This window comes from Pleurodeles waltl, chromosome 9, assembly GCF_031143425.1.
Source record: "Pleurodeles waltl isolate 20211129_DDA chromosome 9, aPleWal1.hap1.20221129, whole genome shotgun sequence".
Taxonomy (NCBI): Eukaryota; Metazoa; Chordata; class Amphibia; order Caudata; family Salamandridae; genus Pleurodeles; species Pleurodeles waltl.
The window spans coordinates 581,204,135-581,276,223 of NC_090448.1; positions in this window are offsets into that span (position 1 = coordinate 581,204,135).

A 72,089-nucleotide genomic window follows, 5' to 3' on the forward strand; every position below is an offset into this window, starting at 1 on the left:
TGCAGGCGAAGGGTCCATGGGTGCGTTTGGGGTGAGCTAGGAAGCAGGTTTTGGAGCGCCCTGGGTTGAGGGCGTGGAGGGTGGTGGGGTCGTAGCGGATCAGCGGGGCTTGGGGGAGCTGGGGACCAGGGGTCGTGGCGCTGGGCGCGGGCCAGGCGCGGATGGGCGCCATAAGAGGTAGGAGGGGGGGGGAGGGGTCAGCTGGGGGCGAATGGGAGCTGGGGGGCGGGGGCGTGCAGGAGGTCGCGGCGGGAAAGCGCGAGGGAGGGGGGGGACAGGTAGAGTGAGAGGAGCTGGGGGAGGGGGTTTAGGGTGGAGGAGGGTGAGTGTTAGGAGGTTTAGAGATTAGGGAGAGAGATAGGAGTAGGGTTGTGAAGATAGGGGAGGGGGGGTTGTAGAGGTGGGTGAGGGAGAGAGGTAGAGTGAGAGGATAGGGAGATAGGTAGTAGAGGGGGTGGCGGGAGGGGGGGAGAGATAGAGAAATAGATAGAGAAAATAGATAGAGAAGTCGATAGATAGGGAAATAGATAGATAGACAGATAGGTAGGTAGGAGGAGGTGGAGAGTGGGGGAGTTAGATAGTGAGATAGGGAGCTAGAGAGATAGGAAGATAGGAGGAGTGAGGGAGGTAGATAGCGAACGGGTTAGCTAGGGGTGAGAGAGGGGGAGGCGAGTGAGGGAGGGGGATGAGGAAGGAGCAGGAGGGCAGGCTCGGGGGAAGAAGACGGAGGAGGTAGAAGAGCAGAAGACAGGAGAACAGAAGACAGGAGAACAGAAGACAGGAGAACAGAAGACAGAAGACCAGAAGACAGAAGACCAGAAGATCGGAAGAGCAGAAGAACAGAGAAGAACAGAGAAGAACAGAGAAGAACAGAGAAGAACAGAGAAGAAGAACACAGAAGCACCGAGAAGAACAGAGAAGAAGAACACAGAAGACCGGAAGAACACAGAAGAACAGAAGGGAAGAACAGAAGAGAAGAACAGAAGAACACAGAAGAAGATTGCAGAGGGGGAGCGAGGAGGAAGAGACAGAGAGGAGGAAAAAGAAGCAGGAGCAGGAGAGAAGGTGAGTGGCGCGGGGCAGGGCGAGGGGCTGGGAGGAGGGGGGTACTTACAGTTAGGTGGGTCTCAGGAACACAGGAACTCGGGAACTTGGAGGAGCTGCAGCGGCAGGGGGAGCGACCTACCCTTGGGTCAAGGGTCGCTACCACTGTCGCGCAGCGGCCGCCATAAGAGGCAGGAGGGGGGGGAGGGGTCAGCTGGGGGCGAATGGGAGCTGGGGGGCGGGGGCGTGCAGGAGGTCACGGCGGGAAAGCGCGAGGGAGGGGGGGGACAGGTAGAGTGAGAGGAGCTGGGGGAGGGGGTTTAGGGTGGAGGAGGGTGAGTGTTAGGAGGTTTGGAGATTAGGGAGAGAGATAGGAGTAGGGTTGTGAAGATAGGGGAGGGGGGGTTGTAGAGGTGGGTGAGGGAGAGAGGTAGAGTGAGAGGATAGGGAGATAGGTAGTAGAGGGGGTGGCGGGAGGGGGGAGAGATAGAGAAATAGATAGAGAAGTCGATAGATAGGGAAATAGATAGACAGATAGGTAGGTAGGAGGAGGTGGAGAGTGGGGGAGTTAGATAGTGAGATAGGGAGCTAGAGAGATAGGAAGATAGGAGGAGTGAGGGAGGTAGATAGCGAACGGGTTAGCTAGGGGTGAGAGAGGGGGAGGCGAGTGAGGGAGGGGGATGAGGAAGGAGCAGGAGGGCAGGCTCGGGGGAAGAAGACGGAGGAGGTAGAAGAGCCGAAGACAGGAGAACAGAAGACAGAAGAACAGAAGACAGAAGACAGAAGAACAGAAGAACCGAAGACAGAAGAACAGAAGCCAGAAGCACAGAAGATCGGAAGAGCAGAAGAACAGAGAAGAACAGAGAAGAACAGAGAAGAACAGAGAAGAAGAACACAGAAGCACCGAGAAGAACAGAGAAGAAGAACACAGAAGACCGGAAGAACACAGAAGAACAGAAGGGAAGAACAGAAGAACAGAAGAGAAGAACACAGAAGAAGATTGCAGAGGGGGAGCGAGGAGGAAGAGACAGAGAGGAGGAAAAAGAAGCAGGAGCAGGAGAGAAGGTGAGTGGCGCGGGGCAGGGCGAGGGGCTGGGAGGAGGGGGGTACTTACAGTTAGGTGGGTCTCAGGAACACAGGAACTCGGGAACTTGGAGGAGCTGCAGCGGCAGGGGGAGCGACCTACCCTTGGGTCAAGGGTCGCTACCACTGTCGCGCAGCGGCCGCCATAAGAGGTAGGAGGGGGGGGAGGGGTCAGCTGGGGGCGAATGGGAGCTGGGGGGCGGGGGCGTGCAGGAGGTCACGGCGGGAAAGCGCGAGGGAGGGGGGGGGGACAGGTAGAGTGAGAGGAGCTGGGGGAGGGGGTTTAGGGTGGAGGAGGGTGAGTGTTAGGAGGTTTGGAGATTAGGGAGAGAGATAGGAGTAGGGTTGTGAAGATAGGGGAGGGGGGGTTGTAGAGGTGGGTGAGGGAGAGAGGTAGAGTGAGAGGATAGGGAGATAGGTAGTAGAGGGGGTGGCGGGAGGGGGGGAGAGATAGAGAAATAGATAGAGAAAATAGATAGAGAAGTCGATAGATAGGGAAATAGATAGATAGACAGATAGGTAGGTAGGAGGAGGTGGAGAGTGGGGGAGTTAGATAGTGAGATAGGGAGCTAGAGAGATAGGAAGATAGGAGGAGTGAGGGAGGTAGATAGCGAACGGGTTAGCTAGGGGTGAGAGAGGGGGAGGCGAGTGAGGGAGGGGGATGAGGAAGGAGCAGGAGGGCAGGCTCGGGGGAAGAAGACGGAGGAGGTAGAAGAGCCGAAGACAGGAGAACAGAAGACAGAAGAACAGAAGACCGGAAGAGCAGAAGACAGAAGACCAGAAGACAGAAGAACAGAAGAACCGAAGACAGAAGAACAGAAGCCAGAAGCACAGAAGATCGGAAGAGCAGAAGAACAGAGAAGAACAGAGAAGAACAGAGAAGAAGAACACAGAAGCACCGAGAAGAACAGAGAAGAAGAACACAGAAGACCGGAAGAACACAGAAGAACAGAAGGGAAGAACAGAAGAACAGAAGAGAAGAACAGAAGAACACAGAAGAAGATTGCAGAGGGGGAGCGAGGAGGAAGAGACAGAGAGGAGGAAAAAGAAGCAGGAGCAGGAGAGAAGGTGAGTGGCGCGGGGCAGGGCGAGGGGCTGGGAGGAGGGGGGTACTTACAGTTAGGTGGGTCTCAGGAACACAGGAACTCGGGAACTTGGAGGAGCTGCAGCGGCAGGGGGAGCGACCTACCCTTGTAGAGAAGCTTTTAATTATTTATGTAAATTGGATACCAATGAGAAATGTGATGCAGTAATAAAATTTATCCTACATGCCATAGAACAAAGAAAAAAGCTGTCGTATTTAGAAAACCTCCGATATGAGAATGAATAATCACCCAGTGTGTTGCAGCAAAGGTTTTATTTATTTACTTATTAGTAATGTTTTTTCTTGAAGTATTTTATTGTATATTTTTATCATTTTAAAGAGATCGTTTATCTTTTATGGAGTAAAATCCGAATAAAGATTGATTTGAATTTGAATTTGAATTTGTGTCACTCATTGCCCTGTGTACCTATATCGGGTATTGTAAATCACAGTTAGCCACATTCATCATCTTACATTTGCCAAGTTGGGTGATCTGCAGGTATACAACAAACTTACACTGTCCCCTAATTGATACATGGCTTAGCAAATGTCCTACTGGCGCAATCTTGATGAGGTAGGTCTCAATTTGTATGCACCTTCGGAATGGCAGCAGTCACAGGAATGTGGCCTGCTGATCTTAGCATAAACCCATGTCTGTGATAGCCTTCATTCTGGCAAGTTAACTATTGTACAAATGCAGCACTAGGTCAGCAGGGGTGTACCAAACATAAACTAGCAAACTATTTCGTCACTTTATATGTATGATGGAAGCGGTCATGGGTCCCTTGCCCAACATCATGCAAGTAATGATTTGTGACCATGCATTCACCAAGTTCCAGTATCCCATGATGAACATTAACTTATGAGAATTTCATGGCTATAAAGTGACACAGATGGCAAATGCATCAGCTCTGTTCCAGCAATTGTGCCCAAGGCAAATTAAAACACCCAGGAACAATGAACAGAGGGCCAGATATATTTTTTCTCCAATTTTTAGCATTTGTGTCATGTTTTACGCTACAGCTATGGAAAGTAGCACCAAACATTACAATATTATCCCGTGTGCATTACTTTGGCATCCATTCCTAATTTAAATGCTGCACAAACCAAGTCAAAGTATCAGCCTAAGATATTACCAGAGGTTAGGATGAACTTTGTACGTATGGCCATGAATACAGTTCAGACGTATTCCAAATAATTGGGGACTACATTCATTCCGTGCTTTGGCATGTGAAATACATCTCATCCCTGGTACACTCACAGACCATGAATAAAGCATAAGTTTGAGCAGCATTACCATCATCCATTGAAGTCAAAGCAGCACTAATTGACAAGATCAAGTTGTGTTCTTTAAGTTTGTGCAGCTTTTGCGTCAACTAATGACGGTAATGTGTAGCAAATATTGTATAAATCAGGGCCACTGTATATTTAACTTGCATTCCACATGTCCACAAACATTGCATGCAGCATGTCAACAAATCGGCTACTGTCACTACAGAGCATTTAAAGGTGCACATTAGTCTGAATTGTACTCACCAACAGGGCCACTAATCACCAAACCCAGGTGATCCAGGAGGTCTTGTTCTCTGGCAATAAGGTCAGCCCAGCGATGCTTGAGTTGGTGGTCGTTGCGCTGTGTGTTGAATATTCACTTCAGATGGTACAGCACCTTGGACTACCTGAGCCTCCTCGCCTACGTGTGATACCCCTGTATCACCCTGCCACCAGCCTCTAACATCAGGGGGAGGAAGTGGCACACCAGCCAAATGAATGCCCCCAGCTCCTCCTCACCCATTCTCCCCAGACGTGGCCTACCCAACATGACGGAAATGAGAGGGATAGGAAAGAGTAAAGAGGAAAATACAGGAAAGGAGGGAGGAAAATGAAACTTAAATAACCCACAAACAGCCCAACAATACCCCAACTAACAATACCCACTACACACTCCCAACAGTACAAAGACAAAATTAGACACCAAAAAGACAATAAGATACTTACACTGAATAACTGAGAGAATTGCAAAAACAACAGATGTCAAATAGAATGGCACACAGGAGACAAAAGCACAATTTGAACAGACAAAACTCTCAGCACAGCCACACAGTCTAGAAGAATCACGGACTGCAAAGTGAAAGTGAAAGTACACCCACTGTACCATTTCTGTAAACAGGATATCCTATTACATTACTTCCTGTCTCAAATGTGGTGCATTTTTATTATGATGGGTAAAACTTTTATGACGCTTACGGGCTTTCCATCAAAAAACTTTTACGCAAATGCTTAAAAATACCCGCATTCAAAGTTCAATATATTTTTCATCAACCAATTTTATGGGGTGCAGTGTAGGAATTACCGCTAGGGACCAATGGATGTATAATGGCTGTGAGTGTATTTTTTCCACGCATATGCAGCAAAATTTGACGCATATGCGTGTTTTTAACGCGTCTGCATCAAAATATCTGTTTTTAACTGTGTTTGTGTCATTTTTCACATTTTTAACGTACAAAAAAGCTGTAACTATATAAAGATAGGCTGTTAGGGCCTGCATTGTGTGTTCCAGTGTTTGGGCACATGTGGCAGACCACACTACTGCGGACCATAATACTCATGTTGTTGTGCCGGATTAGCACTCTTAACTGACGCAAAAGCAACCCAAACATTTGGAATATAAATTGGTATTCCCTAGTTTGAGCAGGTGGTGCATCAATAGAGGATAGCAAGGCTACGCAACTTATTACATTAATTCATTGCCTTTGTGTTTATGGCTGTGAATTTGCTATTTCAATTGTTGTTGAGCCTCTATGTGAATGTCACAAGACGTGTTTTGAATAATGTGCTTGTATGCATGTGTTGTAAATGTGGATAACCATCAGATGACATTCAGTGTGGTACATCAGTCAGGATATGTGTTTGTCATACCCGTAGCATCTAATGCTGTGTGAACTTCCCTGCCTTTTGGGACAAAACATCTCCCATGATAAACTATGCACAGGATAGATAGAGGACGGTTGATAATGGCAATGTTACAAGAGTAAGCCATCACATGTACTGGAATGTTGGATACCACTTCCTGGTCACTTGTTTGTATACTACCCATGAGTCAGGCATTTGAAAATGCTAGGTAGGTACAGTGTTTGTGACACAGAGTCCCAACACCAATCCAAAAATATAATGTCACTCCACAGTTTGAGTCATATAAATGACCTATGTTTCTCTTGTTGCATTGGAGGACCAGCAGACCAAGCTGCATGTGTTCACATATTTCCAGTGATTAATTGCACAAAGGTGTCCAGTTCAAGTGTGTGGCCATGTGTACCCTGTGTCAGTATTGGCCTCCATGTTGTCACAGTTACATGCAGGTCTAGTCATGAGTCTGTGGAGCCATTCCCTGCATTAACAGAGTATCCTTTAAAGCAGAATTGACCGAAAGCTAAAGAGGAATTGACAACACACATGGGGATAGTCCAGCTATGGCACTGCAGATGCTTTATGAGGCTGACAACAGGGCAACCTTGGTGTGCTCACAAAATTGATGGATCAGTAATTAGAAACCAGCAGGTTTCATCAAAACATTTGTACACAGGGTGGCCTCTAAAAGTCCCACTGCAACAAAGAACATCAGTGCCTCTGTGCTGATTAATCTCACAGCTAGTCACCACGCAAGCACCATCAATGGGTTGTGGCCAATGTGAATCTGTGTGTGGACCGTCAGGGCACAAACATATTTTGTCCTTTCATGCACATTAGCAAACATTGTTTGTTGTGCTGGAGACACCATACCAAATCTGTGCATACAGCCATAGTACACTGTCACTGTTTGTCAATCATGCATGCATGAAACCCAGACAAGGGATGGGGCCGGGATTAGGCTAATTGAATACATGTCCCAGACCATGACACAATTAGTAAACTGATTACACAATACAATCGATTTGAGAATTCATCGTTTGACCTACCAGACACAATACCCCAGGAGGAAAGAGAGGGCATGGAAAGCAACTATGAGACAAATGTAGCCACACAGAACCTCTATGGTAACACAAAGATAGGAACCAGTCAGTCTAACAGGATGCAGGCTCTGTCAGGAACAAACATGAACAAGGCAAATGCACAGTGAGCAGACGCTGACTGTGAAAAGCTGGAACAACACTGTGGAAACTAGAAACTGTATTTGTGCTGTGGGCTGCAACGTTACGTTACACAATAACCCAAAGCCTGTGTTACACAAGTGATTTATACAGAAATGCACAACAAGGATATACATAAAATGGCAGCTTCTACGCCGTTCCAGGAAGCAGCAATGGCAGTGTAGGTTCAAATGGCTGGTCTGCATGTAAGTGCTCACAGGTGTGTGCAGCTTCAGTCTCTCACAAGTCATGTAGGTGAGAATCAAGTTCAAAGGGCCAACAGTACCTTTAACATGGGAAGCAATGGACAGGTGATTACAGGTCCTACAGACTACCAGGCAGTGCATTATCCGACATGAAGTCCATGCAGACAGATGAACTATGACTATGGCATGCCATACTAAAGAGGGAAGCACACAGGAGTCAGAATAGGAGTCTGGGTGTGTGTAGATGAAGGTTATCAGGGTACAAATAGTCCACTTACATGGCCCCCTAGAGAAGGGTGGGGAGAGACTGAAAACATGCCTGTGGCAGGACTTATAACCTGAGATGGCATGCACAGGGCATGTCTTGTGAGCAATGCTTGTCATACCGGGGACACTTGTGCTATCCATTTGCAGCTTACATGGACTTCTTGTCACACATGCTCCTTGCAGAGATAGCTGATGTCACACTTACTGCTGTCAAGGGTCTGGCCATACATTCCTGTTACCAATGCAATAGCACATCCAATGCCTCATGTATGAAGCACTTTTTTAACTTATGATTGATGGTGTCTTAGTTGTATGCCATATGCTGCAATGAACCATGTTGGCAACATGGATGTGTGCCTTAGCTGTGGTACTCTGATATTGCCATTCAAAGGTGAAATAAACAGGATATATGTCATCAACACTGTGTGTGAAGTTGGGTGTACATCCATACCCATCAAATGTGATGTGCCGTTTTCAGTATCCTAATCTGTATTTCTGCAATGCTCCATGAGGCTAAACTCTGATTATGATTCCTAGGGATCATGTGATGCATAAATAATTACCCAGACCATGATCGAGTGATGAAGTGAGGTGCTTAATGACATATGGTAAGAAAGTGGTGATGGTGACTAGAGTTAAAAGAAGTTTTGTACAATGTGTTGTCTCCGATGCAATCCTGCTGCAGTGTTTGGATGGTCCCTCTCATGTTGATGGACAGCATCCTACTCTTCCTCCTCTTCAGGCATTTGTGGGCCTGGTTCACAGAGGAGAATGTTCCTCCTTACACATATGTAGTGCAGGATGGCACAGGTCAAAATGATCATTGCAGACCATTTCAGGTGAATATGAGAGGCTGCCTCAGGTGATGTCGAGGCACCTGAATCGTGACTTCAGGATGCCAAAAGTCTGCTCTACCATGGTGCGTGTCCTCCAATGTGCCTCCTTATAGGCACGCTCTGATGCTGTGCTTGGGTTGGCAAATGAGGTCATGATCCATGGCTTGATCCCATACCCCTGATCAGCTGAAAGAGAAAATGAGTGTAAAAATGTTGATGTTACTTGCACTATGATTATCACTTTGCATGGCACTTGTTATCTTGTGTCGTCTGTGACTCATCTGTGTTTGTGTTATTGTGTGGAATCCTAGGCTTCTAGGATGTTCCATCAGCATTAGGTGTTTATTTATCTAAACTGCTGTTTGGCTGATTGACCGGATATCAGCGGTATTTTTGTAAACTTGCAGTACATTGTGTATTTCGCATGCATTATGTCATGTGAAAGAAGTGTCTATGTGTCTTCACTGGAGGTGACATGATACTTACACACACAGAATCGATTCCACAGTGGTGGTAACACGGTTGCACTATGTGGCCTGAAGATCCCATCCAATTCAATATATGTAATAGCATGTGAAAAACAACAGTGAGGCCCTTTGATTTGGATAGGTGACAATGTACAACACATCTCCATAGGTTTGCAGCACTGAAGTGTTGACAATTGACAATGCACAAATATCCCATGTGAGACAAGTTCCATGCAAACCTATTTTTGTGCCCTCACCGAGTTGGCTCATGTGCAAACGTGCACTTACACTACTGAACCTGGTCCAGGTAAGGTGGCTAACTTGGTTGTGGGGGAGAAGGTTTAATTGTCAGAAGCTCCATATGCCTGTATATCTGTTGTGTATATGTGTAATTGTCTCAATCTGTATGTGTAGCAATGTGCACTTTGCAATATTGTCACATCAACATGTATTCTTAGCACAGTCCACTTCCTTACTGGTAGCGGGCAATGTCAGCCCAGGAGTGATGTGAGATGTTGGTACAGCCTCAACGATATGTGTCTCATGGTGTTTGACCTGCAGCGAAACACATTAAACACCCCTTACACAGTACGTATTGTTTGGAAGGGTGTGTGATTGAGTGTTATTGATGTGATGTTGGAAGGTTCATCTTCCAAGTTGTACTGCCAGTTAAGGCCCTATCATTGTCACTGTGTGGTTTTAAATTGGTCTCTTGTGTCTCTAGAGTGGCATCTGTTGTTATTTTCATCTGTCATTTGTCTATAGGTGTGTATCCCATTGGGTCAGGATATGAAACATGACTAGCAGTGTCACAACCTCAGTGTCTTCCCGTCCACGTGCCAATGTAGTGGTGTATGTGTTGTGTGTCCTACAGGGCTGCTGTGCTGTGTGTATATAACTAGGTTTCTGTACTTACCAACAAGTAGGCCATTTCCATATCGTCCATCCTGGAAGTGTTGATTGATGGTGCAGTGGCAGAAAATGAATGACTCATGTACACTCCCAGGATACTTTGCCACGATGTTGGTGACCAATCCCCGGTGATCCACAATGGCCTGCACATTGAAGGAGTGTGTGTGTTTCCTGTTGCGGTATAGATGCTCGGTTGCAGCAGGTGGCACAATCCGTACATGTGTGCAGTCAATGGCACCAAGCACATGTGGGAAGCTGGTGATTTGGTAGAAGCCCTGTTTGGTCTCCTGCTGCTTCTGCTGTGTGTTGGGGAAGCTGATGTGGCAGGGTGTGAGGGAGATGATGGCATCCAGTACCATGGGAAGGAAGGCAGAGAATGAGGGCTGGAGATCCTGGCAACCAGGGCACCAATGGTTTGAAAAGAGCCACTTGCCAACATGTGGAGGACAGCTAGCAGCTTGGTCTCTGGTGGAATGATGTGGGGTGTCTGCAAGCTGGGTGCCAACTGTGGCTCAATGTTGCGCAGCAGCTGCTGTATGGCTTGCCAGTTTAGTCTGTACTTCTGGGTGATGTCATGTTCCCTGAGGCCCAGAAGGGCTGTCCTGGTCTGGAATATCCTCTCCTGCCTTCTGCGTTGCCCTTGGGGTCCCTGTTGGTGTGGTGCAAGCCACTGCTGTTGGTCCTGTGCTCTGCGACTTCGTGCATGCTGGATGAATATCACCTCCATGTCTTCCTTTTGGAGCTCTGATGTTGCGTCTGTGTGTTTTCCTTAAGTACTGGTGTGCTCCATTTTAACGCCTGCCCTGAGCCAGGCGTTTTTTACACAATTCAGGCTGTGTGCCATTTTCTGACACCGCCTCCCAGCTGTGCGACATTTTTGTGCAGTTGGATAAATATGGCACACAGGTGTTTAAGTCATTTTTTTGGACGGGAACGCCTACCTTGCATGTCATTAACGCAAGGCGGTTTCACACATGCAGAAAACGTTCACAGGATCGGGCGTCAAAGTATAAATATGATGTTAGGTTTGCACCGAATTTACGTTAAAAAAAATTACGCATATCCGGCGCAAGCAGAGTATAAATATGACCCTGAGTTCCTCCTTCCTATAGTTCCGAAACCTCACTCTTCCCTAATACCTGGATGAGAGAAACCCCCAGGGATAAACTAACTCTCCCCATAGTGACGGCCAATTAATGAGTGCTCCCTTAAGAACTGCATGATGATGGGTTTATGTGTGTCTCCTCTTACGGGAAAGGTAACAAGCTAGTAGCACTGTATTTAGTGACACCCCAAAACCAAATAGCGATAAATTGGCTACAGGGTACCAGACACTAGCTAGACATGTGGCACAGAGATGTTTTTGTGCACAGGAAGTGCCAATGTTCAGAACTTGCATTGTGGTGAAACTAAATGATGATTTGAATAAATAATGTACATTGATCTTAGCACCCGCCTGATATATGGTTTTTTTTATTCTGATGTGTAACAGTTTTTGATACTATGTCTATTTCAGTACAAGGCTGTGATGCATTGTTTTACAAGAAAATTCTAGGAAGAAGTTAGGAATTCAGGTTGCCTGTTTCCCCCATTGTCCTGCTTTACCTGTGTCTCTGGCACAGTGTGACTTCAGCATTGCCACACTAGGTGTGCTGTTATAAGTGTAAAAAAAATGTTTACAAATCTCTCTCCCTTTGTCTTTGGCATCTGTCTTAGGCCTGTAAGAGACTGGTTCAATAGTTTGGGATGCCTTGTGACATTCATGCAAATGACACACATATCATCCTGACGTTTAAGAATACCAACGATACCGTGACATCCAGATTGGCAGGACGCTTGGTTGTGCGAAATACTGGACGACCACTAAGCATCTTAAACTAAATCCAGACAAAACAGAAATCCCCAGAAATGAAAACTTGCCACCAGCACAAGAGATCTCACCCTGACCAACAAGATAATGAGGAAGTCACCTCATTTGACGAACACGGAAAAGTTGGCCATTTCCCAGCATCCACACCTGGAAAACTGAACTTTTTCTCAATTTGACCTCTGTCTATACTATTGCTCTATCTACACCTCTTTACCTTTCTGCCTACCCTTACCTTTAGCTTTGTCTCTCAAAACCAGAGCCACTGTAGGGATTTTTGGAGTCCCGGACAAGACATATTTCAGCTGATTTTGAATGACCTTGTTCAAATTTAGCATGCAATTTAGTATTGTTTAACTTCATGTGTCCTTGAAATGGGTAATACAATTCTAATTTGCTCTGCATAGAGCCCCCAAAATATTTTTTGCTGGTGTACCCAAAATCCTTAAGATGACACTGAGCATAGGAATCTTCCTAGATGTAGCTCTTACCCTAGAACAATAACTAGCTTAGGCAAAGAATCCTAAAATGAACATCCCCTGCATCCCCTCAGAGTTCAGGCCACATACAAGGCTCTGTACTCTTTCCTGTATTACACAAACTGCCTGTAACAAAAAAAACATAAATGCATCTCAAACAAATGGCTACGAGTAGAAAACTCAGGAGCATATTTATGAGAGGCTTGTGCCACCCTTGCGTCCCTTTTAGTGACGCAACCGTGGCACAGACCTTTGTGTGGCTTTGAATGGCCTCATAGATATGGAGTAAGGCAAGACAACGCAAAGTCCTGCGATGCCTTCCTCTACGTTAGGGAGGTGTTCCATGGGTATTGTGGTGGATGTTCCCACGTAACATCCATGGATTTTGGCACATCCCCAGATTTACAAGGCCATATGAACCTGGGGAGGCACCAAAACCTTCCGCCTCGCCAGGGGAGGTGCAACGAGGAGCAATATCTTTATTTCTCCTTTATATTCTGCAGCACACACAGAAAAAGGAAAAAGCCTGCCAGGAAAGTTTTTGTGCAAGAAGGTGCCTCTTCCTGCACAAAACAATCCCACATACTACAACAATACCCTTGCCCCATGGTGCAAGGATCCCTGCATTGGCTCTAGACAGCCAAACGGGACCAGCGCAGTAGGACAGGAATGTGTTGTATTGCATAGTTACAGTGCATTCCTGCCCTTTGACGCAGGGCAGCGCAGCAAGATTACTTCCTGCAATGCCCTGCACCAACAAGTTGTAAATCTGCCCCTCAGTGCAGAGGCTACTTTTACACTCGAATCTCAAAATATTTCACACTAGACCACGTAACTTTGCACTGGCCGCCCACATTTTATCGAATTGCATTCAAAGTACTATGCATAGCACATCAAACATTGCATTGAAGAGGATAAACAATCCCTCAACAATAACTTCAGACCTACCACCCTAGAAAAAGTTTCCAAACCAGCAAACTCCTAGAACTCAAAGTGCCACGTTTCCACCAACTTGACTCGGAGGTAGCTTTCTCTTAGTCCAGGCCAGCAAAACCTTGAACAACCTCCTCATCCCGATAAAAAAAAATAGAAACCCACCTTGCTTACCATAATGCGCTAACAAAAAATACTCCAGTTTAAGGAAATGTCAAATCTGGAATTCACTGGTGGATTATCCTCCATCATCTAAACCTTATGAAGGAGGAAATTCCACGGGAATAGTTTTCATTGATACTGTCTGGGCAAAGGTTTTGTTTCATAAATAACAGTTTAATATAGCAGATTGTGGATAATGTGACAACTCACGTAAATCCATAATTATGTAGGAAAGGCCACAGATATGGAATAGCACGATTCCAATGGCTCTGCTTGAGGTCAATTTCGGGCCAGTTCACAGAGAATTTACCTGTGTAATTTTGCACCTTTTCGAGATTACCCAGACTACGTAGAGGCTGGTGTAATCCTGCATAAACATGCACCACTTCAAAAGGCACACGGTCAACATTTGCACTGTTACCAGTGCAAGAAATGCTTCCTGCAAATGTAGTTTTTTTTTGCTAAAAACAGTATTGTATAGACACAGCTGTTCCTTTTTGGCCAATTACACTGCCTCCATGCATCGGTATCTCACCACAAACTGGGGTGAGTGATTCCTCACCCATCTTTCCTCGGTCCTTGTCACTCACATCACAAAAGAGGTGGACTGTCCCACGAGGCAGGAGCTTTGTTTCTACAACACAGGCGCAATGTATAGGACAATGTGGGCGCACTGAGGCAGCTAAAAGGCCCTAATCGATTCCCTGGCCTCCATTGTTCGGAGATGTGTTAAGGTTTGTTAACAGTGGCCATGTTTCCTTTGTCATCACTATTTCCATACCACTTTCTTCCCTGCCTTCTGCAATCTTGTTTTCGAGACTTGCTCTGACATGAATCACTTCGAGCAGCCATTGACATGAGAGGCTAAGAAGGTGACCGTATTCATGGCCTTCGCAGTGTGCCACTCTTAGGGGTGATCAAAATGTACATACAGGATTAGAAAAACAAAGGAAGTCTGCTCACAAGCACCTCCTGCATCCAAAGATGTGCAAAAAAGCAATGCACAACCCTGTGTTAATTTAGGAAAGAAAAACAAAAACAAAACAGGCCACACAAAAGGGTGAAAAACAAAAGCATTAAAAAAAGCATAACACTAAGGACGTGCTCCGTGTCAATCAATGTGGAAACATCTAAACACTCAGATGCAACTCGGGGTTAGATGCTTGTTTGTCGCTTTGTGTTTGTATTTTGCGCTTTGCATTATTAGGTTGCACGGCGTTCAGTTTACTTGGAACACAGAGCTATATCTTTTTCGAACAAGAGGTGCATGGACGTGGTGACGTTTAAGGTCTGTGATTTTGAAGCAATTAAAGGAAGGAGAATAAAACACCGCATCTTTGCGATAGGGATAAAATCGCATTTGTGAGAAGGCGCAAATTGAAGAATGGGGCAAACAGTATACACTAACAAACGAAACGGTATCTGAGAGGTTTTTAGTGCAGTTTCCTACTTTGATCATGGTCACCTACTATCAGGTCAATACTAGTGGTAAATAAATGTGCTCTCGACCAGCGCCCTAGCAAGGGTGCCATAGGCCATAATGCAAGCAAGGAAAATTGACCTATTTCAGCCAGTTTCACAGGAAAAAACTGCTATAATCAGTGTGCAGTGCCTCCGCCCCAGGTCCGGCGTCCCTGTATCGGCTGGGTTATTGATAGATTAGGCTGTACTCTGTTGGAACATATGACAATAGTGTGGCAAATCCGGTTTGTGATACAGACTGCAAATTGAACTTGAATCGGGATTGCAGGGGAGGCATAAACTGCTCATGAGGCTTGTGCAAATTGAGCACCATTCCGATTCGCACAATCCGGGAGCTGCAAAATTATGGGCAAATTGCTTTTACTTCCCCACTGCAGTTAAATCAATTCAGAATCGGATTCATATTGTACACCTGCTAATTGCTGGAGTGGAGTGGTCGAGCTGATTAGAGGTTGCCAACTTGCACTCCAATTGTTTACATGCCTTTTATTCAGGGTCCTAGTAAGTACTAGAGCTAAAAGAGTCGAATATTGCCTTTGCAGTCTGTGGATCACCTGCACATGTGTCTGAATGTCCCTCATCTCTCGACCCACTCTTTAGACTCGTGCACACAAAATCTATTTCACATCTCCAGAATAATGCTGCTGCTCAAAATGATACGATCGTGCTGTAGTCCAATAGGCTGAGTACTTGCTGAGCTGTGGTTGTCCAAGTGTGCAGAAAGTGGCCTAAGGAACGGCCCAGATTTATGCTAAAGTGGCGCAGTAGCGCCACACTGCACCACTTTTGAAAAACAGGAGTGCGCCGTATTTAGAGGAATATGGCGCACCACCGCGTTTCCTCCTGCACTGGCACTGAATGAAGCTGCCTAGCGCCAACGCAGGCATCCTTGCACCGTAGTGCAAGGCTGTCTGCGTTGAGGGGTTAGATTGCTTATGTGCAGGAGGGTGTCCCTTCCTGCACATAAACAATCTATAATGGCGATTTTGCACTTCTATGTGTGCCGCAAAATGCAGCACACATAGAAGAACAAAAGTGTAATTTTGAATGATTGTTTATGTACAGGAAGATGTCCCTTCCTGCATGTCAACAATTGCCCATGCCATTTTGGTTCTTCTGTGTGTGCTGAAGAACGCAGCACACATAGAAAAAGCAAAAAACGAGGAGGAATAAAAGCATTCCTCCTTGTTTTGCCATGCAAACGCCACCCCGGGGTGGCATTAGTTTTTGACGCTGCCTCAGGTTTATGACAACTCGTACATCTGAGGCAGCGTGAAAAGCAATAGGTGTTGCAATGGAAAGCCCACAGCAATACCCATTGCACGCCTCTCTGATGCAGAAAACTGCGTCGGAGGGGCCGATATTTACAAGGAGGCGTAATGTCACAAAAAAGTGGCATTATACCTTCTTGTAAATATGGATTAGTGCTTAGCGCCACTGGAGCGTCACAAAAAGCGACGCACCGGTGGCGCTAGTGGCTCTTAAATATGCCCCTTGATGTGACTGAAATTGTGCCAGCACAGATTCACAGTTATCTCCACCACACATGAATGGTCCGCACCCCTTTAGGAAGTGTGCCAGCCGAACAAAGACAAGGGACCGTTCTTATTCTTTGTTGACATATACGGCAAAGCAAGTCACTTATCTTTTTGCATTCAAGTAATGATAACATCAATAGGTGGTGTGAAGCATGAAAACTGGCTGAGTTGGTGTACAGTTCTATGGACTGTGCATATGGGAAGAGGGATACTGCACTTTGTGTATGATAATGCGGCATAGCTAGGAATGGGGCAGCAGTTGCAGTTACACTAAAGCCCAGGGGTGTTAGTTGCACACTATCTCCCAAATGTAGCTGTTTTCTCGTACCAAATCAGGGAATGAGATCCCATTTTGCTTGCTCACGGTAGTGCACATGGACCATTTGACATTTTACCCTTGTGACATCTGTTAAAGCATCTCTACAACCTGTCACTGCTTTCATTTTTAGGTCGAGCACAACAGACTGCATAGCCGTATGCTGTAAAAAAAATTGGAGGCTTAACAAGAATTTACAGTGGTATTAAAGCCCACCCATTTCTTACCACTGGTTGACTTTATTGTCACTCTCATATCCTTGCTTCTTATTTGATGCCTTGTCCATCTTCCTCCAGCTTGTGTTTACCCATTCCCTGAATCACAGCATCTTTACCATCTTCTTGATTTTGCTGACCTGTGTCCTTTCACTGCTCATTTTTAGGGAACTACTTTTTTATTTTTGCTGAAGCACTCTATAATAGTTTAAGGGCCATATTTATACTTTTTGATGCAAAACTGCGCTAACGCAGTTTTGCGTCAAAAAAATTAGCGCCGGCTAACGCCATTCTGAAGCGCCATGCGGGCGCCGTATTTAATCAATGACGTTAGCCGGCGTTAGCCGCCGGCGCTGCCTGGTGTGCGTGAAAAAAAATGACGTACACCAGGCAGCGCCGGCGTAGGGGGATATGGAGCTTGGGCGCCAAAAAATGGGGCAAGTCAGGCTGAGGCAAATTTTTCGCCTCAACCCGATTTGCGCCATTTTTTTCGACTCCCAACCCCCATAGAAATGACTCCTGTCTTAGCAAAGACAGGAGTCATGCCCCCTTGCCCAAGGGCCATGCCCAGGGGACTTCAGTCCCCTGGGCATGGTCATTGGGCATAGTGGCATGTAGGGGGGCACAAATCAGGCCCCCCTATGCCACAAAAAAAAATAAAAATACTTACCGGAACTTAACTTAATGTCCCTGGGATGGGTCCCTCCAGCCTTGGGTGTCCTCCTGGGGTGGGCAAGGGTGACAGGGGGTGTCCCTGGGGGCATGGGAGGGCACCTCTGGGCTCCTTCCGAGCCCACAGGTCCCTTAACGCCTGCCTTGTCCAGGTGCTAAAAAACGGCGCAAAAGCGGCCGTACGTCAGTTTTTTTGACCCGCCCACTCCCGGGCGTGAATTTTGCCCGGGAGTGTAAATACGGCGCACATGCCTCGGAGTCAATTTTTTAGACGGGAACGCCTACCTTGCATATCATTAACGCAAAGTAGGTGTCCACGCTAAAAAATGACGCAAACTCCATGGACTTTGGCGCTAGACGCGTCTAACGCCAAAGTATAAATATGGAGTTAGTTTTGCATCGGAATTGCGTAAAAAAAAATGACGCAATTCCGGCGCAAACAGAGTATAAATATGCCCCTAAGTATTTTCCAGCTTTCTCACTCGTATCTTCTGTACCCATGCTGTATGTTTCTCTCTCTCTCTCATACTTCTACTCTTGGTCTCCGTGTTGCTGTTAGCCTTGTGAGCTGTTCGCTTTCCTGATTGCTTCTCCATCTGCCCACCCTGTGCTACGTGGTCTCCTCCCCATGCCTCCACTCCTTCATGTGCTTCTCCAACTGCATGGCTCTCCCCTAAACCCTACGTTGCTCTCCCCAACAGGCACCTGTTTTCGTGTCCCCTCACCAGGTCACCTATCAGCTTCTCCATCGCCCCCTCGTCCTGCAGTCCTTTTTAAAAAAAAGATTTTGTGCTTTCATGCAAAACAATCTTGATTTTTTTTATTTAACTATCCATATGGGTCTGCCATCTTTGATTGGTAAATAAAAAACAAAGAAAATGGTGCAAGCGAGTGGTCGCATCATTGTGCCTTTTTTAAATGTTTTTCAGATGTTACACAGAATCAGGAAAATTATTTTGCTTCCCTCCAACGGTGTACAGCATCACGAAAAGCCACTGACAAAGCTGATTGGTCCCATACGTGAGACCTATTGGCTTTGCCAAAGCTTGTTTCTTGAAGAGTATGTGTGAAGTCAGTGCTTCATTTTCTATGAAAGGCCAGGTTAGCTCTTTTATGCTCTTACTTTTAAGGTCTGTCAACCGAAATGCTGTTCTGTGTGATTTTTTAAGAGGGCGGATTCATGGCATGTTCTTTGTGCTGCTTTTCTCTAAAAGAAGTGAAGTTCAGTGATGCCCTGCACTGTTTTGAAAAGCCCCTCTGCAGGGAAGTGCTTGTTAAAGTGCTCTTCTGTCAATGCAATCTATAAAGAAGTGCAATTGATTGCACTTCTGAAGGACTTGTTTGCTTCAGATACTAGTCTACTGAAGTGATGTTTCGTATAATTCATATTCCTACGTATGTGTCTCCCTTTCCCTCATTTCTTATTGGCATTGTGACTGGGAAGGCTGACCTCATCGTTGTGGAGGTTTCATCGGCACATGCACTGTAATATTAAGGTGGCACAGAATCCATTTAAGACTCTAAAAGTGTGATATTTTAATGTCAATGTTTCCAAATGAACATTACGACTTTCGCAGTTCTTTTGTAGGTCTGGGAAACTATTGTTAACAATTCTTTAATATAGTGTAGGCTTCGGCATAACCCAGAGGTGAATGTTTCTCTCCATTCATGCTATTGGCTTGTAAATGCATCGTTCCACTTCTTTTGAAGTGCTACCACTGCAAAGGATGAGGGACTATATTATATCTCAAAAGTGTTCTGTTTCCTGGATGGGCAGTCCAAATACAATTATCCAGCAGAGACAGTATAATCTCTGGAAATCCATTTCCAGTGTGTCACTGCAGTTCTAGCCATAGCCACGGACGGAACGATATTCATCATGGTGAAGACTCGTCGGATATCACTGTCAATCATGTCATCCCACATTGACACGCAATCTTTGGCACTTTTGGTTGCTATCATCAGCAGGAAAGAATCTACTGCTTCAAGTTGAGAAAAATATGCACTGGGCTCTCGTAAGCAACTTGCAGTCTCGCTTGATGCCATAGGGATAACTCAACCTTGAAAGCAAGTGTGTCCTTTCCAACCCGTACTGGGTGTTGTTGCATGATTGATTATCTGTAGATGGGGGTGAGAAGAATCCTTTCACCCTCCAATTGAATCTTACCCCATTGACAGCCAGAACGGAGTATCAGTCTCAACCATGGTGTATGGTTCTGTTAGCGCGTCTGACCTTAATAAGTAAACTTACAGCGGGACGTGAATAGGTCGATTAACCTTTGGATTTGCAATTAAGATGATCCCACTGTAACTCCCGTACATGCAGATCAATAATCAATAATTAATCGATAACATCAGTAATCAATAATAATCAATGACACTGGTAATCAATTGGAGTCAGTAATTGTCACACACCTTGACCTTTCAGTCATGAATAACCACACTTTTTAGTAAAAGTTTGAATATTTATTTCCCTATATTAACACTGCTAAAGTCATGTAAATTAATCTCAAAATCAGATGATACACATACAGAAACAGCACTGGCTGTCCAAATCGATGGGAGAACCTCAATCTAATCAAAGTTTGATATTGCACATCCTAAGGTTACGGTACAAATTAATAACAAGAAAAATTGCACAAACGAATTTGCATACATTTAGATTCAGCAGAGAAATTCATCAAACATTATTCCCAATTAGCAGAGTAAGGAAACCTTAACTAACACCAGACTAGCATCAGCATGTTGGGCTTCATGCAAAACAATTTAGTAACACAAATTTGGAAAACATCTAACTATGGTTCTATCAAAAAGTGTGGGTGGTACCTAGAAAGAAAAAGCAAATATGCATGACATTCAGATGGGTATAATAATACCTCTCCTCAATTGGATCGGCAAGCTAAGATAGTCTCCGTCATCAGGACATCAGTTCGGTCAGCAAGGATTCAGGATTCAGCATCAAAGTTCAGAAAACGAAAATTCTTTAAGCATTAAAGTTGAGCACGTCTCTTGTCAAGATGGAAAATGATCAAGGATGGGCAATATGGCAAAAGCGTAATGGCCCCGAATGAATGCTCGTTTTCTTCTCAGTGCAGTCTTGTTAAGTTAAATTCCCTAAAACTACTTCCCAAGTCCCTATTGGTCAAGGGATCGCATGTTCACACTATGTCCAATAAAACTAAAACTTCAATTCTACCACTATTCCATTCACATGTCGCTGATTGATTTCTCCTGCAATGTTCTCATCATCCGGCTCATCAAGTAACAATATTGTTGCAGCTTCTACTCCAGTCAGTGTCTCCATTGTTCTTCTCCTGAGAAAGTCTGTCTTACACACATTACACACATAGGGGGTCATTCCAACTTCGGCGGGAGGCGGAGGCCGCCCGCCAAAGTTCCCCCGCCAGAAGACCGCACCGCGGTCAAATGACCGCGGCGGTCATTCTGACTTTCCCGCTGGGCGGGCGGGCGACCGCCAAAAGGCCACCCGCCCGCCCAGCGGGAAAGACCCAGCAACGATGAAGCCGGCTCCGAATGGAGCCGGCGGAGTTGCTGGTGTGCGACAGGTGCAGTGGCACCCGTTGCGATTTTCAGTGTCTGCTAAGCAGACACTGAAAATCATTATGGGGCCCTGTTAGGGGGCCCCTGCACTGCCCATGCCAGTGGCATGGGCAGTGCAGGGGCCCCCAGGGGCCCCATGACACCCGTTCCCGCCATCCTGTTCCTGGCGGTAAGAACTGCCAGGAACAGGATGGCGGGAAGGGGGTCGGAATCCCAATGGCGGCGCTGCTTGCAGCGCCGCCATGGAGGATTCCTATGACCAGGGGAAAACCGGCGGGAAACCGCTGGTTTCCCTTTTCTGACCGCGGCTTTACCGCCGCGGTCAGAATTGGCCAGGAAGCACCGCCAGCCTGTTGGCGGTGCTTCCGCGGTCGTTGGCCCTGGCGGTTTATGACCGCCAGGGTCAGAATGACCCCCATAATGTTACATTTAGCAAGAACAGCATCTTCTAGCAGTCGGTTCTCATGAGAAAACTTTCCAGCTACAAGCACATTTAAACTACAATGGAAAATCACATTTTAACTCTCTAGGACAGCCATTTATTAAACGTTAAGAAATACAGCTAGATATGAGGCCGGGCAACTAGGCCAAGACCTTCGCTAACTTAAGGCCTACAATCAATAAAGCTAGTACATAATGCATAACCCTTAATGTGACATATTACTACATTAGTCAAATATATGCTCAACATTTCATATTAATAAACTACTAGTAAGTACACTTCGTGAACATTGGCAACCACTCATCGTGATCACATTTTCCAATGCGTGCATTATTTTTCTACGTTATTATGTTTTCTACACAAATCCATTACTCAGAATACATGAACACTCATTAATAATTTTCATTAAAATACCTGTGCTAGTAGTTCTAAAATATTGTAACCAGAATACCCTCTGGCATAAATATCATTAAAACAGCATTATCCCTTTGTAGTTAAAAAAATAAATCCACACTCAATGGAATTGTTTGTAAATAATATTTAGGACACAGTATTTATGTCAGACAGAGTTTGAAATGGGTGGGATCATTTTGCAATGACAATTCAAAGCTATTTTAAATTTACTAAAACAGATCCCATACTTTTTGTTAAAAAACATGAGTTCCTAAATCGTTAATGCTGACCTTGAGTCCCCTCAGGCTAAGAGGGAAGGGGGGGAGAGGGGTGCTCCTGTAATGTGAAGCAACAGAAGGGGCAGAGAGCTAAAGAAGAAACAAGCCTTGTTTACTGGGTGCCCTATTACCTTAAAGAAACGCAAATGCGTGCAGCAGATTAATTGTAAAAAACCTTTGGAATATCATGTTGCCAAAAGGTTATTCAATGTGTCATTTTAATGGAAAGTGTCACTATTCTCCAAAGCACCAACCAGGATTCGAATCAGTGACTCTCATGTTATGCTTACAGACATCTGAAGTGATTGCATGAATCAACTGAGCTTTTCTACCAGGACAGTACATTCCCCACAGATTAGTTTAACTTGCATTTAGTTATTTTTTTGCATGTCTGCTTTTATTAAGCTACCTTTACATTAAAAGCAAACATAATAGTTACAGAATATTTGTTCTTTTTTGGCCACTTTATTGCCCCTCCCCACACACTCACTTATTCCACTCCATTGTAGTCAGAATCACAGTTCCCATATTTTTCTATGCACTTTGACAGCTGATGTCATACAATATTTCTGTACACAATTCTCTGGCATACAACCTTCTCTGGGGTTTATTAATTCCTCAGTCAAAGTGTTCCTCATCTCAGTATTATCATACCTTTTTAGGGTGAAGCCTACCAGACAGAGAAGCAGTCTGGTTTGCTAAAGACATCTTGGGGACATTCAGAAAAATGACATAGGAATCCATTCTGCCTGTTGTTTACCATTGACTTTGTGGTCTGTAACTCACATTTTCTGGCTTTCTATCTGCTGGCTTTATTGACTTTAGGCTGTCCAGCTTGCGTTTGTCCCTCCCATTGCCCAAACCTTGTTTACTGAAGTCTTCCACAAAATTGTTTTCAGCAAACTAGCCTTTAAATCTTGTTCTTATTATGTCACATTTGCTGTGTATTCAAACGTAGAGATCAAATGCTCTCTCTTCCAGGGAGCTTAGTGTTTAGTTTTCTTTCTCTGACTTCAAAGTGAGAGCATTTATGAGACAATCCTGCTGAGTACCATATAAGACGAGAAAGGATGTTCTTTTTTCTAGCACACAAAAAAAATGAACTGTGCTGATGTTTCACAGTATATCAGAATAAGTACAAATGAAGCACATTTTCTTTGTAATTCTGAAGTGTAGTGGAAATAAATGTGAATACAATCAAAACACAACTATACACTAGGTGATGACATTTCAACACATTATTGTTTGTGTGCAGTAAAATTGTATTTTGGTGCACGTGTAATGGTGTTTTCAACTGAAATGTGTTTCTGTAATGGCAGTGCGCTACCACACCATGCATAGGACTCGGAAGGCGCCAGCAGGCCTTTTCCCCAACACAGGTCATACACCACCGACAAGACAATTAATTAGTTGGAAGAAGTATTTATTTAAATACTTTTGTTTAAGATCAAAATATCATTAATCAACATTAAAATCATGCAAAACATCTTATGCAAACTACTCTATTAATCCTTTTAACTGCACATCCTAAATATACACATATATATATATATTTTACATTTTTGTAACCATACAATTTTGACAGGATCCCTTCCTGTCCTGAACCTCCTTTGGACCACACAGGGACTGGTCGTCACCTGTATCCCTATGGGGGTGGTACCCCTGCTTCCTCTGTTCCTTGCACCCATGCTCAGGGTTCCGCCCCCTCTCCAAACACCAATCAGCCAAGGGGTGTACCGGGGCGGCCCAGGGCATAAGCCCCGTGACCACCCCAGTAATCTGGGCTCCCTACCCCAATCAGGTGTGTCCATCCGCAGGTTGAGTCCAGGACTTCAGGATCCTATCTCTGTTGTTATACCGGGGCCCCACCCTTGGGGTCCCCTCTGTTGCTTCAGGTTGCTTTAGTCTCTCTTCTTCCGCCTAATATAAGGAGAGGGTGGGTGGGTCAAGATGATGCCCGAACGTCCGGGCCGCCGCGCCAACAAGAAGAAGGCTGAGCCTTCAGTGGGGGTGCTTTTAAGCCCCACACTGGCTTGCGGCGGCCCAGACCGGTTCGGCCCGCACGTCGGCCCGACGTTCCTCATAAGAGGTATTTCCGCTCCCATGTCTCGCGGGACGTGAGAGCAGAAGCCCCGGCCAGCCTGCGCACAACTAGTGCGAGGGTTTGGCCCGGCGTCCCTGACCCCTAAGGGGTCGCGCTCCCCCCATGTTGGGGGGGCACTTTTCCATAGGACTCGGAAGGCGCCAGCAGGCCTTTTCCCCAACACAGGTCATACACCACCGACAAGACAATTAATTTGTTGGAAGAAGTATTTATTTAAATACTTTTGTTTAAGATCAAAATATCATTAATCAACATTAAAATCATGCAAAACATCTTATGCAAACTACTCTATTAATCCTTTTCACTGCACATCCTAAATATGCACGGATATATATATATTTTACATTTTTGTAACCATACAATTTTGACAGGATCCCTTCCTGTCCTGAACCTCCTTTGGACCACACAGGGACTGGTCGTCACCTGTATCCCTAGGGGGGCGGTACCCCTGCTTCCTCTGTTCCTTACACCCATGCTCAGGGTTCCGCCCCCTCTCCAAACACCAATCAGCCAAGGGGTGTACCGGGGCGGCCCAGGGCATGAGCCCCGTGACCACCCCAGTAATCTGGGCTCCCTACCCCCAATCTGGTGTGTCCATCCGCAGGTTGAGTCCAGGACTTCAGGAACCTATCTATGTTGTTATACCGGGGCCCCACCCTTGGGGTCCCCTCTGTTGCTTCAGGTTACTTTAGTCTCTCTTCTTCTGCCACGAGGGCGACCAGGGCCCCAAAGGTCCTTCGCCCTCCCCACCAGAGAAGAGGCACCTAGCAAAGAACCACATATCGGCTATGAATTGGTCAGTACCAGCATCAGACAAATGAACCAGGTCCCTGTGAAACATTTCCGGTCCTTTTAATTTTCTATGAGGAATGTTTCACAAACGGCCTGGACCAGGGCAGAGTTTTTACATCTCCGTATTGAGTCTCCTAACGGACACATTGATTGTCCTTGGCTTAATTCCTGGACCCCATTTCTTCCGTGGCACCATGTGGGACCAAGCAATGGATGCGTGTGGGAATTGTTTAGCAAGCTGCGTAATTTCCAGAAATATGGCCTCCCTGAGTGCCTTTCGACCTAAGCATACCAGATCCTTACCCCCGAGGTGAATGATGATGAGGTCCGGGGAATGGAGCCCTGCACATCCACGAGCCAGGTCTACCAACTGTTGCAGCTGTTTAATTCCTGAGCCGCCAACCCCGCCCCACCTGAAGGCCACGTCTAAGCTTGCCGCCGGATTTGGTTTACGGAGCTGCTGCAACCGGTATGCCGCCCGATGAACGACTGAATGCCCCAATACCCACACCACACGAGGAACCATCTACTGAAATAAAGGAAAATTGCGTGAGAAAAAGGAATAACTGCGAAGACATGACAAATAACCACTTCTTATACCAATTCTGGCCTAACGTAACGTTTATAGCAACTGGAAGACCATCTTCCAATGGCTTTCACCTCTGAGATGGCCATGCCAGCCCCCGCTGCCAAGGTGGCAGCGCCAATCCTGAATGAATGGGGGGAGTACCCTCCCGGGTCGACGCCTGCTGTCAGTAGTGTAATCTTTAACACCTCTGCAAATTGGTAACGTGACAAGCAAGCTCCATTAGCATGTATGAATAGGGCAGTGGAGTTCTCAATGGGGCGTACCTTCAAGTAAGCAGCTAGATTGGCTACAGGGCAGATTGTTGACCCATGCGCTGCCCGTAGTATAATCCTTGCGCCCTTGCCTAACTGATCAGTTTTCGATTTACACAGATGTATAGTGGTAGAGTTACTATCGACTGTTACATCGTGCCACTGAAGGCCCCCGCGTGGTCATTCGTGGAGGCGCCTATCAATTCCCCTATGCGAAAGGCCCCGTAAAAAGCCACAGTGAATGCCGCTGTGAATAAGTTAGCCTCAAACTGTGAGAAATTAACTAGGGTGACTGAGCTCACCAATTTTTCCAATAATTGCGGGGTTATGGGTCGCCTGGCGTCTGTTCTGGTACCGTCTGCCTGCTTAATAACAAAGGCATAGAGCCTAGAGTCTTGCCCTCTTATTTTGGCAAAAAAGCGTATGGCTGACAAGTTGGCTTTCGCGCAAGACACTGGTTTACCCTGGGTCTTTAAATGCTGCAAAAAGGCACAGACTGCTTCTGATGAAAACCAATCTGGAATGTTCACAGATTTCAAGAACCGTCTATAATGCAAGAAAGCCCTTTCATATGCCCGAACGTCCGGGCCGCCGCGCCAACAAGAAGAAGGCCGAGCCTTCAGTGGGGGTGCTTTTAAGCCCCCCACTGGCTTGCGGCGGCCCAGACCGGTTCGGCCCGCACGTCGGCCCGACGTTCCTCATAAGAGGTATTTCCGCTCCCACGTCTCGCGAGGCGTGAGAGCGGAAGCCTCGGCCAGCCTGCGCACCCCTCCCCTCAAAGTTACCCACTTCTATCTACCCAGTCTACCCCACTCCAATCTAGGTCACTCCAATCTATCCCAATCTACCCCGCTCCACTGCAATCTACCAGAACCACTCAAATCTACCCGACTTCAAATGACTCCACTCCAATCTACCCAAGTCCAATTTACTCCACTACATTCCAAATTACCCCCACTCCACTCCAAATTTCACTACAATCTACCCAACTCCTCTCCACACTATTCTACTCCACTCCACTACAATCTAGCCTGCTCTACCACAATCTACCCCACTCTAATCTACCAGAATCTACTCCACTCCAATCTACCACAATCTACCCTAGTTCACTCAAATCTCCCACACTTCACTCCACTCCAATCTAGCCCACTCCACTCTACCACACTCCACTCAAATGTACCCCACTCCACTCAACTCTAACAAATTCCACCCCAATCCACCCCACTCCAATCAACCCCACTTCACTCTACCCCAATCTACCTCACCCCAATCTACCCCTATAAATTCCACTGCAATCTATTCCACTCCACTCTATCCCAATCTACTCCACTTCACCCCACTCTACCCCACCACCCTGCAATCTATCACACCCCACTCTACTGCATTCCACTCCAGTCTACCCAACTCCACACTATCCCACTCCAATCATCCCTCTGCAGCCTACCCCACTTCAAACTACTTCTCTCCATTCCAATTTACCCTACTTTAATTCACCCAATCTAGTCCACTCTACCCACCCTAATCTACTGCACTCCAATCCGCCCAATCTACTCCACTCCATTCAACCCTAATCTACCACACTCCATTCCACTCTACCCAATCCATTCCATTCCAAACTACCCACTCCAATCCACCCAATGTACCTCATTCCACTCTACCCCAACCTACCACATCCCATTACACTCTACCCAATGTACCCCACTCCACTTCGCTCTACTGTACCACAAGCCGCTTAAATCTACCCCACTCCAGTCCAATCTAACCCACTCCACAACGATCCACCCCACTCCAATGTACCCTACCTAGCTGCGTCTCAAACTACTCAACTCCAATCTACCCCATCCAATCTGCCCCACTGCAATCTACCCCGCTCCAGTCTCCCCAATCTACACCACTCCAATCTACCCCACTCCAAACAACCCACTCCTATCTATCTCACTCAAGTCTACCAAACTCCACATGAATCAACCCCACTTCCCTTTTTTTTATTTTATTAAAATACCATCATTACGTATTTTAATACAACAATGAATAATGAGGATGTGAGCTAAAAACACCTTTATTTCTATTGAGCAGCATGATGTGTCAGTATATTTAACAGTCCTAGGTAATGCTGGTCGCATATCAAATAGTGGATTCCTTATCACTGTAAGATTGCTTCTCAGTACCAGTGAGTCCTAGTGCAGGGTGGAGACTGAAGCTTATCCAGCACACCCTGTACCCTCCTCACAGTTCGCCTCCTGGTGGACCTCCATGCCACAACACCTAATAGCAAGCCAAAGGCAGCCCTAGAATATAAGGTTGTTCTGACACTCCAATGATCATTGTCCTAATGAGATCCTGGCCAGCTTCACCACCCCCATTGCTCTTTTTTAAAAGTGCTTGTGAATTGGCATATCATTTTGGGAGTCAATTATGTCGACAAAATATTCTTAACTTGGGGTCTGGTTTTCCAAGGTGCAGAATGACCTCCCCAAATGAAGTTCCACGGATCGAAATGAATGCTAGTGTCATAATTCTTTAGATTTTCCCCTAAATCAGTTGCCGGTCAGAATCTTAAGGTTTCCCCCATGCACATTGTTCTCAATTTTATCTGTTGAAATTTATGCAGGGAAAATTGCAAGGCCTGTGAAGTAATTTTGCACAAATTGTAATCTTGATTCAGTTGCAAACTCCCATTTGCAACACAATTGGAAATACCATTGTAATCAGAATGAGGCTTTTGTTGTTTTTTTAATTAAAAGATGTGTACATTTCTCTAACTGATCCATGTCTCCTTCTAAAAGATGCCTGCTCAGGGCCATGAACTTTAAACAAAATATCTCAGAATGGACAACCCAGTGTAGTAACCAGATCATTGAAATACGAAAAACAGAGCTGCTTAAAGCTCCTAGCTTACTGACATCCATAAACTGTGCGCCAGTCTCTCACACTTCTTCATCCATCACGCTGCTAGCGCTGCGTCCCATAACACAATAACCACATCCGGTGCTCATCATACATGACATGGAAACACTTCCCACACAGGAGCAAATACAACATACTTCGACCACACTCACAAAGTGTGGCATGCTACCCATGGAGCTAAGCACTTCAGCGCCCCCTATAGGCATAGTAAGAGCTATATAAATATCACAATACAACAAAATGAGGTGCTGCTTGTGGCACTTTTTGTAAAGGGCCTCTCCATGAAGTATATTTTGCTTCATGGCACATTAGGTCAGTAACAGTGTTCAGGAGTTAGTCTTTTAAGAACATTTTACAGTGAGCTCAGAGTGCTTGATTCGGTCTACTTCAAGGATTTCTTCTGAGAAAATGAATATGTGTTTCTGTATTTTTGAAACAGTTTATATTGATAGTACTGTCCAAACTTGATGTAGCAAAAACATGGCAAACAAAAACCTAACCAGTCATGTAAACTCATTAACTCATTTGGTAGAAATTCGTCTATTGGTAGAGCGCCCCCCAATTTGGGAGGCGCAGCGCTTAGAGCTCGGGACCACCATGGCCCGGGCCCTGCGCACTGATCGTGTGTTGGCTGTCCGTTTGCACTTCCGCCCTCTTGCCTCGCGAGGTGAGAGGGCGGAAGGACATGATCCCAGAGTCACACAGGCTGCGTCATTTCCGGGCCAGCCACCGGCGCCGCATCTGATGGGGAGGTACTTAAGTGTCCCCCAAAGAAGGCCCCAGCCTTTTTTTGGATGCGGCGTGGGTGGCAGAGGCCCGGAACGGCGTAAGACCTGGACCCGGAAGATGACAAGAGACAGTAAGCGCTAATGCCACCTACGCTGGGCTCAGATGACGCTTGAGCATGCCGCACCTGCCTCGCTTGGGCCTTCCAGCTGGATTTTTTGTGCCTGGCCCTCTCTTGATCTTCGCCCGGGCCCCCCTCCTTAATTGGGGCATTTTGGAAGCCTCGCCTGGGCCTCCCCCTTACTCAGATGCATTTTGGGAGCCTCCCCTGGGCTCTCCTGCCGGCATTTGGCCACGCCACATTTCTGGGCATGCTGCACCTGGGGCCCCCTTTCACTTGGAGGCATTTTAGAAGAATCACTTCGGGCTTCCTTTACTCTGAGGCATTTTGGGAACGTCCCCTGGGCCCTCCAGCTGGCATTTGGCCATGCTTCGTTTCTGTGCTCTGGGCCCACTTTCTCTTTGAAGCATTTTGGAAGCCTCCCTCACTTGGGCCTGCATTATCCAGAGGCATTTTGGAAGCCTCGTCTGGTGTTTGTCAATGCCCCGTTGTGCACGCCACACCTAGGCCCCTCTTGCTCGGGGGCATTTTCGGAGGCCTCGTCCAGGCCTTCCTCCTGGGCCCTCTGCCCCCTCCCGTCCCTCCTTACTACTTCAAGACAACATTGGGTAGCTAAGGGGTAGCGCCCATTACTGTAGCCCTCTGGGAAGTCCCTTGGTAGCGGGAAGGCAGTAATTTGTCCTGGCCTATTGGCATATGGGCGGCCCTTAATAGATTCCTAAGTCTTATCATACATTCCTAGTCCTTAGCGTACTGGATCCCCCTGCCCCCGCCTTCCTGACCTGGCTGGGTGGCTCCGGTCATTGGCATTTCTGCGACCAACGTCGGACATGTCCGGGACAGGAACACGCTTCAGGAACTGGGGTAAGTGTGGGCAAAAATAAAAATTGGGGGGGAAAACGTTACATAACCTGTTAATTTGTGGTTAATTCATTGTATATACATATAATTAGTGCGTGCATTTGATAAATTTCACTTGGCAGTGCATTGTGGTAGTTATTACATATTAGGGTCATGGCTTCAAGATGCAGTAGAGTGGGAAAGAGGAAAGGGAATAATCCTGAATAGTCCCAATTGTTAAAATTAGTCCTGGCTAAATTAGGTGATGAGGAATCTGAGAGTGGGGACTCTGAATCTGACAGGGAAGAAACCGGAGTTTTAGGCATCAGTCCAAGGTGCTCTCACGTGTTCCCACACTGCTTTCCCCCCTGTAAAGGACAGAGCCAGGAAGAATCCCCAGCTATCCCTTTGGTAGGGTCCACGGGTTCGACGCAGCAAGCCACCATGGTTCCCCCTGTCGCTGCTACTCCTGTGCATTCACCACTAGGGGACACTTTGGGGAGGGCCCTGCCTCAGTCCACTACATTGAAGCCACCCTCTGTAGAAGAGAGTGTGGTACCTGCGCCTGATCAGGGGGTCATGACCATTCTAACAGATATACGGCAGGCATTGTCAGCTTTGTCCTCACTCTCAGCCACAAAAGAGGTTAATGCTACAGTGCAACCGGTCCTTACACCCACCATCCAAGCGCAGAGCAGTTCACCTGTTTCCATGCCCCCCACACTTTAGACACCTACACAGGATGTGACCGCACAGGCTTTGCTGTCAGCGGTTCAGCTATTGTCTACCCTGGATAGCCCGTCTGCCCCTGTCCTACCTACCGCCCCTTGAGCTCCTACAGATACTGTAAAGAATACCCTGGCTGAACTCAAGCACCAGATCACAGCGATTACAGCGGCACGTATTAATGGGCCATCTGGTACTGGTAATTTAGGCTTGGGTGACACTCCGTCACCGGGCGTGCAGGCCCCTCCCACAACCAGGGGGGACACAGGGAAGGTCACTGACAACAATACAAACAAGTCAGGGGGGGTTGGTTTGTTGGCAAGCACCTGCGAAGACACAGTATTATCCCGGCCGGGGAAACTTGCTATGCATGTCCACACGGAGGTAAAAGAATAAATTTGGAAAGGGGAGTTTGTTGATATCTTTCCACTCATCAGAGCTAAGAGAAGGGAGGTGGACACGAAGGATAAGGAGGGGAAGGCCTCTTTGTCCAATGATTAAAAAAAACAAAGTTGAAGATAACATAACAAATTGGTTATTTGGTTTTAATGTTTACATGTCCGTCATGTTAGAAAAGAAACCAAATTTGGCAACATCTATGATATTCTATTCTAAAAAGATATTGAAATCCCACCAGATGTATGGAGGTAATGCATGGCTGGAATACGATAGGGACTTTAGGTGGGCGAAGGTTGAGGATCCAGACATAGGCTGGGATCAGACCGAGGTAAATGTGTGGCTGGAGTGTGTGAATGGTAAGATAACAGGGAAACAGCCTTTTCGCCCTCAATATTCAAGTGAGAAAAAGGGCCCTTGCTGGGCATTCAACAGGAAGGTGTGAACGTGCCCAGTGGAGTCCTGCAAATTTAAACATAAGTGTTCCTTCTGCGGGCACTCGTCCCACCCAGAGTTCAAATGTGACCAGAAATCCAAGGAGAAGGGTAAGGAGGGGAGTAAGCCCTCAAGCTCAGCTGGCCTTGCCTGCACCCATTCAGATTTCTGAATTCCTTCCATGGTTGCAGTTATATCCAAATAAAGACACAGCAGACTTACTGTACAAAGGCTTCTCTTCTGCTTTCAGGATCCCTGCCCTCAGGGTGGCCCCTATCCCTCATTGCAGTAATTTATTTTCAGCCCGGAGGTATCCGGAGGTGGTCTCAAAAATAGGTTGAGAAGGAAAGGATGTTGGGAAGGATAGCAGGCCCCTTCTCCTCGCCCCCGTTTAGTGAATTTGTTTGTTCCCCCTTGGGAGTGGTCCCCAAGAAAGAACCTGGGCAATTTAGACTGATTCATAACCTTTCTGCTCCCCGAGGATCTTCAATGAATGAGGCGATTGATCCTCAACTATGCTCAGTTTGTTATGCAACGGTAGACCAGGCTCTTGGGACCCTAAGAATTATTCCCATAGCTCGCCCTTTTCTCGGTCCATTGCCAGGGCTATGTTTGGACAGAAGGAGAAGCATCATTACACCAGGCTTTCTTTGGCGGTCAAAGAGGACCTCCAGATCTAGGCTTCCTTTCTGTGACACTTCAATGGGGCTGTCATTTGGACATCTTGCTTGGTTTCCAGTACTACCTTAGGTCTCCTCACTGAAGCAGCTGGTAGTATTGGTTTTGGGGCTATCCTTGGCCCCGATTGGTACAGAGGAGAATGGCCGACCGAGTGGCATGACACTGGTATTATTAAAAATGTGGCATTCTTAGAGTTATTTCCCTTTGTGGTTGCAGTCACGATCTGGGCCCTAGTGGTCAAAGATAGATCAGCGATATTCTGGTCTGACAACATGGCAGTGGTGGAGGATATTAATAGGCAGGGTGCTTCTTGCAGGTTTTTGTTGCGATTACTGAAACATTTAGTCTTATTGTGTCTGAAACTCAATATTACATTCCGTGCGAGACATGTCCCTGGTGTTCATAACAATGCCGCTGATGCCTTATCTCACTCATTGATGCAGGATTTTCGGAGGCTCCACCCACAGGCGGCGGAGAAGATGACGTAGTTCCCAGCGTATCTGTGGAAGACTGGAGTCATTTGCCTCTTTTTAAGTAATCTTAGGGAACAAGTAAAACCAGTTTCTTGTGAGAGGGCTCACCTTGCCGCTATTCGCTTCTTCGCAAAATTACATAATAAGGAAACCCACCTAAATGCATTTATCATTAGGAGAGCAGTGGCCGGATAGGCTCACCTAGATGGTGCAAAGAAGGACACTAGACGCCCCTTAACGGTTCACGTCTTGGGGCTTCTCCTTGCCAGCCTCGATAAGGTTTGTTCTTCCCCATTCAAGGTGACGCTGTTTGAGGCAGCATTCTCTACAGCCTTTTATGGTGCATTCCGCGTGGGCAAACTGGTGGGCTCATCTAAGGCTGATTTTACAAGGGGTCACCAGTGTGACTATGTATGTATGGGCTCAGGTTGCATAACAATTTGGTTACAAAGATCCAAAACAGATCAACACAGGAGAGGGTCAGTCATTAAACTTAGGGTACTGCACGGCTCCCCCTTGTGCCCAGTAGATCACTTGGGCTCCTACCTAGTGGTTCGCCCAGCTATGGGGGCCCCAGCATTGTTCCTTCATATAAACGCGGAGTGCTTATCCAGGTATCACTTCTCTGCAGTTATGGTGGCGGCACTAGAGGCTGCTGGGGTAGATCCAAAGGGTTACTCATCATATTAATTTCCGATTTGGCTGGCTACTCTAGCGGCAAGTGCAGGGATGTCACCTGCAGAAGTTAAGACAATTGGTAGATGGTCTTCCAATTGCTATAAACGATCCTGGCCACCCTGTTACACCCCCATAGCGGATTGGTGTTTTGGGGAGGGGTGGAACCCGGAGCATGAGGACAAGGGATGGGGAGGTGTGGGGAACCCCCCCCCAATGGATACAGGTGAGGTACAGTTCACCTGTGTGGTCCAACAGAAGTTTGTGACGCAGAAGGATCCTTTAGATGCCTGGGTGTTAGCAAGATTTATGACTTGATTGAATTTTTGATTGACTTGATTGAATTTTATGATGTAATTTTTAAATTAAAATTAACTGTGTGTTTTAATGGCAATTTTGTAAATAAAATCCTTCCAATGCAAGGCAGACAGTCTTTGTCCGTTTACGTTTGGCGGGTGTTGGGGCTAGGGCCATCTGGTGGCATCCGGGTTCTATAACATATAGCAAATATTAAATAATGTGAGTGTGGGAAAATTCTGTTTACTTTATCACATTAACCCTAATATCCTGCAATATATGGATGTCTACTGCAACAACTGTCCTCTCACTCCCAGTTGGGGACAGTCTGGACACCCTTAATCTTCTGCCCTAGCCCACTGCTCTGGGTATCACAGATCCAGTGCTGCTATGCATCAAAGCTCCAAGCCCAACCCCATAAATGGTGGCGGAAATTTCTCTGGGACTATGAGCACCATTTAAATAAATTGTTACAGGTACATGTGAAGACAATAACATATTTGAGAATCATGTGGAACAGACTAGGGCTACTTATCTCCCCCATCTTCTGTTTCCAACACATGCCAAGGTATCCTAATTATTTACACATGGTGACATGCAAAAGATAGGGGTGGGTGGATTGGAAGAAGGAGCGGTGGTTTAGGATTCAAGGCAAAGAAGTCAGCGAGATTTTAAGCCTGTAAATTGTAGCAGCATGTGGCACCCACCGCCCCACAGATCTGGCTTCACCTCCAGCTACCAGCTGTCCTCTCTTTCAACCAATTGCAATGGTCTAACCTTGGATGCCCCCCCCATATGTTTGTGCCTCCATGAAGTAGCTATATTCCATGTGTTGCCTAAAAATCGAAGAAGGAGGCATTGAAATACGCCCAAATATTAAGAGAAGCGGGTAATTTACTTCATCATTCAGTTCTTGCAAACTGTGCCTCCCCAAATGAACACGGCTACTGCTTTCAGTCAAGCCTTAGTGCTCACAGAAACAGGAGGTGCGAGTAGCAACTAGGTCCAAATCTTTAAAGCTGCCAAATCACCCCTCGTGGGCAAGAATATGCTGTTTGTTGATAACGGATGAAATATGTGCTTATGATTAAATAAGAATTGTGAAATTAAAATCATTTTGTGCGGAATAAGAACATGAAATATTGACTAGCTGTTTAGAAGAAAGTATTCACTAATTAATATGTTTGGAATATAGGAACATTTAAAATTCTACTATTTGTAAAATTCTAATCGAGGTTCCAGGAAATTTTGGGTGAAAGTATATCTTTGGAATTCATTGCCAATGTCTCGGCAAGCATTGAGAGAGAACAAACTGGCATGTCGGGGCTAGTGTGAAATGCAAGTGCAGGCTCAGAAGCAGTCGGTCATGGGAAAATGGGCCGCTACAACAGATGCAACAGCGGCATTGTTAGTTCCTTGTGTGGCATGAGTTCTGAGTGTCACAAGAAGGATGGCAAAGAGCTTTGGAGGTTGAAAAGCCCACATATCAAGCATCTCTCAGAGCCCATGGAGGCCTACCTGCACTTGAGGCCAATAACTGGCACTCTTGCCCCCCTTACTTGTCTGGATGTCCATAACCACCTCCAGCAGAGTAACACTTTTTATAGGATTGAAGACCTCTTAATGCACGGGATAGGCAGTCCTCATTAAGGAACATTTTAAAATAGGTATTGGCAAAGCCAATAGGTCTAATGTGCATTTTGCTTCCAGACTATGACACTAAACAAAGTCTGCTACAGTGAAAAAAACGATTACTTACTGTATTCCTTGTGTATGAGATAAACACTGTAAAGTAAATGATTCAGTGTACTTTTAAGATATAAAAAAGTCACTCATGCATTCCAGTACAAGCACTTAATAGATGGCAGAATGAGACATTAAACAGCAAATATCATTAAGCGAGAGAGAAATACTCCTCTGAGAGCAACAAAACCCATTCGAATAATCTTTTTTTTAAACTGGTAACCAAGGGCGTGCAGACATCTGCGCAGTCAAGCCAGACCTAAAAAATAGTAATATTTGGCATATTTCTGAAGTACATTTGGTGAAAAGCTAGAAGCTCTATGTATTCACATTAGACTGTTTGTACAATCACCCAAGAACACATTTTAGGCAATGTACAGGATGACCTAAGATCACGTACAAGCAGTTTGCTTAAGGTCACAAGTACACACTGTCTAGTTTGCTTGAATCCTCCGCACACATATTGTTCAGTTTACATATTACCGCAAGTACACAATATTTCCCAATTTGCACAACTCCCCAAACACACACCATGAGCAGTCTGGTCAGCACCTGAAGTGCACGTTTCAAAGTTATTAGCGCTGTGGAGTAGTTCACAATGACCAGGGCAGTTGGGAGATGAGCATTATGAGTGTACTATTAGCAACGAGCAGTACTATGTTAGGGTAGAATGAGGACTTCAGTTCAGTACAATTAGAAGTATGTGGTTAAAGCAGCCCTGTAGGAGCACAGAATGAACAGCGCTGTGTAAGCAAAGTGTGTGAAGTCAGTGTACTGTGTTAGAGCAATTATGTGCCAGTGCAGTATGAACACGGCATTGGTGTGAAACCCCGTGGGCCTGGGAGAAAGAATCGAGGACATAGGAACCCAATAATATTCACACATTAGCCCATCAATTTCCTTTCACCATCAACAAAAATTTACCTAAGACTCACTGAACTGGATTTTGAGAAACAGAGTCAGGACGTAATTATTTTAAAAAAACACATTATAAATCACGAGTCATTACTGAACCATCACATAGCACATCAATACATGCGTGACTTATTTTTACAGATACTAGACCTTTATTATCACCTAACCAAAAAGATTATTCAGTCATGCTTTTGCACCACACTGGCACTTCAGAATCCTTAATTTGGTTGGGGGGGGGCTCGACAGCAATTCGTAGGCCCCCTCTCTCTTTCCAGAGTATGAACGCACCTGCTCCGCTGTCCAAGGGGAGCTCAGAAAAACTTGTAGGCTGAGCACTTATTTCAAACGATGCCACAGTCGACCCTAAGCTGGCCCCGGCACCCATGATGAGTTCGGATGTGGCAAGTGGACCATCATTTGGTTCCCTGGCACAGAACCTATCTCCACCACATCTTCAGGGCTTTGTGATGAAGTACCTGTGAAGGACCCAAGAACAGTGGCTGTGGCGGCCACCTTCAAACCGCCCTGACCACCTCACTACCACTGCCCCTGCTTGGGGTAGAATTGAGGGAAAATCCAGAGTTCACCTCACTATAACTATCTGATGTCAATGTGTCAACCTACTTTATGGTCAATCACATGTCTACCCCACAAAATAAGACAAAACAGCTTGTAGAAAAACAGAGATAATACCCTTAAAATAGTTGCCCCCACCCAATCAAAGTCATAGGGGACGAGAGGATGGGAACAAAAACAAATGAGGGCAGGTGCCATGGTTTCAAGAAGGAAAAGAGGGAAATGACCTCAACTAGTCAGTGTAAATGGTGTTTACCTGGAACCTATGCGGTCCTCCCCGTGGACCCCACATCTCAGCCCTCAAATCAGGGGAGGGGTGATTTTTCACCAGCTTACACCCTGCCCTTCCTGGCTCCCATTGAAAAGTTGCTGTTGCCATTGCCCCTGCAAACAGCAAAGGCCCCATCTACAGTCAGGGTCTGCCATGTGGAGGGCCCCCATAATCCAAGTGTTATAACTTTACTACAAAATCATGTAGGGCTGTGCGTAGAGTCAGCATAAATGTCAGTGTATAGAGACTCAGTCCACCTATACCATCAGGCAATGTGGACACTGCTCCTAGCTAGTTCACAGAGCCCAATCTAAACCCCTAAATATACCAGGGTACTAGATGGTATCTGCAACGTCGAACATGACTACTCAGATTCCCAAGAAAGTTGTGGAAACAGATCTACCCTTTCATTGTCAGTCTGCGTACCCAAGATGAGACACAAGAAAGATGCAAAAATGTTGTTTCAAACATTCATTATATTTACATATATTCTTGCATAAAAACATGAGCTGCCATTATTAGGCAAATGAGACAAAGCATAGTAACCAGCATTATGTAAATGGTGAAGAAGATAAACAGTTCAACCAAGGTAATGTTATTATGTTCATACACTTTTATCTGTCACCACCTATACTATTGAGTACCCTCTGCTTTGTCAGAGATGCAGAGCCGATGCGATGATATGTCTGCAAATGATGAGCTGCCTCCACGGACAATCATAATACCTCGGGCATTAATGTCAATGTGCCTATCCTTGGACGGATTGCACAGACTGAATGGCAACAACACTTACAAGAAACAATCTGCATGTACAGTGATTTCTCAGTACATTATCACATGAGCAAAAAGCTGAGTAAAAGAGTCACCATCAGAAAGAAAGGCTGAGTTAAAATGTGAAATCCAAATTTGAGGCTTTATGCGGGCCCTGTCGTGCTTTACGTCAACGCCCCTCCCCCCCGGTCAGCCATGGGAGTCTACACTCAGACTAAAATAGAAGCTTAAAAGCTGACCTAAAATATGAATATTAAATGAATGTATGTGTAAATATAAAATGCACTTTAATAATAAAAGCAAACAAAAGCCATTTTAAATTTGCCAATTAAGAAACCAATCAAATTAATAAAAAACAAATTGCTTAAAAACAAGGGGTTGACTCAAAAGTATAGGAGGCTCTCAACATATTTCCAGGTCCAAAGTCAATGGGATCCAGGAAGGAACCCGTAAACACAGATGACAGATCCACCATGGCCTTAGAAGCAAGTTCCAATAAACAAATATGGTAACAACCAGCCAACTCAGCAGATGCTGAAGGCGAGACAGCCAATTGTGTAACTGCAACATTAAAGCCAGGTTCCAGGAATTCAGGAGCAGAAGTATCTATAGTGACCATATGCATCCATCAGCAATTGCAGCCTCATAGGACAGCACTGAAGGTGGGTCCTCAATGAACTCACATGCAGACCCATATCCACAGATTGAACCAATTCCAGTGCACATTTGAAAGGGCACAGCAGACAGAGGAACACAGGCTGTACACATTATAACCACACTTGTCTAAAGGACAAAGAACAGTTCAAATTAAATTTCTGGAGCAAAGACACTCCAAAATACTGTATCATGCGTTGATGACACACTTCGAGCCCACATCACTATTTGGCCTCGAAGTGGACCATCCATTGCAGAGCAACAACAAAAGGACTAAAATAGCAATGGCTAAAAATAATACAATTGGAATGCCTCCAAATATACTTGAAACCAAAGAGTGCAGAAAGGAAAGTATCACTCTGAATACAGAATGGAATGTGCTCACAAAACTAGACTCAATTGCTTTGAAAAAAAGTGTACCATTCCTGGGGTATTTAAAGTATTAAATATTCCATAAACAAGTTCACCAAAATACTGCGACAAGTTAGTGCGCATTAGCGATTGGACTCCAGAGGAAGACCTTGCAACTTGAAGATCAAAGGTCTCTCGGGCAGATGTTAAAGCAACATGGTTCTGAAACAATAAGGCTTTCACTAACCTCAGCTTATCAAACTTCACACTAAAATCAGGGATGTGGAATCCGTATCATCCAACACCCAGGACATATTGTTTGGGGTCAAGGGCAACACATTTTCATGTTTATTTTGAGCCTGGGACAAGTAGGCCCAACCCCCTGCAGCGCAAACCCTTTGGCTGCCAGTTTATAGAGAAGTGAACTGCGTGCAGTTGAGGTAATATGTGTATTCATATGTAAGTGATGTTGTTCAAACTTGCATTTATGGTTTATTAATGAAAAGCATTCATTATTAGTGTGAGTGCTCTAAATAAATGTTTTAAGGTCACACTGTACTACTGACAGTGGTTCCAGTGTAAAAATAATGAGTACACACGTTTGAAAAGCTTAACAATATGAGGCTAAGTATATTGCTCCCAGAATTCTCTCTGATTAGATGCAAATGTTTGCAGAAGCTTGTAAGCAAGAGTGATGATTCTGTGCTTTCAAAATAAAGTGTTCAGAAAAAAATGCAAGTAATTTAAAAAAACGTTTCACTACTATGATACTTTAGGTGCTATTTCTTTGAAGAGTCATTTAGAAAATTTGTTGATGCATGCTAGTATTTCCCAAAAATATTCCTAATGGAAAAACAGTGTAACCATTTTCAACAAGATTATGGGGAGCATAAAATTAAACAAGCACTGGCAAGGCCAACCGATATGACGTTTTTTGTGAGTCTTTTGGTTTTGTCAATGCGTGTCTTGTTTTGACATGACTTTTGTAACACTTTATTTATTGTGGCCCTCACCACTGTAACACTAGCAAAAAGAAAAAAAATGTGGTCTCAAAAAGCACACTTTGCCACCAGTGGCATACCAAAGGCCCCACAGCCCCACTCCAGGGGCCCGCCACAGCACAGCACCAGCCCTGAGTGGGTCTGGAGAGCAGACCACTCCATGTTCTTTGCAGGGGGCTCCTTCCAGTTTCGTTACGTCACCGATTGCCACAGTAGTTCCTGGTACTGAACGAAACTACTTTGTGTGCCAATATGATCCTTGTGAAAGAGCAGAATGTGATCACTCACAGTAAAGCCAGCTGATAGAGAGAGAAATATAAGTTTAATAAAAACAAAATGTCTTTGTTAACACCAGACCTAGTTAGAGACCCAATTCTTAAAGAAAGTAACAAAAGTGCACCCATGGTAGATGTCTTTGAATTAGTGGCTTTAATGAATTCACAAGAACTTACAGAAGTAGACCAGGAAATCGTACTCCTAGAAAATATTTGTGAAGTGTATTTTAGCACGAGCAAATATGCATGTGTAGAGTTACTCATGTGAAAACCTATTGAGCGTTTACAGGTTCACTTTTCTTCCAACCACTTTTTTCCCAACCCTGAACAAACTTTTACTTCTGCCATTGTTGGGAGTAAATTTCCAACCACACTCATTATGGGAAAAGATTAGTGGAGAGCTTGTGAAAATCCTTAAAGCATGCAAATTAGTAGGTTTGCACACTCAAAGGCATTCCACCCCAACAACTATTGCTTACTGCTTGCTCCAGCCCCAGTATGTAGATATGTGGAAAGGTGGCAAAATAAGGAAATTGCTATAGTAGGGATTGACACTGCAAGTATTTAGGTCCTACTATATTAGTAGTCCTGGTATAATCAGAAAGGCTATCATCAGAACTCTTACATAATGAGATTGCTGTCATAATCTGTCGCCGCACTACATGACACCAAAGGGAAAAGTAGATTTTTTTACAGGACAAGTAGATTTAAGAAGCAAACTGTCCCATGAACAAGTAAATATTTTATTAAATTCCACACCCCTGGAAGGCCATACAGTAATTTCCCTAACCCTGTATGCCAGTGGAAATGACACATTGTTACAGCAGGTCATGACCCTGGAGACCATCACAACATATGGGACATCTGGTTTCATCCCGCAATGAACTTGGTCATTCAGGACCAAATAACTCCCATTCAAGAGTAATTGGAATACTGGGCGAATGAGGAGACTGGTGCACCCATAACATGTCAGGTAGGCTATAGATGCCTTACACTTGCCCTGCAGAATTACCTCTTTACAAAGTAATGAATACCCGAAGGAAGTTTCACATTTGTTTCCACTAAGGAACCCTTCTGTTTCATCACTCACGCATTTGTAATTGAAAGGTAAAACCCAGGACTCAAAAACAAAACTATTCCCCATAGCTTCATATCTGCCTATTTGAAAATGTTTCAGACAAGATGTAAACTGTAATGCAGAGATTGGTAATTATATGAAGCTGTGGATCAACCACATAGCAGAAGGTGTCTCAGCTACTGACAAGGTTAATTTCACTTAAAGCTCAATGTTCAACATAGTTTAAGCTGCATCTATTTTGCCATCATTCTCTGTATGTGTGTTAAATAATATGGCAAAAACAACCCTGTTGAGTTTAGTTACTTCCATGGTACACAGTTTGATTTTAAACCTGCAAAATCCAACTCAGTTGCATAATATATCTCAGTTGGCTCTGTCCATGCTGTAATAAAGATTTATCATTCTGTATGGCACTGAATGCAGATCATAAAATGTTATTCAGAGAATAAATGTGAATTGGCAACATAGTCATACCATTGTCTACAACAGCCAATGCTTTTTATAAATTTTCCCTCTCAATCTGTCTTAACGTTCAGCTGCGTCTTGCTGAGAATTTTTTCAAATATCATTATATGATGTATAGGAAGCATCTTGGACATGGTGATCTAGGACCTAACAAGAAATCTTTGAATTCCATGTCATCAGAAAAAAGAAATAGGTGTTCCTTAACTGCAGCTAACATGAAACATTGTAACCAATGCTGACATAATGGTGCCAGCTATAGGTTGTGACTACCTGGACTGTTGTGACTGCATGTACCGAGGGTCTGGTCTGCTAGCTTTAACATACAAGGAGGAGTTTGAAAAAATGTGCATGACAACCATTTGTGTTGATTGGCCACACTAACCACCCATCTGGACTTATAATTGAAGAATTAGATGTACTGTTTCTTTTCTGTGAAATTTTCAGGTTGTTGGCAGACCCATGCAAGTTGTTTGTTACACTGTTTTGTTCAGGAAATTGATTTGTCTAGGTATAACACAGGCTCTAAACAAAGCTTTAATGCTCTATCCATGCCAATGACGTGTTCCTCAAATCGATTACAAATCAATATTATCTTCCCATTATTCATAACCCTGTAGAGTCAGTTTGGATATATATGAGTCTGAAAAAGGCAATTTAGTTTGGGTCAACATATTTTCTTTTGCTGAGGAAAGGGTAAGCTTATAATAGTAAGAACTTGGGCTTAAGGGGTTGTGTTCTGAAAAATAAGCAAACTTTCTCCTATATGTTTTTGAACTGCCCACTGGTGGTGTCAGGCAATGTTCTCATTGTGTGTAAAAAACTGCATGTGGAGAACCAGCTCTTTGTAAATGGCGATTATCATAATTTTGATAGCAAAACATTTCACTATAATTAGCAGAATTCAAATACAAATCTTTAGTTTCATATACAGTGTAGCTTTCCAAGACAGAAAGCAAACTTCTTACAGTCTCACATCCCAATAACTGGAGATAGCACCAGGAGTAATTATGTCATCCATAGCTATTTTGGAGGCATGTGGTATTTGTAATGTTTCGGTAAGACCAAAAATATGAAATGGGATCTTATCCCAGACATTTCCATCAGAGACAGGAAATACAGCAATATTCACCAGCGACAGGTCTCTTTGTACCCTATGCAATGAAGAATGAGGGTTTAACACCTCAGCTAGGAGCGGTGCAATCAGGAAGGTAATGTCCATTCAAAATCAAGAAGAAAACTGTAACAAATCCAATGCAAAATGAAGAGGAAAAACTGTGAAATGGCAATCTAAATATAGGACCAAGGAGGAATCATATAAGTCTGTTTCAGCTAAAGAAAAAATGCACATACTCAATGTAGGAATGAGTGTGAAGAATGTGAAGAAAAATTATCAATGTCGAAAAAGTGACCGGAGGCAGTCCGTGCAAAAACTGGGAACTCATATGACAATAAAGAACTGGTAGTCTCTTCCAAAGGTGGTTGGTAATAAACAATTTAATCATTAGAAACAGCGGCTGAAAACTGTAAACTCACATCTGGCGCGTGTCCTGTATTAGCAGTAGCAACAGGAACAAGTGGAAATTCAGCATTTGAAGTCCCCAGCCGGAGAGAAGCTATACTTGTATTACTCAATGCTTCTAGAGGGATTTCCTGTAGAGGAGTGAGAGGAGGATGGGAACTACCAAGAAGCCCTTGTGGCCTACTGTGTAGGACTGGCCACATGGTGTAGCTTGATTGGGCCAAGGGAAACACATCTTTTGTTTTTACAACCAGTAAGCAGAGGAAAAATCACAGTTCTGGTACCTTGAATGCCGAGTACTGGCACGAGTACTCGGTATGATGAGTCAAATCTCCTTTTTATCCATAATTGTCTCTTGAACTAGATCCCCAACTTTAGGAATCCAGACAGAAGATGCTGGTTGCTCCTTCACTTCACGTTTGGAAGTTTCACTTGAGCGATCATCTCAGGTGTTTTGTAAATTCTGTAAGACAGCAAAACATTCATTGTTATCAAATGGCGTATCTGCCGCCACTGTGCCAGGATTATCAAGATTTGGAACGTACATCTGGGCACCAAAGAGAACCTCATAGGGGGTCCAGTCTCCCAGTGATCTTCTAGGCAAATTTTTTTAAGTTCTCTGGACTCCGTACAGGTGATGGATTCATCTACGACCTAAACCTAATATTCTAGCAGTTGAGGACTGTTTTAAGTTACTGTTCCTCCTTTCCACTATTGAATTTCCCTCAGGATGATAGAGAGAGGAATAATGCACAGCAACACCCAGGCTTCCCATGGTATTCCCGTAAGCCTAGGAGGAAAGCCAGGGTACATGGTCCAAGTGGAGTGGTGCTAATACATATGTACCCACAAACACTTGTAAATCTTTAATAACGGTTTGAGTGTCAGCTGATCATTGTGGCCACACCCACATGAATCTAGAACATGAATCTACATTAGTAGAATTAATTTAAATGCACCATTTGAATCCAGAGGTCCACAATGACCTAAATACACACATTGAAGAGACTATTTGAAATTCAGAGGAGTGTGTGTAGTGGGTACGCTGCGGTGGAACCTTTAATTTACTGACAAAATTCACAGCTGCGGACATATTATTTTTACTGCTTGTACAGACAATGCTACTAATAGCGTTTGTAAAGTAAACAAACTGTAGCTATCACACCAGTATGTGCAGACGTTAACCCCTCAAGTGCCACTATGATTATTTCTAGCATGGGGTCCTGGTTGGGTATCACTCAATCACCCACCCCAGGGATATGGGCAAAAGGAATGTGGGGGGCAATCAACAGATAGGAATATTTTGCTGGAAATGTTTTAGGTAAGTGAGCACCACTGAGTGAAGCAGTGACAGCAGCCTTGATGTCATCATCCACCCTCGTGGGAGAATGAGTATTTGCAGCTTCTACAATGTGGACCACTGCTTTTGTGGCTTGATCAGCCAGTGAATTCCCTGCAACATGTATTCCAACACGTTGATGACTAAATGCATGAATTACATGAGCATGTGGAAAGCAATCTTTAAGATGTGACACTGTTCCCCAAAGCAGTCTATTCCTGACAGTATTCCCTTTCGCATCTCTGAATCCATTCAGGTGCCAATAATGTAAATGTTTGTTGTAAGACTGCACATAATATAACAAATCACACACTATGAGTGTGAGGAATTCAGGGTATCTCTTGGCACCGGGTTTTCTTGTTCATACTGAAGGAATTCTTGAGTCTGCAAAGTTGGGTCAAAGGCATTGTCTATGAAGTGGCCCACTGTATCCATCTCAAATGCAAGACTTTCGCATTAGGAATGCTCACCTTGGTGACAGCCTCTAAGGCTAGAATGGAGGTTACAACAATTATGCGTTTCCCCTGAGCCAATGGTCTTTCATTTATGACAGCCATCTGTACAGTAGTCAATATATTTTTTTTGTGGAAGCAAGGTGCGTTTCAACATTGGAATATAAATATGATTTATATGCCATCAGCACTCTGGCTCGTTTGTTGAAGTTGACATATGGATAACCAGTGGATCCAGCAATTAGGCATGTCACTAGATTTGTTGAGTTGTGTTGTAAGTGTCTGGATGCAAGCTTGTCAGTTTGAAATGCTCTGAGTTCTTGTGTGTTCCAATGTCCAACATGTGCTGGAAAAACCTGGGTGAATTAAATCATACAACACTTAACCCATTGTGCATAATCTGGTATGTATGTTCTACCAAAGTTGAGAAAGCCTAACAATGACTATAGCTTTTTTAAAGGGTTGTAAAAGAGCCCATTTCTAAAATAAAATATGGGGCAAGGCTTTTGCCTTCTCTGGACACCTTGTATCTTGTATCCCAGACATAGGACACTGAGAAAGTCATTTTTGATTTCTGAAAATGTAATTTGTAGATGTATTTGGCAAATCCCAATACTATGCGGTCTACTCTTGCTAAGTGTTGTTCAAGCCATCATCCATCAGATAGATGTAATCAACACAGGACAATGCTTCTTAGTAATTTTTTTGTAAAACTGATGCTACTCAGGCAGCAAACAATTCAGGACTCTTCTTATATATTGAGGAAGTTAACAGAACCGTCTCTGTGACATTGGTGCTAAGAAAACCATCAAATGTCTGCTTTCAGGCACTATATTTAAACAGAAAAAAACTACTGGAAGTGTCCAATGATGTTTTGTATTTTTTACGGACTCTATTGTTCATTAAAGCCATACTGTGTGAGTTTTGAATGACAAAGGTGTGTGTATGACAGTTTAAATGTCTGCAGTCTAAGACTATGTGATGGGAATGATCTAGTTTCATTACAGGAGAAAGGGGATTATTCATAGGAGACACACAGGGTTCAATTACTCCCTGGTATTCAAGTTGTGAGAGAATTTCCCTCACTGGAGCTTATGCATTATGTTTGATAGGGTATTGTGGCTGCACTTGTGGACTAGAGCGTATAGGTATTATAAGGTAGGGGGAACCTGTATCCCAGCCTGGATGATTGCAATATAATGCCAGGGCTTGTGCAAGACCCCAATCTTCGGCATACAGTTGTTTAACTGCTTTAGGAACAAGAAGAGAAAAGGAAGGTAATATTACATCTTCTTGTGGGACTTTCCTAACAAACTCAGGTGGCCAATCTACCTCAGCCAAGAGAATGTCATAAGTATATGTGAATTTTTCCCAGAAAATTACTTTGATAGTGCTTGGTATATTGCTCCCAATTTGAATGTCCAAATTATAAACTCTCTTGAAAGGGTTCACCCGCTGATCTGGTATTTTAACTTGAACAAATTTACTAGTTGCTCTCAAAAACAGAAACTCTTTATGATTCCAGGGAACTATTGTGACCTCTGCTGGGGTGTCTAGCAGTGTCAACGCCCAAGTCTTAGCCTGAAGGAGCATTCTCAATATGAATGACATGTTTTACTGTAATACCTGCCACTTTATTCTTATTGAACTGGGGTTTTGTTGTGGAAGTTTCTCTTCTTTTTTAATGATGATGTCAGATGAGTGTTGTGAGTCCATGTTCTGTTTCACATACTCTTCAAGCCTGTTTTCCGGCCGTTGTGCTCTCTCAGAGTATTTGTCTGGTGAGTCTTGAAAGAAACGAGAAGGATGTGTATCAGTATACTGATACCTATCTGGATGTTTAAATGTATCACAGTTATGTAAATTATAAAATGTTTCAGTGGGCTCCGGATGTGGAGATCCACCCCTTGTTTTCGTTTTGTCCTTATGTTTTTGTTTATCTCAGCATTTTTTAGAGTATTCAGGTGCCTGTTTGGAATTATCTGGTTCACATTTGGCTTTAAGCAGCAGCTTATTTGGCCTGGCTCCCAAATTATCTTGACCTATAGAGGCATAGGTTTCTTGCAATACTTTTGGTAATTCACCCTCCTAGTCCTCTAGAAGAACCTGCATGAGGCGTTGGCATACTGTTAGTGCTGCCATCTCTCCTTTAATACTACTTAATATAATTGAGGAAACTGTGTCAAAGTTGTCAATTGATTTCATCCCCAAGTCCAGGGCAGGGGCAGCCCTGTATTAATTTTGATTTTGAATATGTTTTAACACCTCAGGCAAAACACCAATTGATGGTGTACAATGTGTAATGGTATATACAGCAGCAAAGACGGTACCCTAAGTGGCACAATATTCAATAGAGGGAACCATAACAAGTGGTAGGCACATAGTGAGAATCCTATGTTTCTCTTGGGGTCCCATATGGGGAAACACTGCCTCAATCTGATATGTTTTTTGTGCAATCCAGAATGGAATCTCCTTCCATCAGGTGGAAACCTTATCCATAATTGAGTTAATAGTGACAGGACTAATTGCAGGCACAGCTAACTGTGGCTGCACAGTTTGAACAGAAACTGCATTAAACATCTATATAGTCTAACTAAACCTGTATATAGGGTATGGAGTCCACCAGCATTTTATGGTCCCAAATCTGGGTATGGTCTATAGCTGGCTAGGACAGGCCAGGTTGTCCCATCATTGCTGAGGGAAACAAGGCTTGCATTTTGCAGTGCATGTGGGATGGCCTCTTGGAACCAGTTTTGATATTCCTGTTATGTTAATGGTATTCCTAATTGTTGATAAGGCCTATATTGTTTAGGTGCTGCTGCCTAATTATATGTGTTTAATGTTTGTGTATTTGCATCTACTGCCAGAAAATTAACCCATGAATAAAAAACACATTTTTATGCTGTACAGGCTCCCTACCACGAAGGGTTTACTTGGCTGTAGGGGAAACAGATCATGTACATGGCCTAAATTAATGGCCCGATTAAGAGTTTGGTGTGATTGGGACCGCCATCACTTTTCGGGGGTCCTCCCATCCGCTTCCTTGGCGGTCCGCCCTCCCAATTATGAAGTGAGCGACAACATGACGAGAAGACCGCTGCAGTCCTGCCGCCTCTGCTGATACTCCTGCTCCACTTGTGGCAACGGGACAGCCGGAGGCAGATCTTGGAGGGAATTGCCACCCAGCTTCCTGACGTGCTAATTATTATCTGCCTTTCCGCAGAGATTTTCCTGGTGGGGACACCACCATGCATGTGTAGGCAGAAAGGCAGGAAATGTACTCAAATAGTGAGCGCCATGTCACCTGAAACCTTGTTGCACACTTGGTAGCAGTATATCTTATAATGTGTGTACTGCGAATTGAACATTTTGACTTGCATGCTCTCAGCTCTTTCTGTCACAGGCTGAGCACTCGTAGCATTAACAATACCCAAACCAACACCATTGACCCCGCCCCCTCATTCTCTGACCGCTCCCAATATCATGCAGCCTCACAGTTCCCATACATTTTTAATTCACTTCGAACACTACTTCCAGCCCCAGCAAAATGTACTGGTGTCATGACTCCGCTGCTGTGGAACCGCCAGCCCTGTGGGAAACTCCAAATATGGCAGGCGGGGAGGCCGGCTACTAGGCTGAGTGCTCGGTCCCACTGCTGCGGCAGGCTGGCGGTAAGGCCACCAAAGTCTTAATCGGGCCCAAAGCCTCTAGTCAATAGAAGGGCCATGAATTTGACAATACTGTGTTATGCTGAATCTGAGTCACTCTCCCTCTATCGCACTTTGGAGTAAGCCTTCTCTGCTTGCTATTGCTACCTTGGGAGAGTCACGTGTAAAAAGGAAGTACGTTTTTTATTGGATTGAAATGAAACAGAATTGCATAATATGAAACAATAAAACCTAAGTTCAATCAAGGCTTCCCCACTTGACCGAATTGTGTGATTCTAGGCAATCGTCTAATTTCACTTTGCCAAATTTTTCTTCTGTTTGACATAAAAGAGCACCTTGAAACACACGTAGTCAAGAAATATGGTGCATAAAGCATTTGATTGATTTAATAAACTATAATGTTGTCCAGCTATAATAACAATCCAGATCGCCTAGAGGGGTTCCTCGTGATAATTGTCTTGCATCTTAGTTTAGTATTAGCATTGTTACCATGTTGGGAAAAAAGCACTGATGTAATCTGATGTACTAAGGTGAAACACATGTTAATGAAATACACTTTTATAATTTTGAAGAGACTTTATTTTTACAGGTTTGTTGAAATATGTCTTCAAATTAATGCTTTCCTAAGGTAAAATGGGTCCCCTTATTTGATTTTTTTCTTTCACTTAGTGTAAAGAAATGCTTGCCTGTTTAATTAACATCTTTATAGAGGTCAAAGTCAGCAGGACTGCATCTTGTCCACAGGTCACCACATCCCAGGATAATCCTAGCAGAAGTGCTCCTCTTTGGAATATTACAAAGAAGCAGTTTTTATAATACAAGCACCATAAGTATCGCACTGTGTCAGAGGTGCAGAGCCAATGCAATGACATGTCTGCAAATCATGAGCTGTCTCCGGGGACAATCATAATACTTAGGCCATCGTATTCTGTGTGCCTAGCCTATGACGAAGTGTACAGACTGAATGGCAGCAATGCTTACATGAAATATGCTGCATGTACAGTGATTTCTCAGTACATTATTGCATTAGTGAAAAGCTGAGTAGAAATGTCACCATCAGAAAGAAAGGCTAAGTTAACATGTGTAATCTAAAATGGAGGCTGTACGCAGCCTTGTTGCACTTTATCACATACTGCATTTGCACACTGAGTAGTTTAGTTTGAGTGATATTGTGCGCCCACTGCCACTTGAGTAGGGATGCTTTGAGTGAAGGTTTTAGCAGGGCCATCAACATAGGGAATTAGCTGGGGTATTTACCCAAGGTTCTGCTTTTCCAGGGCCTTGGACTTCTAGTGATTAATCTATTTTTACCACAAAAGCAGGTTATTTTCATGAAAGGGGTCTCCATCAATCCAGAGAAGGGACCCATATCAGGTTTGAGAAGTGAATCCCGCAGCAATTCCTGACAAGCTTCGGTATATGGTACATTCCAGTTAGCATGGATTGGCGAAAAAGGCAATCTTTCTGCATCTTATTCTGTATAACAACAGCACAGCAGTGTAATCTACTTGGCTGTCGATGAAAGTTCCTGTGGCCTGTGTCCCTTATGTGCACTTTCAGGGCCTCATTTGCAAGGCCTTAGCAGCACACTACACTGTTGGAGCATAATTATTTTTTACACTCAGGTGGCGCAGTGAGCCGGCCCATATTTATAAGGCTACGCAAAGCCACCTTGCGTGGCATTTCATGGCCTCGTAAATATGGACCCTTTCACGCATAACACTGCGTGAAAGGGGCGTTCCATGGGTGCTGCTTTGGGTGTTCCCAAACAACACCCATGGAACCAGGAGGAATCTGATGCATTCCCAGATTTACAGGTCTGGGAATGCGTTACATTCCTGCGCCACCTCAGGGGTGGCGTAAGAGTGACGCAATGGGGAGAAATATCTTTATTTCTCCCTGATTTTTCCTCTTTCTATGTGTGCTGAATTCTGCACCACACATAGAAAGAGAACAGAAATTTGGACTGAAATGTGCGGTATCTTGCAGATACAGTGCTTTTCTGCCCTTTCCCAGTGGTGCAGGATGGCGCAGCAAGGCACTTGGGGGCTCATTTACAAGCCCCATGGTGTAGGGTGGCGCCACCGGTAAAGGGCAGAAATGCACTCTGTCTACAAGATACGGAGCATTTCTGTCCACTCCCCCTGTGCTGGTGCACAAATTGCTGCTTAGCGCCAACGCAGGCACTCTTGCACCATGGTGCAAGTATGCCTGCATTGTGGGAATGATTGTTTTTGTGCAGGAAGGGACACCTTCCCACACAAAAACAACCAAGAGAGGGGTTTTCCTCTTTCTGTGTGTGCTGCAGACATCAAAAGAGGGGAAAAAAGATATATCCCCTGTTGCATCACTTCTACGCCACTTTTGAGAGGGCATAGGAATCTGACGCATTCCCAGATTTGCTAATCTGGCAATGCATCAGATTCCCTGGCACTCCATGGGTGTTGCGTGGGAACACCCACAACAACACCCTTGGAATGCCCCTTTCACACAGTTTTATGCGTGAAAGGGGCCCTTATTTACAGGGCCATGAAAAGCCATGCAAAGTGGCTTTGCGTGGCCTTGTAACTATGGGATGGCACACTGCGCCACCGGAGCGTAAAAAAACATGAGGCTTCAGTGGCTCAGTGTGCCAAAAGGGCCTCATTAATGAGACCCTTGATGTCAGTAATGAAGGCAGAAATCGTGCATTTTCAAGACAGGAAACACAGGGTGAATGTGCTACCTGTTCCAAACTGCTGTTAGGCCCAACGAAGCAACAGGCTAGTCTACTTTCTCATTTTCGAGACAAATGTTCTGAGGCTGTGAGGGAGGGCAATCTATTGGTGAATGGGCTTCATGTTTAGTGTTGTTTCAGGTAACTGGCACTTGCATAGCACACTGTGGGGGTCATTCTGACTCCCGCCGGGCGTGGTCACCGCGCGCCCGGCGGGAGCCGCCAAAATACCGTACCGCGGTCGGAAGACCGCGGCGGGTATTTTGAGTTTTCCCCTGGGCTGGCGGGCGGCCTTCAAAAGGCCGCCCGCCAGCCCAGGGGAAAACGACCTTCCCACCATGAAGCCGGCTCGTAATCGAGCCGGCAGAGTGGGAAGGTGCGACGGGTGCTACTGCACCCGTCGCGTATTTCACTGTCTGCTATGCAGACAGTGAAATACAAGCGGGGCCCTCTTACGAACCGCCAGGAACAGGATGGCGGTAGGGGGTGTCAGAATCCCCAAGGCGGCGCAGCATGCTGCGCCGCCTTGGAGGATTCTGACGGGCAGCGGAAAACCGTCGGGAGACCGCCGGTTTTCCTGCACTGACCGTGGCCAAAGCGCTGTGGTCAGAATGCCCTGCGGGGCACCGCCGGTCTGTCGGCGGTGCTCCCGCCGACCCTGGCCCCGGCGGTCTGAGACCGCCGGGGTCAGAATGACCCCCTGTCTGTCTACCACTGGTATGCCCTAAACGCGTTACCAGCAAGTTGGTAACTTCCCATTCAGCATTTGGGGAGCTGGGAGTTGCAGACTGGGTAATAATCGTGCTACCAGGTAGGATGTTCCATGGGGGCCAAGATAGAGTGGACTACTTGCTGACAGGCGTGACTAGGGCTGATGAAGATGGATATTCAGCAGGACGGTCTGCGTGTAAAATCCATTGTATTAGTAACACTAATATTAATCCTGTGTTCTTAAACTCATAAAAGTAATGAAAATGCACCCACATATCCACTGTCCATTGTGTTATTTTTGGATGAAGCTAGGAGACCCCCAATCCATTTTCCCCACTCCTTAGAATTCCCGTAGAAGAAAGTCATGGGTTGTCCACCAAAAGAATATTTTCGGAAAACAGCATTTTTGCAGTTCTTCTGTACCACATAGTAGAAACCAAATGCACTAAAAAAAACATTTGATAGGTTTGTTTGGGATTCCCGCTATAAAGGCTTTCATTCTGCTTACAAATTCAATGTTTTGCTCATTTTATGGCCATTTTTTAATGTTGTCCATACTAACCTTTTTTAATTTTTCATTTGATTAAATATAGTTTTGACTGGTGCACTCAGGCAGAGTCCCTCTAAAGGGTTAAAATCTTACGGTGAGGTTACAGGCCGCCACAACTGGAAAGAAAATGCAAATAAATTGCCTCAGTAATTGTCTTATTGGTAAAAGAATGGAGCGCCCAAAAGGCAAACTGGTATTTTGCCTGAGTCTCAGAAAAACCTGTTATCAAATGTTGCTACAAAGTCTAAATCAGACGCATAGCTACAAAGTAAAACCATTGCGCAACACCACTCGCCTCTTTAGTCCTCAAAAACTCCATAGGTCGTCCTCTTCCCTCTCACAACAAACCACAACCTTCTGGCAGTTCACCTTTTTCCCACTAATAAACCGCCATCCAGCAGAGTACAGAACCGTTATGGTGTTTATTTCTGTCACAAGTTCATCACAATCACCCTACCATAACGTATACATATAACAGACCACCCATGCTTTAATGTGTGGTGCGATTAATTTGAGCCGGTGGTTGCAGGTGGAGCCCACTGCGTTTTGGGGACCGACACTTATTTTTCATCATCAAACCTCCAGACAGAGCAAGAAAAAAAAAGAACACTCAAGGGAGAAAGAAGAAGGAAGAAAGAAACTGAAAAGCAGTGACAGAGGGAGGAAGCAGAAACCTGTAAGGGTGAAGGAGGCAGGTGGTGGAATTAACAATATGCAGCCTCCTTATTCGGCACACCACATTCAACAGCGCAGGCTGTGCACTTCTGAGCAAAACTTTAGACTCCAGCACTTTTTTTTTTACAAATGAAGGGGCATTTTTACAAGAAAGTGCTGCATCACAGGTGATGCGCCACCTTTCTTGAACCCCCTACCGGCACCTAATGACAACATGGTAGCGCCGTATTTATGATACGGTGCACCATAGCATTCATAAGGCCAATAGCGTCAGAATTTTTTACTCTATTGTGGCACTTTGCTGCACTAGTGTCAAAATGTTGGCACCAGTGCAGCAAATTGCAAGGGGGTCCATAGGTTACTATGGATGCGTCATTTTAATGCCTGCTTTGAGCAGGCGTTAAAAATTACGCCAAAAATGACCCAGTGAAATATTGTAAAATTCACTGCGTCATTTTGCAGGCCTCCTAGAGGTGGAACACCGCCCTCCAACCCCCTTGCATACATTATGCCTGGGATAATGAACACCGATGCTCAATATGTCATTGGGCCCCACAACTAATCGTAGACTTGCCCACAGCCCACAACACTAATAAAAATCTAATTCTTCGAGTTCAATGTCATAAATATGATATACATCTACTTATAGAGCAGACCAAACCAACAATCCTTTTCCTGACTGAAACTTGGCTAAATGAAGGCTCAGCGCCCGACGTTGTTATGGCATTACCTGATGGTTATAAAATGTATAGACTTGATAGACCTCCTAGGGGAGAGGTATTGCAATAGTCTACAGAAACACTTGTTCTATTAATATGCACCCATTACAGGTTACAGGGTGTGAAAGTATGTATTTCTCCATCCACATGAGTCCTCATTATACCTTTTCAGGTGTTTTTGTGTACCGGCTTCCGGGGCCTACTGAAAACTTTCTGCTTTCTTTGGCAGTGAATATCCCGGATTTAGTTAGTACTAAATCCAATTTCACATTACTAAGGGATTTTAATTAACATACATGCAGAAGAAACAGACAATTTGACCACCAAGCTATTGATAGCAGATATGAATGCCTGTAATCTAGGGCAGTTGATTAAAGGCCCTACACACAATAAAGGTCACACGATTGATCTTGTTTTCTCAAATACCTTAGGATTAACACCTTTGACATCAATTCCCCTATCATGGTCAGATCACTTTTTGATAAGACTAAAACTGACTGTGCTAAGGTACAAGACTAAGATCCCCAATACTCCTCCAATGACAAGACTCTAGCATAAACTGAAGGCTGACGACTGGATCTATGTACTTAAAAAGAATAAGCCGATTATTCAAAACAATGCCACAGACATATCAAAATACTTTAACAACTGGATTACTGATAGTCTAGAAGTACTTTTAACACTTTCCGTCTCTGTAAAAGGTCGCTGCAGGCGGAACTCTCCTTGGTTTACTTGGGACTTGCTGCAACTCAAAGGGTAAAGCGCCCCCGCCAAAGTGGGGGGGCGCGGCCCGTTAGGAGCCGGGGACTACGAGGCCCGGCACTCCTCACGGGTGCGCACCTGTGGTGTCTTGTAGCTGTCTGCAGTCGGAGCCAGTGTGGAGTTGCCGGCAGAGGTGAAAAAGCACCAGGAGATCGCGCGCGTTGGTCAGCACAGCGTCAAGAAAGAAGCTGTAAGTATAAGCAGTGGGGCTCCTGTCATGGTGAAGGGCGGCATTTTGCCTGTTCACTACGTGGTTGATTCATGTGGTAGTTCGTGAGGCTTGTGAGACAATCTTCTGTTTTGGGATTTAACTTTGGGCTTAATCCTGTGCGCGCATCCCGTGCTGAGGGGGAGGCTGTTTTAACATTTAACCTCCGCTGTTTCAAAGGCGCGGGGGTTTCCTTGCTTGAGGTCGGGTCGCTCCTGGGTGTTTTTAAGGAATATTCCAACATTACACGTGTATAGCGCGTTTTTTAATTGGCAGCGTGCCAGGCGCATCACGCGTTCAATTAATTCTAAAATTGGGTCTGTTATGTAAGCATGTTTCTGGGGGCTTGCTTTTAAGCAAATAAAAGTGCTCTGATGGCCGGGTTAGTTATTGTTTAAGCTTACAGTAGCTCATTCCTTGTGTACACATCTTGCATGTTTGAATCACTGCTTTTACGGCACTAACAGTTTACCAGTGCACATTGTTTACTGTCCAATTTTGAACGCTGGTAGTCGTTTTTTGGTCCGGCATCTCGGTTCTGCCTTGAAGAATTGTGTTTGCAATCCTCCTGTTAAAAGGTAACTCCTACCTGTGTAAGTCTATCTTGAACCGACATAGGGTTTTCTGCAAATAGTGATGGTGGCCGCTGCATTCCCACTTCATTGCCTGGCTGGTCTTAGCTGGGTCAGGTTCTGATAATTGTGGTCCTTGATTAATTAGTTAACTGTGTTTGTATTCATTTTGTTGCAGGTTCATCAATAACGCAATATAAAAAAAATAAAAAATAAAGAATATATGTGTGTGTATATATAAGTGTAGATATATATATAAAAAGGTATTTTCTTGTCATTGTCAGATTAGGAAGGGATCCTTGCATACAGTTGATCATGGCCCCTAAGAAGGCGAGTGCCTCTAAAAGTAAGGGAAAGGATCCGGAATTATCACAGTTGTTGAGATTGGTCCTAGAGAAATTAGGGAGAGAGGAGGCAGGCGAGGTCATGGGTTCTCCCGTTCGTGATGCTGGTGGGAAGACGAGCAGCCGCCCTAAGCGGTCACACGTAGCTCCAAGCACAGCTTTTCCCCCAGTCAAGCGCGCAAGGAAGGGTAGAGCGCAGGCACCAGCCCCACCCCCCTCACAGCCACTCACTATAGCTGCCACTACTGCTGTGGCCAATATACCTGTTGTTATTGACCTACTAGAACCTCCACCCCCGGTTGCTGCCCCTTCCCCCGTGATTCAGGGCATAGCACCAGTACCAGGGTTAGAAGGGGTCTTGGCGGATATTCGGAAATCCTTGGCCTCTTTGGCACCCGCAGCACAGTCAGGGGCCCCTCCCGCCCCCTTAGCAGGGGTAACTTTGCCCGCAGCAGTACCTACAGCACTGCCTGTACCCCCCCCCCCCGCTCCTAAGGCTCCTGAGCATCTGGCACCGGTACAGGACCCATCCAGGCAAACATTGCTTGAAGTATCAAGGTTGCTAGCCAGTATTAGTACACCACCTGTTAACTCGCCCCCTCCTATAACTCCGTGGGTGGCGGATGATTCTTTGCAGAGCACACTAAATGAACTAAAGCGTCAAGTGGATGTGCTATCGGCTGCACATACAACGAACCTGAAGGCATCTGTTCTCAGCCCGAGTGTCACCCTGACACCGGGCGCTGTTGTCGCCTCACCTCCCATAGTTAAAAATGTCCAGCCTGGGCCCAGCAAGGTTCCGGTTCAGGATAACTCTACAAACGAGGGGACTACAGATGCGTTGCTATCCAGACCAGGTAAGCTGACAGCACACGTTGCTGCAGAGGTTAAGGAGAAGATCTGGAAAGGGAAGTTTGTGGATATCTTTTCCTTGATAAGGGCAAAAAGGAGGGAGGCCGTGTCTAAAGATAAAGAACCCAAGTCTTCATTCTTTGGGGATAGGAAACCCAAGGTGGAAGAGAGTATTACAAATTGGTTATTGGGTTTTAATGTATTCATGTCAGTCTTGTTGGAGAAAAAACCGGAGTTGGGCTCCTCTTTGATATACTACGCAAATAAAATATTGAAGGCCCAGCACACTTATGGGGGGTACGCTTGGTTAGAATACGACAGGGATTTCCGCTGGGCTAGGGTGGAGGATCCATCCATTGGATGGGATCAAACTGAGGTTAACCTCTTAGCTGCTGGGCCTTTCCCCCCCCCCCCCCAGTGCTGAGCCCTTTTTTGGCTATTTGCGGTAGTTCGAGTTAGGCCTTCATAACTTTTTGTCCACATAAGCTATCCACGCCAAATATGCGTCCTTTTTTTCCAACACCCTAGGGATTCTAATGGTACCCAGAGTTTGTGGTTTCCCCTGGAGGAGACCAAGAAATTAGCCAAAATACAGTGAACATTTAGTTTTTTTCAAAAAAATTGGAAAAAAGGGCTGCTGAAGAAGGCTTGTGGTTTTTTCCCTGAAAATGGCATCAACAAAGGGTTTCTGGTGCTAAAATCACCATCTTCCCACCTTTCAGGAACGGGCAGACTTGAATCAGAAAACCACATTTTTCAACACAATTTTTGCATTTTACTGGGACATACCCCATTTTTACTATTTTTGCTGCTTTCAGCCTCCTTCCAGTTAGTGACAGGAATGGGTATGAAACCAATGCTGGATCCTGGAAAGTTAAACATTTCTGAAAAGTAGACAAAATTCTTAATTCAGCAAGGGGTCATTTGTGTAGATCCTACAAGGTTTTCCTACAGAAAATAACAGCTGAAATAAAAATATATTGAAAGTGAGCAGAAAAAACAGCCATTTTTCTCCACGTTTTACTCTGTAACTTTTTCCTGCAATGTAATATTTTTTAAAGCAATATAACATTACGTGTGCTGGACTCTTCCGGTTGCAAGGATATATAGGGCTTGCAGGTTCATCAAGATCCCTAGGTACCCAGAGCCAATAAATGAGGTGCACCTTGCAATGGGTTTTCATTCTATACCGGGTATATAGCAATTCATTTGCTAAAATATAAAGAGTGAAAAATAGGTATCAAGAAAACCTTTGTATTTCCAAAATGGGCATAAGATAAGGTTTTGAGAAGCAGTGGTTATTTGCACATCTCTGAATTTCGGGGTGCCCATACTAGCATGTGAATTACAGGCCATTTCTCAAATAGACGTCTTTTTTTACACACTGTCTTACATTTGGAAGGAAAAAATGTAGAGAAAGACAAGGGGCTATAACACTTGTTTTGCTATTCTGTGTTCCCCCAAGTCTCCCAATAAAAATGGTACCTCACTTACGTGGGTAGGCCTAATGCTCGCGACAGGAAACGCAACATAGACACATCACATTTTTACATTGAAATCTGACATGTTTTTTGCAAAATGCCTAGCTGTAGATTTTGGCTTCTAGCTCAGCCGGCACCTAGGGAAACCTAGCAAACCTTGGCATTTTTGAAAACTAGACACCTAGGGGAATCTAAGATGGGGTGACTTGTGGGGCTCTGACCAGGTTCTGTTACCCAGAATCCTTTGCAAACCTCAAAATTTGGCTAAAAAAACACATTTTCCTCACATTTCGGTGACAGAAAGTTCTGGAATCTGGGAGGAGCCACAGATTTCCTTCCACCTAGCGTTCCCCCAAGTCTCCCGATAAAATTGATACCTCACTTGTGTGGGTAGGCCTAGCGCCCGCAAAAGGAAATGCCCCAAAACACAACGTGGACACATCCCATTTTTTGACTGAAAACAGAGGGGTTTTTTGCAGAGTGCCTACCTGTAGATTTTGGCCTCTAGCTCAGCCGGCACCTGGGGAAACCTACCAAACCTGTGCATTTTTGAAAACTTGAGACCTAGGGGAATCCAGGATGGGCTGACTTGTGGGGCTCTGATCAGGTTCTGTTAACCAGGGGACACCTACCTTTTTTTTAAAAAAAAATATGCCCCGGGGGGGGGGGAGCTGGCACATTTTCCGAGGGGGCCGACCCCCCCAAGTGAAGTCCCTGGTGTCTAGTGGTGTTTCCTGGCCCCCGATTGCAGCGGTGCTGCGATCGGGGACCAGGAAACACTTTCAGGAAGGCCTTGTAAGAAAGGGGAGAGTCTCCCCTTTCTTACGAGGCCTTCCCGAACGTGGGGAAGGCCGTTTGGGGCTGTTTTCCCCAGTGGAGCAGGAAGCGGCCGCAAGGCCACTTCCTGGTCCGATGGGGAAATCAACAAAGTGACATCATTGCGCCTCGCTGACGTCACAAAGGGCGGGTGGGGGGCGGGGGGAGACACGGAAAAGCTTCTGTGTCTCCTGGGGTTTAAAAAAAATAAAATAAAATACTCGGGTGCAACGCACCCGAGGATTTATTAACCCCGTCCCTGGTGTCGGCCACTGGTCGTGACCCGCACCAGGGAGGTAGTGCGGGCGTCGGCCAGTGGCCAACGCCCGCACCCAAAGGGTTAATGTATGGCTGGAATGCGTTAACAACAAGGTTTCTGGGAGGCAGCCCTTTCGGACTCAGGCCCATAGTGAGAGGAAGGGCTCTTGCTGGGCATTCAACCGAAACGGGTGTTCACGTCCAGCAGGTTCTTGCAAGTTCAGGCATAACTGTTCCTTCTGCGGGCACCCCTCCCACCCTGAATCTAAGTGTATCAAGAAGCCTAAAGAGAGGGGCAGGGATTCAAGTAAGCCAGCAAATTGACCACCCTCTGCCTTCTCCTATTAGACGAAACACATTGCTCCCATGGTTACAGGCTTACCCTGCCTTAGATTCCGCAAAGTTACTTTTTCACGGGTTTTCCTACGGGTTCAGGATCCCCGCCTCAAATGTTACACCAGTAAATCACTGTAAAAACTTAGTCTCAGCGTCACAGAACTCTGGTGTGGTGGCCAGGAAGCTGGCAAAAGAGCGGGCCCTGGGGAGGCTGGCGGACCCCTTTGAAAGACCACCTTTATCGGCTTTGTGTGCTCCCCGTTGGGAGTGGTGCCCAAGAGGGAACCAGGGCAGTTCAGGCTGATTCACAATTTGGCTGCCCCCCGGGGGTCATCGGTCAACGATGCCATTGACCCCCGGCTTTGCTCTGTCCGCTATGCATCCGTTGACAACGCATTGGAAAAGGTAAGGGCTCTGGGCCAAGGGGCCCTGTTAGCGAAGACCGACATTGAGTCAGCTTTCCGTCTTCTCCCAGTCCATCCAGACGATTATCATCTCTTGGGTTTTCAGTTCCATGGGGAATACTTCTATGATAAATGCATGCCCATGGGTTGTAGTATATCATGTAGTTATTTTGAACAATTCAGCACCTTTCTCCAGTGGGCTTTTTCACTTCGCACTGGTCACCTCGATGTCATTCATTATTTGTATGATTTCCTAATCTTGGGTCCCCCGGGGTCTGATAAATGTGGGTGGGCTCTCCAGGCCTTAATTGCAATGTTTGAGGAATTCGGGGTTCCTTTGGCCCCCGAGAAGACAGCCGGTCCCACTACGTGTATCACTTTCCTGGGAATTGAAATTGATTCGGTGGCCGGGGAGTGTTGCTTGCCTCAGGAGAAGTTGCTGGCTTTCAAGGAATCCATTCATGTAATGTTGTCTCAGAAGAGAGTTACCCTACACCAGCTTCAGGTGCTGGTAGGCCAACTAAATTTCGCACTGAGAATCATCCCCATGGCCCGCCCCTTTTCTAGACCTATCGCTCGTTCAATGTCCGGGCTGGTTGAAAAACATCACCACACTCGGCTATCTGGGGAGGTTATGGGAGACCTAAGGTTGTGGGAGTTTTTTCTGCAAAAGTTCAATGGTGCAGTCATTTGGCCCAAAAAGGCAATCTCCAGCCCAACACTGGGTTTGTATACTGATTCGGCTGGTAGCGTAGGTTTTGGAGCAATATTGGGCCCCCGGTGGTGCAGAGCTGACTGGCCCGTGGATTGGGTAAGCAGGGGTTGGACCAAGAACATAGCCTTCTTGGAGTTATTCCCTATCGTGGTAGCGGTAAATATCTGGGCGGAGATATTGAAGAATAGGGTGGTAATCTTTTGGTCTGACAACATGGCAGTGGTAGAAGTCATTAACCGCCAAGGGGCTTCATGCCCGCTGGTCCTATGCCTGTTGAAGCACCTGATCTTGACATGCTTGCAACACAACATTACTTTCAGGGCTAAACATGTGCCGGGGGTTCATAACAACGCAGCTGACGCTCTGTCTCGCTCATTAATGCAGGAATTTCTGCAGTATCACCCCCAGGCGATGGAGAAGATGACGGAGTTCCCAGAGTCTCTGTGGAGAATTGGTGCCCCGCCCTCCCCGATTTAGTAGCAACATCTCTAGCACCACGTACTAAGAAAGCTTACGAGAATGATTTTTACAATTACAGGCGGTTCTTACAGTCACAGTAGATCTCTGAACCATTCACCGAGTTGGGGGTTTGTGCTTTCCTGAAGCATCTAAAAACCCAAGGGCGCCCAGTGTCGTGCGCAAAGGCTTATTTGGCGGCGATACGTTTCTTCGCAAAGATCAGAAAACTCGAGGCACCCTTGAATACATTTATTATAAATAGGGCCTTAACAGGTTGGGCCAGGGTGGCTCGTGTTCAAGCAGATACTAGGCGCCCCATTACCGCACCCCTGCTTGGGAACATACTGGGCGCACTTCCAGGCATCTGCTCGTCCCCCGCTGAGGCCGCTTTATTCTCCGCAGCTTTTGCGTTGGCCTTTTACGGGGCCTTCCGAATCAGTGAATTGGTGGGCGCATCCAGGGGCGATCATGCGGGGGGCTACAGTGGGGCGACATTACGTCCGGCGCTGGGTTCCTTTCGATAGTCTTGCGCAAATCAAAGTCGGACCAGCTTCTGAGGGGGGCGCGTATCTCACTCAGGGCCGCACCCGGTTCACCATTATGCCCAGTACTGCTTACGAATAATTACCTCCAGGTCCGCCCCCGGGCTGGCTCGTCCGCTTTGTTCTTACACCTTAACGGGGATTGCTTATCGCGTTACCAATTCTTGATGATCTTCAAGTTGGCCTTGAGGGCATTAGGCGTGGAGCAATCAGGTTACTCCTCACATTCTTTTAGAATAGGGGCAGCCACACTAGCGGCAGGTGCTGGCTTGACGGCCACCGCAGTGAAAGGCATCGGCCGGTGGTCATCGGAGTGTTACAAACGATACATTAGGCCTGAATTGGTGTAAAGGTAGCACTGTGCTAGTATATGAACGCCTCACGCTCTTTTCTTTTCATTTCAGTACAATGTCTCAACGTGTAGTTTGGGTTCTGGGGCATTCATTTGTTCATCGGGCGGCGTACCGGGTGCAACAGCTCCGTGGGTCGAATCCGGCGATGGTTCAAGGTGTGGCGTTCCGCTGGTGTGGAATTGGCGGTATGGGCGTCACTCAGCTACAGCATTTGGTCAATATGGCGAAGGGATGTGAGGGGCTTCAGTCCCCGGATCTTGTCATTATTCACTTAGGAGGCAACGACTTGGTGCGATTGGGCCGCAAGACTCTAAGAGAAACAGTATTTTTAGAGATTACTAAATTGTCAAAGCAATTTCCAAATGCTGCGATTGCATGGTCCCACATGGTTCCACGTCGAAAATGGGGTGCTGGGATCAGGTCAAGGACTATCAATGTTTCGGTACGGCGGCTGAATGCTGAGATGGCAAAACTTTGCCCGGGCCCAGGGCGGCTATGGAACATCCCCCACAAACTATTAAAGGGCTCACACATGTTCCACAAGGACCAGGTGCACCTATCTGATACAGGGACCGATCAATTCATTCATGACATGTGGGCCTTTGCGCGTAGCTTGTTTTCTGGTGGGGAGGGCGAAGGACCATTTGGGCCCTGGTCGCCCTTGTGGCGGGAATTGAGATATAAATGTGACTAGAAGCAACAGGGGGGGTCCCCGAGGTGGGGCCCCCGGGAGGACACCTGGGATAGGAGCCTGAAATTCTGAGCCAACCAACGGATGTACACACCAGATCAAGGGGTAAGGGAGCTCAGATCGCTGGGGGGAACATGGGGCTCCAGCCCTTGGTCGCCCCGTTACACCCCGAGTCTGATTGGTGTTTGGAGGAGGGGGCGGAACCCGAAGCATGAGGACAAGGTACAGTGTAGTCAGGGTAACCGCCCCTCCTAGGGATACAGGTGATAGATGGGTCACCTGTGTGGTCCAATGGTGGTTCAGGACAGGGAGGGATCCTGTCAGAATTGATTTATGGTCACAGAAATGCTCATGACATGTAGATAAGGAGATGTAAATATATAATATGCTTGAAAAGTTATAAGATGTTTTATGTTTGAATAAACCACTTCCAACGTTTAAAAGTTGTCGGTTTGTGTATTTCTGGTGGGGAGTGGGGGTCGTATGGAGGCCTCCGGGTCCTAGGGTAAAGCGCCCCCGCCAAAGTGGGGGGGCGCGGCCCGTTAGGAGCCGGGGCTACGAGGCCTGGCACTCCTCACGGGTGCGCACCTGTGGTGCGCAGGTGGCCGGTCGGACTTCCACCCCCAGGCCTCGTGAGGCCTGGGGGTGGAAGTCTTCCCAGGAACAAACGTTGGGTCCACGTTGGGCCCTGACTGGTTCCGGCCGCCGCGGACTGGTGGGGGGCTATTTAATGGCCCCCCAAGAAGGCAAGCCCTTCTTTACCATTTTGCAGCGGCTGGACGGGAGCGGGGTCCCGCGTTTGACCCACCCACCCTCTCCTTTTGTTAGGCAGTAGGCATGCGTATTGCGGAATTGAGATATAAATGTGACTAGAAGCAACAAGGGGGGTCCCCGAGGTGGGGCCCCCGGGAGGACACCTGGGATAGGATCCTGAAGTTCTGAGCCAACCAACGGATGTACACACCAGATCAAGGGGTAAGGGAGCTCAGATCGCTGGGGGGAACATGGGGCTCCAGCCCTTGGCCGCCCCGTTACACCCCGAGTCTGATTGGTGTTTGGAGGAGGGGCGGAACCCGAAGCATGAGGACAAGGTACAGTGTAGTCAGGGTAACCGCCCCTCCTAGGGATACAGGTGATAGATGGGTCACCTGTGTGGTCCAATGGTGGTTCAGGACCGGAAGGGATCCTGTCAGAATTGATTTATGGTCACAGAAATGCTCATGACATGTAGATAAGGAGATGTAAATATATAATATGCTTGAAAAGTTATAAGATGTTTGATGTTTGAATAAACCACTTCCAACGTTTAAAAGTTGTCGGTTTGTGTATTTCTGGTGGGGAGTGGGGGTCGTATGGAGGCCTCCGGGTCCTAAGAAATTGCAGGAAATGGGAAAGGAGATGGAGAAAATCTCAAGATGAAACGATAAAACTAGAATATAAGAAAGCAATTTGGTTGTATCACACCGAAATAAAAACCACCCAGACTAGATATTATACATCTAAAATTGAACTAGAGGCCAACTCTCCTAAAGAGATTTTTCATGTCCTTAAAGAAATGACTCAACCCCTAGAGGATCTGGCACCTTTAGACGCACCTCAGGGCCATGTCATCAAATTGGCATCCTACTTTCAACAAAAAGTGTTGGACATTTACGTGACCTTTCCTAGAGTCCTGAATGTGGAATATGAAGCTACTAAGCAAGAATCGCGGGAGATATCAACCCTATCTGAATTGTCTCTAATACAAGAAGATGTCATAAAGAGACATCTGGTAAACACTAAATCAGGCTCCCCTCTTGATCCAGCACCGCCCCAGATACTATCTATGGGTTGGCCAGTGACAGTCCCCGTAATCACGAACCTCATTAATTCCTCACTTAGCACTGGGATAGTTCCAGAATTATGGAAACAAGCTATTATCAAGCCACTCTTGAAGAAGTCGAATCTTGATCTGGAATTGTTTAGCAATTATAGGCCTATCTCATTGCTGCCTATCCGGAAAAACATGTACACTCCCAGCTCTCCTTTTTTATGGAAGAGAATAAGATTTTACACCCCACTCAGATGGGCTTCAGACCCTTCATGGCACTGAAACCGCTTTAATCGCCGTCATGGAAGAAGCCAAAAAGCAGTTAGATAACGGGATAGAGACAGCTATTATCCTGCTGGACCTCAGTGTGGCGTTTGACACAGTGGATCTGGATATATTAAAGAATAGAGTAAAAGAAATTGGAGTTTCTGGTTCAGCTTTAGAATGGATTACCTCATTTATCAACGACAGGTCATTTCAGGTATTAGATAGATCCCATCTGTCACAACGAACCTTTGGCTGTTGTGGAGTTCCGCAGGGGTCCTCCCTTAGCCCCACATTATTTAATATCTAAATGTTGCCTCTGGCAGGAATTGTCGGACCTTTTGGCCTGAAGGTGGTATCATATGCAGACGGTACACAACTAATCGTCTCATTCTTAAAAGACTCTCACGACTCAGAGGCAACATTTGGACCCTCTCTCCAAGCAGTTGCTGCTTGGATGACGAGAAGTAAATTAAAACTCAATGATGACAAAACGGAGATGATGATTCTTGGGCATCCAACAAAGCCCTTTGTGATTCCGACAACTATAGATGGTTGGGGTTCTCTTCCTCCTCCCAAAGAACTCATTAAAAGCTTGGGGGTCTGGCTAGACCCACAACTCTCAATGTCTCATCATGCTAACAAAATAGCGTCCGCGTCATTTGCCCTTCTTAGGATGTTGAGGAAGGTTTTTACTATTCTCCCATTCATGGCTAAAAGATTAATTGTCAAGGCATTGATTGGTTCTCGGATTGATTACGGAAATGCCTTGTTTATTGGATCACCAAGCTATGTTATTAAAAGATTGCAGAGAGTTCAGAATGCCTCGCGCGTCTGCTGCTGGATGTCCCCAAGAAAAAATCTATAAAGGCAGGAATTTCCGCGCTACATTGGCTCCCGGTGGCCAAGAGGATACAATTGAAAGCATTATGACTTATGTACAGAGCATTGTATAACCAGAGCCCAGAAATGCTAATGTCTTTAGCTTTGTTCTATGCACCAAACAGATCACTTAGATCCTCCTTAGCATTGTTAGGAGTGATCCCGAAAGTGAAGAAAGATAGATGGGGCGGAAGATCACTGGCGTATCAGGGAGCAAAGCTTTTGAACTCCCTCCCTCTTAATATTCGAGCAATGACGCAGGAACTTTCATTTAGGAAGGCCGTAAAGACATGGCTATTTAGAGCTTAGTTTCCGGGGATATTTTTGAGTGATGTTATGGTTTCAGTTTTGAGCGCTGCGAGGCCCGTGGGCAGTCAGGCACTATATAAATCCATAAAACATAACATAACATAATGTGGCTCAAGGGGGTTACAAAGTGGCACAAAGCAGGCATTGCGCCACTTTGCAAATATGGCACAGAAAAAGTCCTCCTAATGCCACAATAGCGTAAACAGAATTTACGCTAATGTAGCGCAAGGAGATGTTAGGGGCTTGTAAATATGCTCCTAGGCACTGAAAAGATGGCTGCAGGTGGTGGGACTGGCGCTCATTTTTGGTAACCAGAACTTATTCTCCATCATCAGACCCATCATCCAGACTCTGAAGCAGCGCAAGAGAGAGAAAGGCTGAAGCAGGAGAAAGAAAGAGGAAGAGAAACAGGAAAACTGTGACTAAGGGAGAAAGCATGAATGGAAAGGAACCTGCAAGAGTGAGGTAAAGAGACGGGAAGGATGGTAAAAGAAAGATGTGCCATGTGGAAAGAAGACAAAGCAGCATTGATATTCGGCAACCAGGCATTTGGCAGAGAGGGCGGTGAGATCCTGAGAGAATCTTTGGGTCCCTGACCGACAATTGTTCAGATTTTTTTTTACAAATTAATTACTGATGCTACCTAATTTGCACACAATCCTGCAACTAATTCTTGCCAAAAAAATATTCGGCGATTGAGTTTAGACATCGTCCGTGCGCCCGAAAATATTAAAGGGTGAGTGTGTTATTATGAGCCGGTGTTTGTAGGTGTGTCTGGCAACCCTTATTTTTGAGGACTGGTACTTATTCGTCCTCATGAAGCTTTGGCACAGAGCTAGCGGAAAAAACACAACGAGGGAAAGAGAAGTAAAAGATGGGAAAGCAGTGACAAAGTGAGAAAGCAGCGATGAAAATGAACCTGCAGTAAAAAGGAATAGGGACTGTGTAGTGGTGGGAGAAAGAGTCGTGAGGGGGAATTAAGACCACACAGTCTTGGTATTTAGCAACCCCGACATTAGGCAGTGAGAGCCCGTGGCTTTTGAGAAATTGTTGGCCACCAGCACTTATTAATTTACAAATTAAGGCTATTTGCTACCTATCCCACAGTTCTTCTAAACGTAGTTTTGGCTTATCGCTCACCTGGGAAGACAATTTTTGACGGAAACTTCCGGCCCCACGTCTTTTTCTTTTACAGATCAAACACTTGTCTCACAGTGTTGAATATCATGCCATGCTATGCAGGGTACAATCAGTGAGAATACAGAGATTTCGATAAAACAGAGAAGACTGCCGCCCCAGTGGGCGCAGCGTCGCTGGTGGAAAACAAATGAGAGAAAAACATTTTACTCATAGACTGGTAAAAACGAGCGCTAAACAATTCAATGTTTTATATAAAAAACGAATATTCTACGAACGCTGTCGAAAAACTCGTTTATTTTAACCACTGAATAAATGTACAAATGCTGTGTCGCATACACGTTTTCATCGGGAAACATCAACTTACCTTTTTGATTTATTCCAATCACAGGTCAAAATAGTGTCACATAAGGCACCTTACACAGTCAAATTGTTCTCTTAAAGATGTCTAGGGATAACAGGAGGGCGATACTTGGCCATAGTCATACCTGGCCGTAGTCTTAGAGTGCTGCCTTCTGGGGGCTGCACCAAAAAGCAGCAGATGTGACCCGCTGCCAGGCGAGGCACCAAAAGTCATTTTCCCTAGGGTGGCAAAAAAATTACTATGGCTCTGACCACAGACATGTTCTGGTCGGGCCTATTTGTTAGTCGTGAGTCTTGTGTACTCTGCGTGTTCTGAGAGTAATTATGCTCAAATAATGACAAATACTGCCGACCTGATACATAGACTCGAGAAACATGAATGGATGGGCACGGCCAATGAATGGATGAATGTTTGTATGGATGGCTATTTATGTAGTACAAACCTAGCCGAAAGGCAGTTGAGCACTGTACAGGGGCTAAGGCGAAGAGGCAACCATGTGAGTAGATGGATGGGCTGTCTAATGGATGGGTGGACATTTATATTTCAAAAACCTAGACCACGGGCAGTGAAGCATTGTAGAAGGTGCAAGGCAAAGGCACAGTCAACAAATGGATGGGTGGGTGTGTGGATGGATGGACAGACTGACAGTGGTGGAAGGCTGGATGGATTGAGGTGACTGAATAAAAGGAAAAATTAGTGATTGGATGAAATTATATAGAACCGTACCAAATCGCATCTATGCTTCCAGGAGAGGCACATTGAAATAGCTTTGTTAGTCATGTTTACAGTGCCTCTGGATGGAGAGGCCCTGAGAGACAACTGTGTCAAACTGAATAGGCTCCACACTCCAGTGAGTGTAACATTGCCACACCACCACTTCACCCAACACACACCCAGATGTCGCAGTATTTCAGCACGTTTGTGCATAATCTTCGGAAATATTGTGCATCCGCGGTCCTGCTCATCCTTGCTATCCTAGGAGAGTCAAGTGTACAAAGGGAGTACCCTGGTTATCCAGCTGGAGTACCAAAGGTCCTAGGACGCCAGTGGGAAACTGGCTGGTGTACGAAACTGCATAGTTTTTTCTATATGACATGTTGCAAAAATTATTGGAAATTGTGCTTCTAGTATGAAATGGAATTTGCAGCTATTTTATGTGACTTTTTTTAGGCAAAAAATATACCTCATGTAAAAAACACACTGCTAAGGGAGATTATGGAAAGGCCTCAAAGTAACTCACCATGACTAGCATTCACTGGCTCCTATTTACAGGAAGGCGAACTTCAAAATGCTGTGAACCATGCAATGTTTAAGTGAGATATGAGTGATGTACTTGGCACAGAAAGTGGCACCCTATCAAAGAGTACATGGTCCAGTGAAGCCAATCTTCTGGTAGTTTTCCAAGCTTTACGTGTGTTTGACAAGGTAGCCACGTCGTTGCCGTTCTGATGTCACAACTGCGAAATAAACTTATGAGTTATTTGACATTTCAGAACCCACTGTACTGATTTTGTAAGGCCCTCAGCCGGTATTAGTTTAGAGGCAGTTTCTTTTTTGTATCAATCAATCAGTGTATTTGTAGAGCGCACTACCACCCGTGAGGGTCTCAAGGTGCTGAGGGGAGGGGGGCATCTAACTTAACACATGGTAGTAAAGCATTTAGGGCCATATTTATACTTTTTGACGCAAAACTGCACTAACGCAGTTTTGCGTCAAAAAAATTAGCGCCGGCTAACGCCATTCTGAAGCGCCATGCGGGCGCCGTATTTAATCAATGACGTTAGCCGGCGTTAGCCGCCGGCGCTGCCTGGTGTGCGTGGAAAAAAACGACGTACACCAGGCAGCGCCGGCGTAGGGGGATATGGGGCTTGGGTGTCAAGAAATGGGGCAAGTCAGGTTGAGGCAATTTTTTCGCCTCAACCCGATTTGCGCCATTTTTTTTCACTCCCAACCCTCATAGAAATGACTCCTGTCTTAGCAAAGACAGGAGTCATGCCCCCTTGCCCAATGGCCATGCCCAGGGGACTTCTGTCCCCTGGGCATGGTCATTGGGCATAGTGGCATGTAGGGGGGCACAAATCAGGCCCCCCTATGCCACAAAAAAAAAAAAAAAACACTTACCTGAACTTACCTTAATGTCCCTGGGATGGGTCCCTCCAGCCTTGGGTGTCCTCCTGGGGTGGGCAAGGGTGACAGGGGGGGTCCCTGGGGGCATGGAAGGGCACCTCTGGGCTCCTTCAGAGCCCACAGGTCCCTTAATGCCTGCCTTTTGCAGGCGCTAAAAAACGGCGCAAAAGTGGCCGTATGTCATTTTTTTTTACCCGCCCACTCCCGGGCGTGAATTTTGCCCGGGAGTATAAATCCGACGCACATGCCTCGGAGTCGATTTTTTAGACGTGAACGCCTACCTTGCATCTCATTAACGCAAAGTAGGTGTCCACGCAAAAAAATGACGCAAACTCCATGGACTTTGGCGCTAGACGCGTCTAACGCCAAAGTATAAATATGGAGTTAGTTTTGCGTCGAAATTGCGTTAAAAAAAACGACGCAATTCCGGCACAAACGGAGTATAAATATGCCCCTTAGTATACACACACGGTTCCTTCTGTTGTAGCTGGTCTTCAGTCAGCAGGGTTTGCAATGGTCCCTACTGCAACATCCCTGGTGAGTAATAAAGAACAGCATCAAGGTGCATTGGGCCCATGACACCCTGGGCCCCGGTGCCCTGCGCCCACTGCTCAAATGATAGCTACAGATGTTGCACCATTTGCTATTGGTGCAAATACGTTTATCATGAGGCACTGTTTGATTAAACACATGAAAAATGACAATGTTTCTTTTGGAGAATGGCAGCAAATTAATACATTGCGAAAAGGGCTCGGGTCCCCTGTGCTGATCTGCCTGAGCATGTATACCCCGTGAAGCGCCTCTCGCTTGGCTCTGTGCTGTCACACTCTGAATGAACAGTGGCCCTCTGTATTTTTACCTCTTTGTTATTACTCAATGTAGTATGTTAACCAAAAGTACATGACTTGATATGGTCGAAAAAATTCAGTATAAATTATGCCGCCTCCTCCATATGCTAAGGCTCGACATGCCAGGGCGAGTTCCTGCAAAGGGGGAGTGGGGGGTGGGGGAGAGGGTTGGATAATGAGCAGTTTTTAGAACATATTTATTTATTATCTAAATGTTCTGCGACATAACCCTACAACAGCACAAAAAAACGAAAAGGGTCTACACGACAAAAGTAAGATGAACTAAGCATATTAAATGTCAGTCACTGGCCAGGGTCGGGCTGGCCTATAGGACAATCTCCCACTGCCCGATGGGCTGGTCAGACAGATCAGTGTCAGGGCTCGTTTTTGTAACAGTCTGTGGGCCGGTTTTATGGTTCCGTGGGGCGGTTTTCACTGTTGATTTCCCAGATATCTTAACAAACCGGCTACACAAGCGTAAACGCATGCAGCACCCAATACTTTGCAAAACAATATCTTAGCGCATCTTTACAAGTTCAAAATAAAACCTATTTTTAAATATGGGCCCAGTTTTTAGACATCGAATTGGTGATGGGCACTTTTATTTTGGGGCCCGGGCATACGTTCTGCCCCAGCCCGACCCCGTCTGGGGCCCTTGTGTAGCCTCTGCATTACTCAGGCCCAGTCTCTGTGCTAGCGGTGCCTGTTCAACCCGTGGCTGCTGCAGCT